This window comes from Antechinus flavipes, chromosome 4 (assembly GCF_016432865.1).
Source record: "Antechinus flavipes isolate AdamAnt ecotype Samford, QLD, Australia chromosome 4, AdamAnt_v2, whole genome shotgun sequence".
NCBI lineage: Eukaryota > Metazoa > Chordata > Mammalia > Dasyuromorphia > Dasyuridae > Antechinus > Antechinus flavipes.
The window spans coordinates 75,221,986-75,294,074 of record NC_067401.1 but is presented as its reverse complement, the minus strand read 5'-3'; positions in this window follow the sequence as shown (position 1 = coordinate 75,294,074).

Sequence of the window (72,089 nt, the reverse complement as noted above, 5' to 3'; positions counted from 1 at the left end):
AAGAAATGTTGTAGAAAGACCATCAACAAAGCTTGGCAACTGATTAAATATGAGGGAAAAGAAGTGCTAATGAAAAGGGGACTCTAAGGATGGCTGAAATTATGTTAGTTCTCTCAACAGAGGTTTCCCTCTAACTCCCATTTATGTAATGTTTTCTCCCATTAGAATTGAAGACAAAGACTGTTTTTCCTTGTTGTCTTCCCCCTTTGAATTGTCTTTAAGAATCTATCTTTCTTTTTCCTTTGTGCTTAACACAGTCCTTTGCAATAATAAATACTTGTTTACTGACTGACTTCCTGTAGAGAAATTATTGATTGCACAGGCATTATAGATAGGTCAAGGCTAGAATGATATTAATGATAACTACCCTCAAAAAGATGAGATCTTAGATCTTAGACCGTCTGTTATTATGCCTGTATTTGGGGATGTATGGATTAGTGTGTTATGTACATGTGCTAAATCCAAGAAAAGGAAAGAAGCTGAGAAACAGGAAAATACACAACTCCTTGTTTTACATTCCTAGACTCACATCTTAAGTTTGAAGTAATCTGAGAATCTTCCCCCTACCCGCACAAGAATGCTCTTACAACATTGATGACAACTGATCATCCAGGAGACATAATTGGAGTTGGGAAAGATTTGTGATTTGCCCCAGAGTGAGCAGCTATCTACATTAAATAATTTTGCTCAAGAAGACAAGTATAAAGAGAAACTTTTGATTTAGGACAGTCCTGACCAATGTGATGTTTCTCAGTCAACCTAAGGACATTGCATTGAATGGATATTATCTGAAGGACAAGTCCCATGGAGGTATGGATATGTCCTGGAACATTGCTGAGGAGAAGCAGGAAACTAAACTGATTGGTTCTTAGTGTTGTCTTCATTGGATTTAAATGAGAGAGGGCTGTGCAAGGTCACCACCCTCATTTTCCCCTCCAGAGCCATCTATCTGGGTCCAGTTGCAAAATATAGATCAAGATAACTGGAGGTGGCTCTAGATGCAATGGGAGAACTTAGCCTTTTAAAGCTAAGGTCTCTTGAATGTTTGAACATCCATTTAGTGGTTATAATAATGATTATATTAAGGAAGATTGGACTCTTGTTGCATTAGCTGCCTCTCCTCCATAACATATAAAATCAAGCTGGTTGAATTTCTCCCTTCCCACAGTGGAACTCAGTAGAGTTCCTAAGGCGTTGAGAACATGAGCATCAAGAGTCAAATGCCTTAGTATTTCATTTTCTAAATACAGATCAAAGAAAACTGCTTCCAAGAATGAATTTTCCCTATATGAGCAGCTGGGAAATTGTTACAACTCCTAAAAACATGAATTAAAAGAGAGGAGAGATTCTGAAGAGGATTTTCTCAGCCTTAAATTTTGAAGTACTTGAGTTTAAGTAATGAATACCAGACAGAACTGGTAGTGGAGAAAATTTTCTCATCAGGATGCTTATTCCAAAAGGAAAACACTCTCCAGCAATACGTTCCCTCCATACCTGAAGAGTTAAAACCATACCTCCAAAGCCAGGAAGTCTGGACCTTGACAGTCTTTGCTGGTGATCACAGTTGTTTTGACAGTGAAGATTCTGTTGCTCAACAAAATATGTTTAACTTCCAGGAAAAAAAGTATAATGGATTGTATGACCATCTTATGTGTTATACATCTGTTTATGGGCTTTGGTGATTCAAGTCACATGACTTTTCTGTGGAGGTAAAATGCACCCTGTCCCTTCCCTTATACACCATGTTGCACACATTGAGTAACTTGTCTAAAGCTAGATGGCAGTTCTAAATATATTTTAAGATTTTTCTGAAGCATTCTGATTGTGGAGAGGAAGCAGTATGGGATGAGTGAAATGGACAATTTGAATCTCTAGAGACAGACCCCAATAGACTCAATTATGTGAACCCAGGTTCTTTAGGATGGGGAGTCATCATTAACCACAAATTATATAGTCATCACCTAATTCGAGGAGCTATTACTCTGAACCTCCAAATTCCCACATATTTTTCCTTGTCTGGGAATAGCTTGTTCATCCTTTATATCCACTTCACAGGTTCAGGTATTCCCTCAGAGGATCATCAATGTAGCTATATTCATTCTAAAGAATATAGGAATAGACACTATATGGAGGGAAATATATGCTTACTATTAACAACAGTAGTTCCTGACCCCCCCCCATTAGTTTGGTTCTCATTTAAACAAATCAGCCAACATGACACTATTAATTCTTAAATATGAAACCTTTACTAAATGAGAAAGCCAAAAAAAAATCATAATATAACAGTATTGTGGTCTTCCATAAATGCACAGTGTCTGAGGGAGAATGGGCACAAACTGAAAGAAGTCTAGCTCTAAGGCACAGAGAGATCCAGGTATCTGGAGCAGCTTATGATTCTAGATTGTGGGTTAGGATGTCCTTGCCTTGTTTTCTGGGAATAGTCTGCACAACAAATCACCTGTATTTATCTCTGTTCAATTCTCCTGTTGAATAGAACTACTTTCCTGTTACTATTGACCCATTAAAAGTGTTAAGCTTTTTAAACTTAGTCTTAATCCTGATATTTGCAAACCATCTCAGACTGGCTCTCTTGCCTGGATAATTAATGAAGCAGCTTTCACTCTTTTAATGAAAAACACTTGGTTCCCTTCAGCCTAGAGACTACAAACCTATTCAGGTCTGCATTCTGGTTTTAAGTGATATCCCCATCTTAAGCTATAGAGGGCAGTAAAGGGTAATGTAGGCGAGGCTTTGAGGTATTTCCTCCCTCTTCAATTGAAGGTGGCACTAGAGAGCAACACAGACTTTTCCCATCCCATTGCAGAGGATTCTGTTTTTACCAATCAGCTTCCAGCCCCAGAGATTCCTCTAATTAGATCAGATCCCTGCAGATTTTTTTCCTCCTTAGATCCTTTAATATCTGTGTTCTGTGATTTGGCTTCTGGCTTCTAATGTTTCAATTCTCTGAGCAGCTTCTCTGATTACCTTTCAGTTTTCTGCTTTTTCTTTTGATTTCTCAATTGAATTTTTTGGTGAATTCTCATCGATTTCTCATTCATTACCTGAAATCAGGATTTCCTCATGTGCTAAGAAAGCCTTCTACATTTCTGCCAGATAGGACGAAAATAGCCCATATTTAATCATCCTGAAGACTTCAAACCACTCTTTGATTCAGCTTCCCAATGTCTAATTTCAATAAGCTTTAATATATATGAATACAAACATACATACATATTTATATATCGATACATAAAGATATAGAAATATAAATATAGATAGAGATGGAGATGAAGACAGAGACAAAAAGAGATAGAGATAGAGAGATAGAGAGATGGAGATGGAGACAGAGATATATATGCCACTAGGAAACAATGCATGGCCACATTTTACATCATTCAATGCTACTACATCTGAGAAGCTGTTTTCTTTCTCTCAGTTCCTATCAATACTTCTCCCTTTAGGGGCTGCTGTTTCTCAATTCCTCAGAACTGTCTGTGTTTCTCCTCCAACTGTCTTTCGCCATACTTCTTACACAAATGTCTTTTTTGTGTTCTATTTAGTAAATAAAATGTTCACATAACAAAGGAACATTGTTATTATCATTCCCTTTAATCCAGTAATTCCATTATTTGTATAACATATTGAAAGTATGTATGTGTATGTTTATATATACATATATAATATTTCTATATATTTATAGATACACATGCACTTTTTTTCTTTTAAAAGGAGCTTACCTTCAAAGATATTTATAGCAGCAATACTTGCAATTGCAAATAATAATAATCGGAAACAGTGTAAATACCCATCAATAAAAGAATGGTTAAATAAATTGTAGTACATTTCTATAATGGAAATACTTTAATGCAATTAAAATAATTAGTAACATTCAAGAAAAATTTAAAAGATCTTTATGAAATAATAAAATATTTGAAAAAAGAAATTGGGAAGACTGAAAAATTCTAAGTATTAGGGACCTGGGTTCAAACACTGACTACTACTTACTATCTCTGTGAGTCTCAGTTTTTTTAACTATAAAATGAGAAGATTAGACTAAATATATCTCAGGTTTTCTTTCAGCTCTAATCTGCCATCCTCTGATTCTCTGTACCTGTAGGACATATGCAATTTGTCTGGACCCAACAGCTCAATGAATTACAAAATGATGTTAATGAAACCAAAATCAGGAAGTTAACAATTTGTTTCTATTTTAAAAGAAAAGAGAATAACTATGCTAGATCAGGCTTAGTCTTTATCAATTAACCCTTTTTAGTCTTGTCCTGCCCTCTTCCCTATCAATCTTCCCTCATTTAGTCCCTCATGAATGGAATTTAAAATAAGCTCTAACCTCTTCCTTATGGACAGTGACAACTTCTAGAACCAATAACCAGAACAAATGGCTTCCTGTGCTGAGGAACGAATTCTGATAAAAAGATCCTTTTCTCCTGAGACCAAGAGATACTCCTCAGATATTAAAAGGATCTTCTGCTCTCTCTGAGTCTTGATTTCTTTTTCCTAAGCCACATTTATCCCAGGTGTCATTTAATGCTCTTTAGCATTTATTAGAATGAATTCGATTTCAGGAGTAGGATGGAATAACTTTCTTTAAACAAAGAAAAGCAGGGGGTTAGTTTAGTGAAACAGATCAAGAGGAAAAGCTCCCAACTTGGAGAAAGTGATTTATTTATTCTCTTTTTTACTTTCTTCTCCTATCTCTTCTATCCTCAGAAAAATAAGAAAAGAAAAATGTAAGTTAAGCAACAGGTTTGAACAAATGTTCAGTGGGAGTTTGACCTTTCCAAGAGACAGCCTCTCAAAGATCTGTCATCCCTACTAGGGGACAATCAATTAACAAACTATTCATTGGACACATAATGAATAGACAAGCTTGTGTAAAGTGCTGAGTATAAATGGAAAAATGAAGTAATAGTAATTACATTAGCTATCTCACACAAAACTATTGTGGGGAAACCATTTTGGAAACGTTAAAGCAATTAAATAAATAACAGAGAGAGAACATACCTCACTTGTTCTGTGGTTGCAGACTCTAGAGCCCCATGTGACAAAAGTATAAATACATACATATATACACATCTATCTATCCATATGTACCTCCTGACTTTTGGCATCATATAAATTTTTATGTAACTTTCAAAGTATGAATAAGTAACATTCTTTTACTTGGTTGTGATATTAGTACAAAATTCACTTTAATGAGGAGACTCTAGTCATGAGCCAAACCAAACTTTGTTTTTAAACATTTCTCCAGACTTCTATTATCGGGTAGAGATCTAATAAGTCAAAAAGTGCAAGAAAAGCTTAATAATGCCCTCTTTTACGGGTCTTCTTGAAAACAGTTTTGATTTTGTCATTGTATCCTAACTTAGCACAAGTGATTTATTATTTCTACCTCTTCTACAAAGAGGACAGGGATTATGATGTTAGAATCCTAATGCCATCAACCTAAGTGTCAATAGATTTTATAATTAAAGCTCTGAAGATCTTTTCCATGTTTTACTTTTTTGTTGCCCTCCTTCACCTTCATCCTTAAATATAAATATCCTTGTGTTAATTTTACTTATTTGAGTTTCTGTTTCAAATTCTTTTAAACTGTATTTTTCCCTTCTGTGCTTTTCTCTGCTTTATTTCTGCTCCTTATCTTTCTCCATTTTTTCTCTGTAAGATTGCACAAATTTATATTTTAAGTGATACTGCAGTTTAGATTCTTTCATTTCATTGACTTCCAATTAATTCATTGAACTTTTATATGAAATTGCTATAATATGCTGATGTCTATTATCCATCCATCCGTATGTGATTTTTTAGACCAATAACTTATTTAAGTAGATCAGATTGGATTTGTTTTCTTTTTATGTATTTATTTTTCTCTATTTTATTCTTTCTTATGAATTTGAATGAATTTTTATTTTAATTCAAAAGTAATTAGTTGTATGGTTACATGCAAACAGCTGATTCAGGGATGACTCCAATAACTACTTAAAAACCACTTTTTATCTTTTAAAATATAAACAATTCAATTTTCTGATGTTATTTTGTGTCTGATATCCAACCCTTCCCAATTCCTTTCCTGAAGAAAGAATTTGTGATCTCTAGGCATGAAACTTTTGTGCTATCTACAAATCTTTGGCACTTTTCATTTCCTAAGGTTGATCCATTTATTATTATCATCATCAATGCTTTACTTTGAAATCATCTAGTATCAAAATTTATGTCTAATTTGGAAGATCTCATCATGATCTTTGTATGATTATTCTACTTCTTTTTCCTCAGCAACAGATTATGCAACTTGAAGAAGTTGCAAGTATTTTTATGATTTTTTTTCGTGAAATGCTTGCTATGAGTATTATGAGATACTCAAATGTCCCATAAAATAGTTTATCTGATTGCCTTTGTACTAATGATAATCAAACCTACCATTCCTTTATTCATTTCTCTAACCTGTGAATCATTCTTCTATTTAGCTGAAATTTTTTTTAGCTTTTCAATTTCATTGTGCTTTTCATTACTTCTATCATTATAGTTTGCTAATATATTAAATTTATTGTTAATCCCAATAATGTTCTCCTTCATGATATCCCTTTCAGAATGTCCTTTTGCTTTCTCCTAGTTTTTAATGGTTCATTGATGCTATTCTTTCCCTGCTCTTACTTTTTGCATCATTATTATTAATCCTTCAATCCTGCTCCCTTACTCCTCATTCCTAAAGCTTACCTTTATAAACAAAAATATAATAGTTAAGCAAAGGAAATTCATATATATCTGAAAAAGCATGCTTCATTTTATGCCCCTAATTCATCACTTCTCATCAAGAGATGGAAAGTTTGACTCATCATCAGTTTTCTAGAGACATATTTAGTGCTTTCATTGATGCAAATTTTTAAATGATTCAGTTATTATTGTTTTCACATTGTGGAAGTTATTGCATAAATTATTTTACTCCACTCTTTGCTCTGTATCAATTCATACAAGTCTTCCAAGATCTCTCTAAAGCTGTTCCTTTTGTCATTTCTTATGGCTCAGTAATGTTTTATTATATTTGCATACCTAATTTGTTCAACCATTATCCAGTTATTGAGTCATTCATTGTGACATGACTTAGGGAAACAGTCAAAAAAATAATTCTTTCTTCAAAGACCTTAATGTAACAAGTGTAACACCTATTATATTAAGATACACACACACACACACACACACACACACACACACACACACATGTATGTATGCATATTTTAAAGTCATTTTAGGGCAGAATGCACTAGCAGCTAGAGTTATTGGGAAAAAAGCTTTATATAGGATCCAGTGCATCAAAATAGAAGTGCCATGTGTGAGAAACAGTAAAAAAGCCAGTTTGACTAGATAAGGGAAGGGAATCAGCATTTATTAATTTATTATGTGGCAAGTATTATGCTATGAACTTTAAAAATATTATTACATGTGCTCTTCACAACAATTCTGGGAGATACCATCATTTTTCTTATTTCATAGTTGAGCATCAAGAAGTGTTTAAATGATTTGTCCAAGGTTGCATAGCTACTAATCATCTGAGGCTAGATTTGAACTCAGGCCTTCCTGACTTGAGATATCAATCCATGTACCACCCTAAGGAGTCAACTAAACCACAGCATGAAACTCAAATAAAAATGGATCCTTGAAGGCTACATATTGATGAGTTTGCAGCCAGCGGATCATGAATTTTGACACCTCTGCCTTCATTTTACAGCCATCATATTATAGCTCAAAAATGTAAGGTGATTTAACCAGAGTCACATAGTTGCTAAATACAAAAATCTATGTTTTAACTTACATAATCTGATATCAAGCCTAAAACTTACCATTCTCTTGCCCTGTATCAAGCACAGGAGAATTAGAAACCAAAGCCAAACTAGAAATGTTATTACTACCATTTAAGGGAAAATAAAATATTTTTCTGACTTTCTATTTTGAAGTCAGAAGAATGAGTTTGAATGCAAACTCTTCTAGGGACTAACTATATGGCTTTGGGTTAGTAATCTCATCTACCAAAACTTCAATCAGAAACATAACTAGGAATTCTGTTGTCTGGGGAAAATTCACTTGAGTTTAGGGGAGAGAGAACTCATCTGGGGTTTAGGGTTCTAGCCAATGAAAAACCATATCACTGGCATTTGTAGAAAAAAAATTTTGGGTGGGTCCTCAGGCCCAATGGTGCCATAAAATGATCTTATATTTCATACAGCTGCTCTAGGAAAGGAGTGCAGTGGAAGATCTGCCTACAGCCCTTTGGCACATTGTGAACATTCATCAAATTTTAGGATAATTATGGGAGAAAGTAGGCTCTAGCATAGAAACATGATAGAAGGGCCGCTCTAGTGCTGGCAATATGGATAAATGAGTTCGATGAGTTTATATAGAACTTCAAGGTATGTGAAAGAATTCCCACTCCACCCCTCCATCCACCTTTACTGCCCTACTGTCAATATTGAAACAAGGTTCTAATTGCCTTACTTGCTCTAAATATGGAAGTAATACTTCTTCATTTGTGAAATATGAACTTGAATTAAATAATCTCTCAGGTTCCTCTCAGTTCTGAATTCAATAATTCTATGATTATGAATCAATTCAAAGCATTTGTGGAGATTAAAGCAAAATGCAATAAATTCTAATTAAGTAGATACATAATCACCTACATAAGTCAAGCTGAGAAAACCAAATACCAGCTTTCTCTTGTCTAACAAGTGTCAGACACTCAGATACAAAAAGCCAGAGTCTAATTCAGCCTTTAAAGTTGTTTGGGGAGAATCTGCAAAATCCATCAAGACCTCAAAGATTTTCCAAGTTTTTTCCTCCTTGCTAATTTTTTTTTTTTGGCCAATGTTTCTGCAAGAGGTATGGGATTTTTTAAAGGGTGTCACTTTTCCTCACAGTCTATCTTTTCCCCTTGCTTCACTCGACACTGATTCTGCTGAATTCATAATCATTTTTCTACAGGCATGCTGGGATAGCAAAGGTACCAAATCCTGGCTCCATCATGATACAACCAATTCTGTGAGAATTCTGAGGCTAAATAGTAATCTGATTTAAACATGGAACTCATAAAATTAGGCTTTTGTTTTGTCATTAAACAAAATTAGATTAATGCTTAGTGAAAAATAATTTTAAACAAAAAAAGATGAACTAAGTTTTTGAGCTTTTCTTTTGTAATTTCAAAATGACCAATGATGCCAAAATTTCTCTATCTTTATTATGGTTGGTTTATACTAACTACAGTAAAACTCCAGGAGTTATGTACTCTACATAATAAAATATTGATAGCTTATTAAGTTAAATAGTAAAACTTTAGGCAAAAAAGAATCTAGCATATTAAGTCAGTAAACCATGCTGACCTAAACTACAAGTTTATGGGTTGGGGTTTTTTCTCTCTTTTTTTAGCATCTGCATTTAGTTATGCTAAATTTTACTATCACTAGTTCAATATAGTCTTCTGATTAAAAATCTATTCACTACTTATCTGGTTATTCTTTTTATTAGCTTTTTAGTCAGCATGTGCCTCAAAATGCAATTTAGTCAAACACCTTGCCCAAGACCAGAGGGGAAGAATGCTTTGAAAGGATGTACATTTATTTTTAAAGTATAATTAAAATTATAAATAAAAACTTGAGAAGCCAAAGGAGCCAAGATACTCAAACTTTCATTCTGGATCATGGAAATGTTCTCATGTGAGAGAATTGCCCCATTTAGTGTCATCTGATTCAGTTTTCATTCCTTCTCTTTGCTGTCACAGTTTTTACTCAGCCAACTCTCCATTACTTATACAAATATAGAGGGAAAGAGATATGGATAATACAAAATGTCAAGTAATCTAAACACAATCACAAATACTGTGATTGATCCTAGATTTGACTTTAGTATATTGCTTCAAGGAGCCCCACTGGGTGATAAAGAGAAGAGAGCAAGAAGTGCAGAACAAAATTTATAAAGCCAATACTTCATTTGTGGATAATTGATGCATAATAGTATTGTCCAAAAAAAAAATATTGGTAAAGAGATCTTAAAGAAGGGAAAGGGACCTGTACATGCAAAAATGTTTGTGGCAGCCCTCTTTGTAATGGCCAGAAACTGGAAACTGAATAGATGCCCATCAATTGGAGAATGGCTGAATAAACTGTGGCATATGAATGTCATGGAATATTATTGTTCAGTAAGAAATGACCAGCAGGATGATTTCAGAAAGGCCTGGAGAGACTTATATGAACTGATACTGAGTGAAATGAGCAGGACCAGAAGATCATTATAGACTTCAACAACAATATATATGATGATCAATTCTGATGGACTTGGCCATCTTCAGCAATGAGATGAACCAAATCAGTTCTAATGGAGCAGTAATCACTGAACCAGCTATATCCAGTGAAAGAACTCTGGGAGATGACTAAGAACCATTACATCAAATTCCCAATCCCTATATTTTTGCCTGCCTGCATTTTTAATTTTCTTCACAGGCTAACTGTACAATATTTTAGAATCTGATTCTTTTTGTACAGCAAAATAATGGTTTGAACATGTATACTTATTTTGTATCCTCTAATATATTTAACATGTATTGGTCATTCTTCCATCTAGGGGAGAGGGTGGGGGGAAAGAGAGGAAAAACTGGAACAAAAGGTTTGGCAATTGTCAATGCTGTAAAATTACCCATGCATATAACTTATAAATAAAAAATTATTAAAATTTTTAAAAATTTTTAAAAAATTTTAAAATATTGGTGAAAGGATACAAGATTAGGAACAGGAATCAGCAATATTAATATTTCTCCAATAAAGGCTTTTGTTGTGGTGATGGTTTTCTTTTGTTTTTAAGGTAGATCAGAATACCAAGCATTGAAAGATCAAAACAGCTAAAATAAAAGGGCTCAATTAGTCCAGTCAAATTTAAGGACTCCATTTCAAAGGACCACAGAATTGGAAAGACTCTAAAGGGCATGATGGTAACATATCATCTAAACAACTCATGTTTTGCATGTAATAATACACAAGAATTCAGTTGTATAGAGCACAATCAAGAGATATTTCCATTAAACAAATAATAATATGGCGGGGTATTTGAATTATGTTATGGTTATTATGAAAATGGAATCAGTGAATGCTTTCAAAGAGTGAATTAAAATCTGCATTATTTGCCAGCTCCTCCAAAATCATTTTTGGGTTTCATAGTTCAAGGCCTGTTTAAGGCAAACTAAGAGAACTTTCAACAAGATGACTAATTCAGGGGGTATGCCTAAATTTGGCTCACTCTTACCACCTGCTAATAGCAAGAAAAGTGACAAATAGAATTTTAAAAAGCAAGACAAAGAGAAGAAAACAACTTATCTCCAGGTTATTCCTACTAATCATCATCATTACCATAATCATCAACAATCATTTATATCTCTCCTAACTTCTACTCTTTACCCTCCATGCTGGATCCCATGTTCCAAAATCCAGGCAGCTGCAATAACACATGTAGAATTTACACTTCGCATTAATCAAACCAGACCCATGTAAAGCTCTACTGGGGTCAAGTTTGTGATTTTAACTAGTCTTAGAAATCTAGGAGAGCAGGGAGGGAGGGAGAGGGGGAGAGAGAAAAAAAGGAAGGAGGGGGAGATAGAGGAAGAAAGGTAGATGGAGGAAGGGAGAAGGAAAGAAAAAGGAAGAGGGAGAGGGAGACAGGGAAAGGGAAAGGGAGAAAGAGAGATGAGAAAAAGGAGAAGGAGAAGGAAAGAGAAAGAGAAGCAGAGACAGAGAGAGAGAGAAGAGATAGACAGAGACAGAAAGGCAGAGACAGAGAGAGAGAAAGAGACAGAGAGAGACAGAGACAGAGAGAGGAGAGAGAAAGAGAGACAGAGGGAGGGAGATATAGAGAGAGACAGAGAGACAAAGACAGAGAATCAGAGAGAGACAGAGAAACAGAGAGGGAGGGAGATTAGGTGACTATAGATGGGAGAATAGTCTAATAATGTTAAATAACAGATTAACTCTAATTCTGACTTTCCCCAACACTTTAGGAAAACTGGAAAAATACTAAATAAATTAAAAGTGAAGTACTTTGGGAAGATAACTGAGTAAAACATTGTATCTAATAATTATGATAATAAGTCCTGATGTATTGTACCTTAAGGTTTCAAAGTACAAATCTTAAGATACATAGATATACATATATGTGATACATAAATATCCTTATAAATTAGATCTAGTAAATGAGATACATAAATATTTCATTTCTTATTAACAATGGCTTTGAGATCTAGGCACTATCAATATCCCCATTTTACAGATGAGAAAACTTGCCTAGGGTCGCAATTTATTAAATGTTTTAGTGGGGTTGAAACTGAAATATTTTAAGCTAATTGCCTCACAACTGCCCATCCATCATTTCCAAGTATTACAAAATGTGATATAGTAAATCAACATCAACAGCAGCAATAAACAATAAAAATAATTAAATAAAAAGCACAGATATAAATGATAATTAAGTTATGAAATCTAGATTTTCAATGCTTTTTTTTAAAAAAAGAGAGAAAATGGTAGCTAGATTAGTGATGTCATTACTAAGGGCAATTCCCTAATGGGTGTAAATCAGCTACTTGTCTGTAACTTATAGTCTTATGAAGTTGTCTGGGAATCCTAATAGATGAAGTGACTTGTCCATGAAAATGAAGCCAGTAAATTTCAGAGGCAACTTGGATTTTCCTGACTCCATATCCAGATCCCTATCCATCTGCTATACTGATTGTCTAGAGAAGACTGTTAAAAAATTCATTTTTTGAGCATCTTTGAATCAACAAAGAGAACATTTGTGGAAAACTTCAATGGAAGTGAGGTGTTAAAAGAATTGGGAGGAAGAGAAATGGAAAAATTAAATGACTATTTCTTGGATGAAAACTCAAGATTCCCTCATGAGTGAATTAATCTTTTTAGGAAAAGCAAAAAGTAAGAACCTTAAGCAGTGGAGATGTTAGGCAGGGAAAATCCAAAGATAAACTCATTGTCTTGGGCTGAAGGTGAGAGAGGACTCTGGATTTTATTTTTTTGGTTCTTTTGCACCATGTGATTGTACTTTGGAGAGTTGGGAAATTTATATAGATAAATGAAGCAGAGAAATGGGGGTCAAATCCTACATATTAAAGTAAAGAATTCTGGGAGCATTTGGGATGGTCCAATGGGGCCTTTGAAAGGATTTTATCTAGGAGGAGCTCAAACTTCAAGCGTCCTTTTTTACTCCAAAGTTTTGTCACTGAGGATCATCTTTTCTTCCCAGAAGAACCTTAGGTCTTCAAGAGTAATCAATGTAATGGAGCACAAAAAAACACACTTTTGAAGGATGATCTTACTAACGTCAGTGTAGGCAAATGGTAATTGAAAGAGTTTATAAGATTGGTCCCACAAACTCTGGCATAAAAGCTGTTTCTATTGCTCCATGCTGCCTCATTCATTAAGGAACATTTCTAGAAATAAGGATTCTCAGATCTAAAAAAAAAAAAAAAACCTAGAAAAAAAGCAGAGAATACTAAGGCTATAACACCAGATATTGAAGAAAGGGAGAAGGATTCAAACATGCTTACATACACATATACTTATATCAATTCATTTTTGTATTGACAAAGAAAAGAAAACTAAGGGGAATACTGGTGACTTGGAAAATGGGTTAACAAATTATGGTATATTAAAATAACAGAATATTATTGAGCTGTAAGTAAAGACGAAAGAGACAGCAACGTGGGAAAACTTCTATCTACTGAAGCATAGTGGAATTAGTAGAAATAAGAGAACAATTTACATAACAATAAATCATAAAATCAAACAAGTTTGAAAGATTTAAGAACTCTGATCAATTAAATGACCAAAAATGATTCCAGAGGACTGATAAAGAAAGCTACCTGTCTCCTGAATGAGAAAGTATGGATTCAAGATATAGAATACTGCATACATTTTTTAATAATAGCATCATGGGAAACTTCTGGGTGTTAAGATAGCAGAGTAAGCAGTAAACCTTCATAACTCTCTCATATTAATCTCCAAATAATCATAAATAGTACCCCAAAACAAATTAAAGCAGCAAAACCAGAAAAAAAAAAGACTGCCTGAAACAATCATTTAGATCTGTCTCACTCAGGTAAAAAGGGAATACAATACAGGACAGGAAGCATCCCAGAAATCCAGCTGCAAGTTTTACCTCAGCAAATCATTAGAACGCAAATGCTTTTGCGTCCCAGTGCAGCAGAGCAGGTAAACACCAACATCAGGATCCCACACATGCTTCAACATAGCCCTGGACAAACAGATAGCTTTCAGTGATTAAACCTCCACAACTTCAGCATAGCCCTGAGGAAAGACAGAAACAGGGCAGATCAGGGGAAGTGATGGACAGAAAAAACAACACTGTTGAGGAGAGAAAAGGTGAATTGAGAGAAGACAAACACGAGGAAAGATAGTAAATACAACTGTGATTCAGATCGTCTCTCTTTTTAAAAGGAAATGGCTAGCAGAATGGATCAAAATCCAACAGTAGAATCCTACGATATGTGGTTCATAAGAAACACACTTGAAGCAGAGACACACCCAGAGTAAAGGTAAAATGGCTGCAGTAGAATTCATTATGCTTCAGCTAATGTGAAAAAAACAGGAATAGTAATCCAGATTTCAGACTAAGTAAAAGCAAAAATAGACCTTAAAAAGAAATAAGAAAAGAAGTTGGATCTTGCCAGAAAGTAATATAAACAATAAAGTTATATCATACTCAACATATATGCACCAAATGTGATAGCATCCAGATTCTTAAAAGAGAAACTAAATGAGTTACAGAAAGAAATAAGCAATATAAGACACAGCAATAAATGATCATATTAACCTACTGTATGAAAAATTCATACCTTTGGAATAAGAACTCATTATCTGACAAAAATTCTGCTGGGAAAACTAGAAAACAATATGGTATATTGTATAGACCAACATCTCACACCATAGATCAAGTTAAGATCAAGATGGACTCATAAGTTAGACATAAAGGGTGACAACATAAGCAAATTTGTAGAGTAAGGAATACTCTACTTGTCATAGCCATGGAGAAATGAAGAATGCATGACCAAATAAGAGCTAGAGAAAATTACAAAATGTAAAATAGATAATTCTGATGAAATTTTATTTTATTTTTGATGAATGTTATTTTCTTTCTCATTTTGTTTTTTACTTTTTGATCTGATTTTTTCTTGTGCAACAAGATAATTGTATAAATATGTATGCCTATATTGGATTTAACATATATTTTACCCTGTTTTACATATATTGGATTACATGTCATCTAGGGGGAAGGTGTGGGGGAGAAAAGTTGGAAAAATTGGAACACAAAGTTTTTTAAGGGTCAGTGTTGAAAACATTACTTTAGAAAGTAAAAACAATACAAATAAATAAACAAAAGAATACAAGTCATTCCCCAATTGATAAATCATCAAAAGATATGAATAGTCAATTTTCAGATGAAAAAATCAAAACTATCTATAGGCATATGAAGAAGTGCTCTAAATCATTCTTAATTACAGAAATGCAAATTAAAACAGCCCTAAAATACCATTTTGCTGCTACCAGATTGGTGAATATAACAAAAAAAAAAGGAATATGATAAATTGTGGGGAAATTGGGACACTGATGTACTGTTGGTAGAGTTGTGATCTGATTCCAATCATTCTGGAGAGCAATTTGGAACTATGCCACAAGGGAAACCAAACTGTGTGCACCCATTGATCCAGCAATATCACTATTAGGTCTGTATCTCAAAGAGATAGTCTAAAGGGGGAAAAAAAAACCTATATGTGCAAAAATATTTATAACAACTCTTTTTGTAGCAGCAGAATGTTAGAAATTGAGAGGATACCTATCAATTGGATAATGGCTGAACAGGTTGTGGTATATGAATGTAATGGAACACTAATGTGCAATAAGAAATGATGAATAGGCAGATTTCAGAAAGCTTGGAAAGATTTTTTATGAACCAATGCAAAGTAAAATGAGCAGAACCAGGAAAACAGGAAAAACTATGTTGATACATCATATCAACAACATTGTATGATGATCAACTATGAATGACTAGCTCTTCTCAGCAATATAATGATCCAAGACAAGTAGAAAAGATTCATGAAGGAAAATGCTTTACACATTAAGAAAAAGAACTGATGGACTCTAAATGTAGATCAAAGCACCCTTTCTTCACTTACATCATCCTTTTTTATATTTGGATTTTTTTCCTTTTGATATATTTTTCTTTCACATCTTTGACTAATATGGAAATATGATTTATATGATAGCATATGTGTAATACATATCAAATTGCCTACCATTATAGAAAGAGGGGAAAGCAAAAAATTTGGAACTCCAATTTTGAAAAACACGAATGTAAAAATTGTCTTGATATATAATTAGCAAAAATAAAATACTATTAAAATATTGACAGCATGTAAATATGACTGATTATATAAATTTTAGCAAGATTTTTCTTTTGTTCTTTCCAATTAGTAAATAGAAGGAGAAAAAATAAATGTTTGTTAATAAGGAAAATAACAACGTTTTAAAATAAGACTGAGACATAGGAGAGATCTGTAAGTCTTTTAATTCTTGAGAATACAGAAAAGGGTGTAAGCCTTTTGTCTTCCAGAAGTTCTACCTTATCTGAGAACCTAAAAAAGAATAAAGAAAGCTCATAAATGGGAGCTCTAATTATATACTATACAGGGGAAGGAATAATGAAGGAATGAAAGAAATTTAACATTTCTTAGAAAGGGGTAATATTAATGAATTAATGAATATTATTCATACTAAGGCAGAGGTGTCAAATATTCTCTCTACAATATTGCTAAGTGCTGAGCTAACAAGGAAAAATGTAATTGGAAAACATTTAGCAATATAAATAAAAATATAATGACATTGCCAATATTACTTTTTTAAATTAAGCCAATATGCTGCCTGCATGGATCCTTATGTATACATTAATGGCCTAATTTCTATTTGAATTTTACAGTACTTATAAGTAAAAAACTAGATGATAGTTTTACTTAAAAAAAAAAACAGAATAAGAAAAAAGAAAAACAGAAAAGGAATACAAAACAAAAAAGAACATTGGCATGTGCCCAGCAGAATATCAGGGAGGATTCAAAATATGTAACAACAAAATACCAGATCAAGAAAGTGTGTGTGTGTGTGTATAATATTTATATAATATTAAATATATTTATACATATGTAAATAAATAAAATATATATTTATATATGTATTAGTAAGAAAAATTATATTTAAGAGTGTCCATCTTTTCTTTACTTCCTTGAAAATTATTCTTTTGTTCTCTGCTGCTCACTTTTTTAAACTTTATTCTTTCCTTCCCTTTCATTTCCCCCACTCCCAAGAAGGTTATAATTAAGAAAAGATATGTTTATGTATGCATATGTAGATATATGAATACACATACACACACATCCCCACATATAAACACATATCTTTCCTATACTTGCTGACTCTGCTTTAATTCTGATCCTAACTTTCCTTGCTATTATTTAATTTCCCCTAACCCATGGATCTCTCCCTTGTTTTTTGATATGCCTTGCTTCCTGGTCCTCCCATTTTGGAGAGTACTATACCCTTCATAGTATATATGTGGTGTTACCTAAAATGAACAAGTTTTGACTGAGGCAGAGTAGTAAGTAAGAGCAAAGGAGAGTCCATGGAAGCAGAATGGGATTAGATGAGAGCAAGCAAAAAAAAACTTTAGAGACAAATGACTGATACAATCAAGGAGGGAAAAATTAACATGACAATTCAATGAAAAAAAGCATAGATTTAACAGTTATAATAGTAAATATGAATTCAGTAAGCCTGTCAATAAAATGAAAGACGCTGGATAAGAAAATAAAAAGCAATAAATTACTGATTTTAAGAAATATACTTGAAGCTTAAAGTGACATGTATAGTAAAAAAAGATGAGCTTAACAACATACAATGTCAGTCAATTAAAAAAAAGTAACTTGGTAAACAACTTTAGATAAAAAAATTCTAAAAAACATACAATGTTAAGGAGGATGAATAGGGAGATCATTAAGCTTAAATATTTTAAAATTATAACTCACATCTATGTAGCACTTTAATGTTTTCAAAGCTCTTTAGATATATCTCCTAATAAAATAAAACCAATATAAACATCGGATTGACTAGCATACAAGTTCTTCAAAGACATGCCAACTAAAATTTTTTAAAAAGACACTGTTTGCAATAATTTTAGGACATTCTATTGTTCCTTACTCACACTTAAATAAAACTACCAGAAAAATTAATGATAATGAAATATTGGAGTTAAAAATGCTGGAAAAAAAATGGATTAAAAATAGCAAAGTACACATATTTTAAAAACAATAAAACAAATGTCTAAATTTAAAGGAGCTAAAATAACACTGGAGATAAAATGTATCTCTCTAAAAATATATCAACAATATAAGAAAGATAGGATTAATAAAATGAGCACAGATTTTTTAAAAAAAACTAAAACCCAACAATTTTATAATTCTAAAATAATCACAGAATAAAAATGTTATAGTAGAAGTAGGTAGAATAATAATAAAAAAGATTTATTAAAGATTTAACAAAATCATTAAACTATTAAGTAACTTGATTTTTAAAAAGACAATTTCCAAAATAAAAATAAAATTTCAGTGAATAGAGGAAATGAAGTATGATAAATTAATATATAAAATTAAATGTCAGAAAATTGGAAATTTAGAGCAAATCAATTTTAATTTATAAAAATGTAAAACATGTGATTTAACAAAATAAGAAATAGCACTCCTAAAGACAAGTTCCAGTAAAAATAATAATAATAATAAACTGGGATGTGGGAGAAGAGAGAGAAATTAATTCAGGTTTAAATGGATACATAAATAAATTTTATCAAACATATAAATGGTAATTATTACTTAGGTTATGAGAAAGTTTCTGATATTGGAAATAATGAATTCCATAAAACTTTTTTTTTTTAATGAGAGAAATATGGTCCTGATTTCCATACCAGGGAGGGATAAAACAGAGAATGTGAATTGTCAAGTCATTTTGCCAGTGAATATCAGTTCACACATTTAGTATAAAATTATAATAAATGTGTGCAATAATACATTTAAAAAATCATTATGGAAAACATTTAATTAATACCAAGAATTCATGCATTATTCATAAGAAAAATAGCAAAGTCACATCGATATAAAATGGTAGTAAAAAATGATGGGCATTATATAACATGCATTTTTCTTAAAAATCTTAGGATAAATAGTTATGGAAAACGTTTCTTTTATATAATCATAAATATATTTCTAAAATGAAAAGCTCCCATTATTCTCAATAATGAGAATTAAAAGTTTTCTGAGTAAGTTCATGGATGATTCAAAGATGCCTCCTCTTCCCAATATTATTTGACAGAATACCATAAATGCCTCCTATGGTAATCTTAAATGAAGCAAATAAAAGAAGGGGAGGAAGGAATATAAGGAAGAAAAAAAATATCCCTTTTATATAATACATGTTTGCTTAACTTGCATAAACTCCAGGAAAGCATTGAAAAAATCAACTGAGACAGCTCAGGAAAGTAGCAAGTTTCAATAACAAGAAAAGAAGTCACTCAAAGTATTGACATTTCTTTATAACGAGGACACAAACCAAGAGAAAGTAATAGAGAAATTCTATTCCAAAGAACTACAAAATACATAAAATAGCTAAGGGTTAACACAATGTATGTGAAAATGACTCTAACCATTTGCATAAAAATAAATGAAAAACAATTGGAGAGATATTTATTGTTCAGTTTTGGGCTGTGATGATACACCAATTGAGGCATTAATTCAATTAATCTAGAGATTTAATGCTGTACCAATCAAACTATGAAGAGTTTACTTTGTAGAATCAGAAAAAAAAATATTAAATATACATGCAGAAATGAAAGGTCAAGAATGACAAAGGAAATAATGAAAAATACAAATAAAAAAGATTTAGCTGTGAATTTTAGATGAATATTGAAAATATTCATCGAAAATATTTTCTATACTTCTAAAAAATGTTGAAAATTAGATTAGAAAAAAAGGACAATAAGCAAAAACCAGAAGTACATAAAAAATACCCCAACATGTAGTAAATCCAAGAACATGAACTATTTGAGGGAATACCCCCTGATCTAAAAGAAGAGTTAGAAGTAAAAGTAGTTTAAAATTCAACATGGTTAGGGAAGCATGTTGTATTATGTAAATTCAGAGTGGTGAAGTTATCAAATATAAAAGTTTATATCATTTTTTAAAAATCAAGAAACTCAGGTAAACAGAAAAAGAAAAAAGAAATATGTTAATACAGCATAAAACCTCAAATTATTCACAACTATGGGTCCTCCACTTCCCACAAATGACAATTTCTGAAATGAAACAATGTGAAAAATAATTGGCACTGATGGTAGGGGCAACCTTTTTTCAGCTTAATTGTGTACCAGTTATTAAAAGAAAGGTAATGCTTTAACTCAAATAAATGAGTATCAATCACAATTGGTATTTGTTCTGATTTTTGTTGTCATTTAAAGTTCTCTTCCACAGCATGACTTTCCCCATCACAATTTCAATATATTGCAAGTCAGCATACAAAATTAAAGGAGAATTTTTTGAGAGTATAGTGGAACCCCGCAGACAACATGCAAAAGCCAGCAGACAAATGCCCCAAATTTTACAATAAGGTACTGTAAACACCCCATAAAAGAAAAAGAAAAAATTCAGACTTCTCTTGTATGAAAAGAGTGCCAAAAATTTTACACAGATTTTCCAGATTGCAGGGCATAGTGTCCTTAATCCCACAACGTGAAAGGGATAACTGTATATCATTGTAGTCATTGTGTATGTTCTTTAAGCTCTGTTTTATTTTATGTTTCTGAATGGGGATAGAAAAGGAAATAAGCATTTACATTGGACTTATTGTGTACTAGGAACTGTTAAGCGCTTTTATAATTATTATTTCATTTGCTCCTCATAACCACTTTAGGTGTTATTATACCTATTTTACAGTTGAGGGGATTGAAGCAAATAAAGGTTAAGTGATTTGCACATTGTCACAGAGTAGAGAGTATCTGAGGCCAAATTTAAACTCTGGTCTTCCAGACTAGCAAATCCATTGTTCTGTCATCTATGTCATGGAAGTCCTAATATTCCTTTAAATTCTCTGTATTTGTTGTTTGTTCCCCTCCTTTTTGATTGAAGTTTTTTTTTTCAAAACATATGTAAGGATAACTTTTCAATATTGACCCTTGAAAAACCTTGTTTTACAATTCCCCGCTCTCTTCTCCCCCCCCCCCAGATGGCAAGTAATCCAATATATGTTAAACATGATAGAAATATATATTAAATACAATATATGCATACATATTTATACAATTATCTTGCAGCACAAGAAAAGTTAAATCAAACAGGAAAAAATGAGAAAAAATAAAATGCAAGCAAACAGTATTTGTTGTTCTTTTTGGCACAATAATATTTTGTTTTATTCCCATGTCACAATTTGTTCAATCATTCTCTAATTGTTGGGTACATAGCTTAGCTTACTTCATACTTTTTTGCAATGACAAATTTGCTACTATAAATATTTTAGTGCACATTGTTTTGTTTTTCTTTCTTGCTATTAATAACCTTCTTGTGGGGGTATAAACCCAGTAGGGTATCTCTGATTCAAAGAGTAGAAACAATTTTGTCACTTTCCTAGCAAAATTCAAGATTGTTTTCCAGAATGATTGACCAGTTCTATATCCATCAGAAGTGAATTATTTATTGTGTTTGTGTTCTCACACCAAAACCCTAAACATTAAATTTTCCTCTATTTTTTTCCATTTTATTCAGTTTTAGTATTGCAATGAAACCTCAAGGTTTTTTCTCTTCTTATTAGTTATTTTCAGTACTTTAAAAATGTTTATTGTTAGTTTAAATTTTATCTTTTTTAAAATTATTTGTTCATAACCTTTTGCCATGTGTCCATCTTTTGTTTCAGTTCTTACTTAGTCCTTAGGCATTACCTCAGATAAATTGAGATCAGGGAAAGGCTTTACTTTAGAATGGCTTAAGGTCACTCACTGTGTGCCAGGCCATCCACAGTCACCTTGAGATTTGTCTTACCATTGGACTTTGATAACTCTATAGGATAGTGTGAGGGTGACAATTTTGTGTTGCTCTGCTTTACTTAAATTCAATTCATGTGAAAGTCAAGACATCAGTGTCATGATGTTATTGGCTCTGAGAATGAAGGACAAATAATAAGACGGGTCCAATCATCACCTGGCTGGATTTGACTGTTAATTTCATAAATATATACTTTAATGGGTAAGAGAAGGAGGCAAAATATATTTGAAAGCAAAGATGATATTAAAATAAAAACTAGCTGCAAAATAAAGAAAAAATAAATTTTCTTTGTTCATTGGTTTTCAAAATTTCATTTTTCTTTTAGGATTATTATGTTTCTTTTTTTGGCTGACATGTTCAATTTCTTAGTCTTTTTTCTATTTAATAATACGCATGGTTAAGGTTCAAATGTTCATTTTTGGATTATTTTAGCTTCATCTAACATTTTAAAATTTTAATAATATAATTTATCTTTATATCTCCTAAATTTCTTCTGTTTCCTATCCTTTGTCCTTTGTTAGAGAGCTATTTTATATAAAAAAAGAATTTTTAAAGAATAAAAATGGAAATAACATGAAGAGAACAAAAAACTACAAAACCAATTAATACATTGAAAAAAATCTGAAAATATGTGCAATGTTCCAAACTCATGGATTTTCCACCTCTATGAAGGAGTAAGAAAAAAAATCTTTTCATATTTCTTTTGGGGCTAATGTTTACTTTTTGTAATTTTGAAATATCCACTTCATATTGTTTCATAACAGTTGTGTTCATTTTGCATATTTTCTTGGCTCTGGTTACTTCATTATACAATTATTTTAGTCTTTCCATGTTTCTCAGTATTCACTGTTTCTTGCAGAAAAGTGGTATTACATTATATTTAGGTGACACTATTTCCTTAACCATTCCTTTTTTGGTAAGCTTCTACTTTTCCCATTTTTTGCTATATTTTATCTCTTTTGTAGCCATTATCATTCCATTTCAAATAGTTTTTAAATTATTTATAATTTCTTCTTCAGTCCACCCATTAAAACATTTTTAATCTCCACATAAGTCCCTACATTTTATTTTTGTTTCCTGTGTTGGTTGTATCATTTATTTTTATTATTTACAATAATTTGTTTACAAAATTTTCACCTTTCATAAATTTATTTTCTAGTTCATGATAATTTTCATAAAATACTGTTAGTACAACATATATATATATATGCTAGCAAAAACTACTATCTGGTCATCTCCATAACGCCAATATTCTTTTCATCTATACTTCTTAAAAACCTATTTTATATTTGTTAATTCTATAAAATTCTGATAAAGAACTATTGCTGTCACCTACAATTAGTACTTTACTATATCTCTAATTCTTACCTAATTCTTACTATCCACATCTTTTTGCATTTCAGTTTGTCTTCCTTTAATAACTAGATCATTATGGCATTCAGAGATTATATACTTAGTATTACAATTTTTATTTTCTTGATAAGATAAAGCCCAAGGAATCAAAAAATCTGACACATCTTCACAAGATGGAATATTAAGTAACAAGGATTGTATAAATTTATCACCATGACAAGAAAAAGCCAGAAAGACTGTAGATTCTATAAAATCAGAACCAGAGTATTTCAGGAAGCATGATCTTGACTAAGAAAATCTAGAGTGGGAAGGGGCCAGTAGACTATGGCAGGTTTTTTGACTAGTGAAGACCTCAGTAATACAGAACAGGAAGCATGCTGATTAGGGAATGCTAAATATAGAATTCTGAACAGAATTATGAAATCTAATAGCACTTTAGACACAGAAACCAATGGAAATGGGAACCAGAAGCAGAAAGTGAGATAAATAAAATCAGGACAAAACAAAACTTGACTATGCCATACACAAAGGATTAGAACCTGCCTTTAGCATGCAATCCCAAATTAAGAACTGAATCTACATATATAAATTAAAAGAAGACACTGAATATTCTGATGAAATATTATCAAGAATTTTGAAGAAATATATCAAAAGTAATTTAAATATGAGTTTGATGTAGAAATATATTAAAATCAACCAGGGGATAGCAAAGAACTTGGAGGCAGTTTGAGAAGAAAGTTAGAATGATTAGCAGATTAAGACCTAAACAAAATAATCTCTGTCACCTATGGGAGGGTCATGAAGGAGAAATGAAAAAGACAAAAAGGAAGCATGAGAACCACGATCTGGGGCTAGAAGTAAAGAAAGTTTTTTTTTTTTTTAAGTTCTAATTGTAGACCTCTAGCCTTAAGCATATTTCTCTTTTACCCCTTGCTTGGTAAAAGTGGATAGGACACAGAGGAAAATGCTTAGGATTGATGATAGAATGTGGGAAAATATACCATTAACAATCATAACTATGGGCATGGATTCTGTCAATATAAAGTTATTATTAAATAAAATTAAGAAAAAAACAATCATAACTATGAATGGGAATGGGAAAAAACTATAGCATAAAAAGAAGATAAAGGAATAGATTAGAATGGAGAATCCAACAATGCATTTCCCTCCCTTTTGCAAGAAACACACTTATACCATATATTCAAACAGTTAAAATAAGAGGCTAGAGAAAAATCTATTGTGCTTCAGCTGACCTCAAAAAAGCAAAAGTAACAGTCAGGGACTCAATCAAGAAAGCAGAAAAATAGAGAAAGCTAAAAGAGATAAACAAAGAAATGACATTTTGCTTAGTGGTTCAATATGTACCAAATAGTGTATCATCTAAATACTTAAAAGAAAATAATAATAAAATTACAGGAAGAAATAGACAGTAAAACCATAATAATGGAAGAGCTCAATGTAACTCAGACTCAGATAAATATAATTTTCAAAAAGAAGTTGAATGGAATTTAAGAAGTTAGATGTTATATGATAAATCTTTGATGGTTTGTGGAAAGAAATAAGAAGTGATAAAGAGAAATACATACATCAATATCTACATACATGCATGCAGACACCTATTTCTCCATAAATATCTATATATAAATTTCTAGGGTAAGGACTCACTCTGACAAAATTTTTTAGGAAAACTGGAAAACAATCTGGCAAAAATTAAGCATAGACTGATATCTAACACATTTCAAAGTAATATCCTGTTGGACACATGACATAGATATAAAGGACAAAATGAAAAAAATGATATAGGAAATGCCTTTCACAGTTATTGATGGGGAAGAGTTCATGACCAGAAAAGGTAAAGAAAGGGCCAAAGGAGATTAAATTAATATTTTATTTCATAAAATTTAAAATTTTTGCACAGTCCAAGACCAATATAATATAAAATTATTTAAATCAGGGAGAATCCATTTATTTAATAAAGTTCTGATATGAATACATATGTGTGTGTGTGTGTGTATGGAACTGCTTCACATATATAGGATCTAATTGATAAATGATCAAAAGATAGGAATAAACAATTCTCAAATGAAGAAATCTAATCTATCCTCAGATGCATGAGCAAATACTGTAAATTACTAATAATTAAGTAAATTACTAATAATTAAATAAATGCAAATGAAATAAATTCTAATGTTCTACACCCATTAGACAGGAAAAGAATTTTTAAAATGAAAATAACAATTGCTGAAGGAAATACTAGACAAGTAACATACTAATGCATTGTTCATGGAGCTGTGAAATGATCCATCTGTTCTGCAAGGCAATTTAAGACTATAACTCAAAAGTCAGTAAACTATACATGCACTTTTATTCAGTAATATCTATATTAGGTATATACTCCAAAGAGAGTTAACAAAGAGGAAAAGGGACACATACAAAAATACTTATATCAGGTCTTTCTGAATAGCAAAGAATTAGAAAATAAGAGGAGTCAATGAATTGGAGAGTAGCTGCAATTTTAGATATGAATTTAATGGAATACTATTATGTGTAAGAAGTAATGAAAGTGGTGGGTTCATAGAACCCTAAGAATACATAGGAACTGATGGAGAGGGAGAAGAGCAAAATATGAACAATTAATAAATGACCACAACTATGTAGAAACAACTTTGAAAGATTCAAGAACTCTTATCAATGTAGCAATAAATTATAATTCCAGAGCATGATAGCCCTCTCTTGAGAGAGAGGTAAAGGATTTATAAGACAGAAAGATGCACAGAATTTTGGACATGGTCTATTTGGGAATTTCTTTTTTCCTTTCAAATTGAGAAGAGATGTTAAAGGGGAAAGAGAGGCTAGCAATAGGGTAATTAAAATGATAAAGATAAAAAAGCTATCATAATAGTTTTGAAATGATCAGAAGAGACAAAAAATATCACAAGGAAACACAGACAAGCAGGACAGATTTAAAAGTTTCATGTTGAATTTGTTATTTTTCTTATAAGGAAAAGGAAGTAGATTCTCAGTTTCATGTATAATCCATTTTTTATTCTACTTTAAATGGAGAAATATTCATTTGAATTTATGTTTAAGTTCATCTTTTTTTTTTAAAGAAAGGAGATTAATGGGTCCTATCCTATTGTCTCCTTATTGATTTTTTCACATCAGCACTTTTTTTTGTCACTTTTGTTTTGTAATTTCCAGTATGAAGAACATTCTCCTTGGCAGAGAAAACAGAAGTAAACAAATACTAATGTGACTTAGCTAGGTATTTGTCATTAAATCTTAGGTTAATGAGACAGAGATGCTGGTACTGCTCAAGCCTATAACTAGATTACTACCTAAACTGCTGTTGTAAATATTTTTACTTGGGAAGAATAGCTTATGGACACTAACTAGAGATCCCAAATAAGCAAAAGGTCTCTTTCTATTATTTTTATCTAGTTTCCAGATTCTTGCTTTGTTCTCCTTTTTAAGGTTTGGCTCATTAACAGACTCATTTGATTCTTTCTCTAGGAATTCCAAATACCTTCTCTTTCTTCTCTTCTTCATTTAAGAGTAAATCATCTTTAAATAGTGGCCTTGCCTGCCGGATGGTGTTGGTTAGCTATTTAGATCCCTAAGGGATGTTGATATACTCTTAATTAGTATGTTAGGGGAAAGACTTCAAGTGTTTCAGGATGGCATCAGGAAGTTAAGTGAACCTTTAAGCTGCTGCTCACCTTTCAAGCCAAACACAGGGAAGAGAAATTGATCCCTACAGGCAATTCACAGGAGAAACTTCACAAGTATGGTTAGGAGCATGGGGCTTTTATTGGTCATTTTTTATTATTATTTTATTATAAAAAATGCAAATGTCCTTTGGAATTACAACATAGTGCTGCATGAATGGATCAAGTACATTCATTGCCTTTTTATGGTCCTTCCCTGATAGACTTATTGTCTGATATAATTTTATAGAGAGAAAGCTTAGCCATTGAGAATATAAAGAAACATTCATGGGAAGCTTTCCCTCTCAACTTAGGAGAATCATTAGTAGTCTCCAAAGATTCTCCAGATTACACATGACTAATCTTTTGTAATATTAATATTCATAAAAATGACTACCTTATGTTTCAAGTGATGACATAATACAAGCAATTTATTTCAGACCTGTCAAATGAGAATAATGATACCAGCTCTCCCTACCTCATAGGATGGTTAGGAAGAAAGGATTTTGTAAATTGCTAAGTGCCATTTAATAATATCTGCCATCTATATATACTTAATGTAGATAATTTCATTTTTGCCTCATAATAACTGTGATGTAAGTATTACAGATGTAAGCGATAGGAATAAGGACTGGACCTGTGAGTGAATAAATCTACCACTATAGTTTTTATTTTTATTTATTTTTTTTGTTAAATAACTTTTTATTGACAGAACCCATGCCAGGGTAATTTTTTACAATATTATCCCTTGCACTCACTTCTGTTCCGATTTTTCCCCTCCCTTCCTTCACCCCCTCCCTCAGATGGCAAGCAGTCCTTTACATGTTAAATAGGTTACAGTATATCCTAGATACAATATATGTGTGCAGAACCAAACAGTTCTCTTGTTGCACAAGGAGAATTGGACTCAGAAGGTATAAATAACCCAGGAAGAAAAACAAAAATGCAAGCAGTTTAAATTCATTTCCCAGTGTTCTTTCTTTGGTTGTAACTGCTTCTGTCCATCCTTGATCAATTGAAACTGAATTAGCTCTCTTTATCGAAGAGATCCACTTCCATCAGAATACATTCTCAAACAGTATCGTTGTTGAGTTCTGCTCACTTCACTCAGCATCAGTTCATGTAAGTCTCGCCAGTCCTCTCTGTATTCATCCTGCTGGTCATTCCTTACAGAACAATAATATTCCATAACATTCATATACCACAATTTACTCAACCATTCTCCAATTGATGGGCATCCATTCATTTTCCAGCTTCTAGCCACTACAAAGAGGACTGCCACAAACATTTTGGCACATACAGGTCCTTTTCCCTTCTTTAGTATCTCTTTGGGGTATAAGCCCAATAGAAAACTGCTGGATCAAAGGGTATGCACAGTTTGATAACTTTTTGAGCATAGTTCCAAATTGTTCTCCAGAATGGCTGGATGTGTTCACAATTCCACCAACAATGTATCAGTGTCCCTGTTTTCCCACACTGCATCATCTTTCCCTGTCATTCTAGCCAATCTGACAGATGTTAACCACTATAGTTTTTAAAGTACAATCTGAAAAAAAAAAGTGTAGTCTGACAACCTTTGTAGGTTCCTGAAACATTTTTAGGGAAAAGGGTCCATGAGGTCAAAATAATTTTCATAATACCTAAATTATTATTTTCTATTATTTCATTCTTTTTTGCATTTACATATCTGTATGAGGTCAATTTTTTTATCTATCTCGACCAAAACAATATATCTCTATTTATTAAATTAAGAAGCAGAATCCAATTGTCTTCTAAATAATCCACATAATAAAAGAAATTTATAAAAATATGAAAAATAGTGACACAATGTACTTAGTTTTTAAACAAAACTATATTATTCATGTTAACATAAAATTACAATGTTATTTTCAGTGAATTAATAAATATTTTTAAATGTTATTTTAATTTCTAAAATATTAAATATCAATAGATATAATCTATATTAATGGTGTCAAAATCAAATAAAATAGGGCCTGTAAGCTATGCATAAGAATTGCTATGGGCTGCACATTAAATTAGAAAATCACAGATTAATATTACCTATATTTTATTATAGTTTTATTTGTTTTGTTAAATATTTCCCAGTTAGTATTTAATATAGGTCTGGGTACATTCAAGAATGTTGCAACCACAGTAAGTCAATGGTCCTCTTGTTTAACACTTTTCATCTACAGAACCAAAATATAATTGGAAAATGTTTTTTAAAAGTTTTGTCCTGACACATAATTTTTAGAGTGGAAAGGTATCCTCAGTTTTTTAAAGAATATAATGGAGTCTCAATTCTAAAAAGTAGGTTGACACCTAAATTGGAAATTTGGTTTTTTATAAGCTTAGAGAATGGCTTAGATTACTGAGAAGTTAATTGACTTGTCTAACATCACAAAGGCTGCATGAGTCAGAAAACGGGACTTGAACCTGACTATTCCTGACTTCAAGACTGGCTTTCTAGCCATGATGGCACACTGCCTCTCTTCTTAAATATATCATATTCCCATTTTACAGTCCAGAAAATTGAGACTTGGAGAGCTTAAGAGTGTTGACTATATTCTGATACCCAAAAAGTATCTGAGGTAAAATTTGATTCTTGATTTTATATCAGTATGCTATCACAAAAGCCACATTGTGTGTACATGTATATGAATGTATGTATACACAGATAATACATATGTATACATTAATAAGATTTTGTTATACATTTACCTACATAGACATATATACATATATAATTATATATTTTATACACACACACACACATATGCTTATATAGTTTTCCGTAAGAATACTGTTAAGGAAATGATCTTGAAAACCAATGAATTAATCACATATAGGAGAGAATAAGGGCTTTTTCAATTATGTATAAAAATAGGGATATTTAGGTTATCCCTAAATTTTCTAAAAGAAACCCAGCCACTTGGGAGCATTTATGTATACATACATACATACATATGTGTTATATATACATGTGTTTATATTATCTTCATATATTTATATGGTATGTGCATATGTTTATATTATATACATATATTTATTTTGTGGTATGATTAGATGATCACTTAAAATAAGAAATTGAAAGATCTTATGAGACCATTTAAGCATATAATTGTAGAATTTTAGAATTGTAAAGGACCTCAGAGGCTATGTAGTCCAATACACACACAAAAAGGAATCCTAGCTGCAAATTATCCAGTATATAAGTGGTTATCTAGAATCTGCTCAGTTCTGAAGACCTCCAGTGAGAGTAAATCCAAAACTTACTGAGGTATTCAATCCACTTTTCAACAGTTCTAATTATGTGGAATTTTCCCAACATCAACTAAACTTTACAAAAGGCTGAACAAAGCTTATCTAATCCTCCTTCCACAGTTTAGCTATATTGCCTTCCCCTGAATCTCCTCTTTTCCAAGCTAAACATCCTTACTTCCTTCATATCATGCTCATATTATATGAGTTAGAGGCCATTCACCAACCTGGTTATCATCTTCTAAATATTTTCCAGATTATTAACTACCTTCTTAAATTGTGGTGTTTAGGACTTTGCAAAATACTTTAGATAGAGTAGTCTCTCTGACCAATGCAGAGTTCAGTGCAACCACCAGCTCTTTGTTCATGGAAGCTATGCTTCTTGTAACACAAGCTAAGATTATATTTCTTTCTTTGGCTGTCCACATCATACTTCCATATATTTTTCAAACATTTCCCATAAGAAAACTATAAAGGAGAGTTTCTTGAAAACCAAAGAACTAATCCCATGTAAGGAGGCAAAGAGGAAATTATAATATAAAAATGGGAAAATTTAGGTGATCCTTAAATTTTCTCTGATGGAATTAAAAGGAAAACTAGCCATCAGGGGGGTAGAAAATTGTGCTACTGAAGGTCTTTAAAATGTATAGTTGCTAGTATTACAGACAATTCAGGCAGAAGCCAGATTCAAGAAGAAATTTGGTTCCCACAAAGCTATATGGAAGATTCATAGAGGTACAGGTGGAGAAATTCAGAAAAAAGCCATTATATAGTGTGATAAGGAAGTATGGACAGATAGCCATCATGAAGGTTAAGGTCTGGACTCCTAGAAATGAGACTATGTAGACCAATGGAGCATAATGAGCAATGGGTAAATACTATATTACTGAAACCACTCGATAATATAAGCCTTAATTCCATAACTCTTCCTCTCCATGGGCTCTTTTGTTGAAGTCTAAAAATTTTCTTTCTGGGTATCCATTTAAAAAAAATTCTACTTTGTCATTATAAATAGCATTAACCATAAGCTGATGGAAATCTGGTTATACTTATTGAAAATAAGAAGGCAATAGTTTTCTTGAGAAATGAAGAGACAAATCTCACACTGATGTATTTTGGCAAGACTTTTTCTCTAACTATAGGTTTGGGAGGGGCTAAAAATGAGAAAAATTACTTACTGTTTGATAACCAGAATGTAGGAAGTCCATTTATCCAGAAAACCCAGGTAGTCAATGGAATGCATTAAAAGCACCAAATAGAAGTCATTGAACAATCACACTCACTGCATCATTTCTCCACTGCCACAAAAGTATGTAATATATTATTATCAGATGCTTTCCTAAACTTTACTAAAATATATCAATAGCCAGTGGTATGCTAACGCCAGCTTGAATGACTCCTAAGGACCTAGTGTTAAATTTTCACTGTAAACATTTACACCTTGGAAATTAGAAAATGCTACCAATCGGAGCTTGATTTATTGTTTTATTGATCATATAAATCTTAGAAAGTGATGGAGAAAATGTCAATAATTCAGGTTAAAGTAAAAAACATGTTAAGAATACATTTTTTCCAGAGAGCTGCTTGATAAGCATTTTAAGTAGTACTTTATTTTTTCCAATTACATGTAAAACCAATTTTAGCTTTCATTTTTACAAAATATTGAGTTTGAAATTTTTCTCTTCTGATAAACATTTACCAACAGGCTTCATGTCATGATGAATCATCAAAGTAAAATGTTATAAGGTAATATAAGTATCATTTTCTTTTATGAATGAGACTCAGAGAGGCAAAAGTGAGTTGCCCATGATTATATAGCTAATAATAAATAAAAGCATCTGGTCCTTTTTAAGAAATAAGGGACCAAGTTATAAAATACAGGTGCTAGGTTAACACTTAAGAGAAAGAGAAAACCTTGCTACAAATTCATAGCAAGGAGAGTCCATCTGTTCATTTTGCAAGGGAGTGGGGGTTGCCTCAAGACTGAGTTAATTGTTGACTATAAAAAAGCATTTGATTCTGTAAAACACTACCTTAAAGGCTCTCCTCAAAGAGTTCTTCCAGTGCACAGGTGAAAATACTGCCAAAATGTGAACATCAATTAAATCCTTATTAAGTGCCTACTATGTGCTAGTTACTGTGGTAGGCCCTAGGGATACAAATAAAGGATGAAATAATCTCTGCTCTCAAAGAAGTTTTATTCTATCTGAGAAATTAAGTATACATGCTTATGTATACTTAGACATATATGTATGTGTGTGTGTATGTGTGTGTGTGTGTGTAGTGCAAATATGCATACAAGAAACTATCAAAGCAAGTTAAAACCTTGAGTCTTAGAGAATAAATGCAAACTATTTAGGAGGAGATATAACATTGACAATTTAGGCCATAGAAAGACTTCATAGTGAAAGTGATTCCTGAAGGATGAGAGAGATTGTATGAGGTATAGTTGAGGAGGAAGTATCTTCCAGGAAAAAGAGTACATTCAGTACAAAGACTTGGAAATGGGAGACAGAAGGCTGTATATCAGGAAAGAAAGAAGAACAATTTATCTAGATAAAAGAGAAGTGAGGAATAATATACGAAGATAGGGAGGAGGCACTTTGTGAGGGCTCTAAAAGCTTAATGGGAGAGTATGTCTGATCTAGTGGCAATAAAATTTGTTATTTTAGTAAGATCTGCATCTAAGGGAAGTCACTTTTGTGAGTCAAGGATGGACTGGAAAAGTGAGATATTTAAGGCAAAGAGATCAATCAGGAGAGCATTGCAATAATTTAGACAAGAAGTAATTAATCTCTGAATTAAGGTGGTAGCTATATGAGTAGAAAAAAAGGAATTAAATGTAAGATTTGGCACAGTTTGGAAATTCAGGATAAGAGAAAATGAGGCATCTCAAATGGGATAGCCTTCCCTAATGGCTTTTCCCCCCATCTTACCAATAACTTAATGATTTCCAATATTTTTTACATTTTATTCTAGATATTCCAAATGCCCTTTAAGGATACAAAACACTCCAGGAGTAGTATGTATTTAACATATTTAGTCTTCACGCAGTGGGGAACAGTAGTGTTTTTAACTATGGAGAGAACAATATTGAGAGATCAAAAGCAGATTATAAAGAATTGAGGAGAAAACAAAAGGTGAGGAAATTGAGGTGAAATATAAATAGAATTTTTCTGGGAGCTTGGCTGGGAAAAAAAAATTAGACGAAAGCATCTACGGATAGTAGAGATCAAGAGAAGGCAATGTTTGTTGTTATTGGTGGTGGATATTGTTTGGATTTTTTTCATGGAAAAGACTTGAGAACATTCTAAGATGTTATAGAAGGAACTAATATGAGGATGTTTTAAGTTGGTAAGGAAAGTTGAATATTAGTGAGAGAGTGGGGATAATTGAGGGAGCTCTCTGCTGGAGAAGATAACAACAGGGATAGTTATCAAAGTTACCAAAGAGAGACAAAGAAAGGGTAGAAGATTATGTCAATGAGCTTTGAGATGAAAAAAAAGTAGTTAAGAGGGAATCTATGTCAAATATATGCAATTTCTCAATAATGTAAGAGGTGAAGTCATTAGCTGAGAGAATAGCAGTGGAGAGGTGAACTTGTGGGAGTCTCCAGAAGAAAATAATAAACTTTGAATAGTTTTGCCAGGATATATGGTAGAGAGTTAATTAATGAGAAATAAAAGGATTATCTTGCTGCAATGAATTGGATAAGATGAATTTATAGTCAATAATTTTGATAGAGTTAACTTTGCTCAACAAGTCTTTGATTATTGATATCCATAAGACATAAAGCAGGGAGATGTGGTCATATCAAAATGTTTGGCACTAGAATGAAGAATGTTCAGTGCAATGTCTAAATGGGAAAGAGGATTCCTTATAGAATGCAAATTATGCTCCTATTTGGAGATTACATGAAATAATTTCACCAAAGCTAAAAAGGCAATAGAATTTCCTAAATGGGATCCATACTACTTGAAACTTTGCCCTAATTATCCACATTAAAGAAAAGGGGAGTAAAAACAAGCAGATGGACACTATTTAATGTCTGGTCTATGAAATACAGTTGGATGGACATCCCAAAGAACTGTTTCATCAGTATGCTTTATTTATCATAAATAGATAATTGGGACAATGGGATAGGCCCAGAACTGAATGGAAAAGCAGACTAGATTAATTTTAATAAATTGTAGTGGATTTTAAATGATTCCAAGCTTCTAATTGAGAAAGAAGATCCATCTTCTTAATAATCATATTGTTCTAGTGATATTGTATAATTGGGAATCAAAGAATACCAAGTCTCTGAAGAATTCAATTTGAGGGTAATTTGAAAAGCAGAGAAAAAGCATAATGGATGCAAATAGGTTGGAACACATTACCAATTAATAGATAAGCAAGAAAAATAACATAAATCATATCATTACAGAGATACATAACTAGAGAAGACAGACTGAGAAGTTAGCCAGCAGAGAACTCACGTGCTTCATTTGTATTCATATACTGCAAAAAAAACTACTAGAGGAAGGAATATGATGTGGAAAATTTATGGAAGAACATGTACAATAGTCCCATAGAATTAGATGACATGGATAGACTGTAATTTGTACTACTGAAGAAAAGAATCATTAATGAGCTCATGGAATTGCTGGAATATAAATAATATGATAGCTTTACAATTCTCATCTTGACTTAATGACAAAAATATCACAAATGGAATTAATTTTCTCCCCACTTGACCCACATTTGCTTCTTTATCCCTGAACTGAGGTTACTGTGCTCCCAGAAATTATTTAGTTTTGCCTGTTGTACTACCTAAAACTTTCCCAACAATCATCCATAGCATGGCTCTGATGCAAGCCCCTAACCATCAACAATTGTTTCCATGTACTTTTTGTGCTCCCTTATACGGATACATACAATAAGCCTTTCAATTAATTGCTTTTAATAAGAATGGGTATGGCACTGGATATAGGCCTCTGAATTGTACAGTTGTTCCACTTTCAACTAGTTATATACATGGTAAAAAAGATTGGGTCTAAATAGGGCTCACTGGCAATGTCCCCAGTCCTGTCCCTGTCCCAGTCCTGGCATCTCTGCCAACTGGGAAGTGGTAATAGCACAGGAAAGCAATTAGGGAAGAAACACAGAAAAACAGAAGAGATCTTTTCACTCAGTGTTCATACATTTTGCCAGCTTGGGATTACAGATCTGGGCATTCTATCTCCTCTCTACTCTTACACTGGGGACAACAGTCTTTCAAGGGCGGGGAATTTATTGCCAATGGGTTTCTAAACCTGCCTGCTGTTAGAGTAATGGAAGAAAAACAATGTCACCTTTAACCAACATAAGCTAGGATATTCCATGCCATGAAGAACCATACTGCACAGCTGGCTGGCTATGGACCAGCCATATTCTGAATTTCATTCCACCATATGGTGAGCACCTTTTTGGGCTAATGAGCTGTGCAGGCTAAATCTCAGCTTCCGACTGTATAATCCATTAAAGATTACCTGAACTTGCCCAGCAATGCAACATTTTTCATCCTTGCATAGCAGGACCACTTTCAGGCAAAGTGGGATTTGATGCAGTCTGAGCTTCCAAGAGAAAGCAAGTGCCTTTATTTGTCTGTAACCAGTATGAAAAAGGATTTGCTGAATACATTTTCACTGAGTGAATGTTGTTTCCATTGAATACTATTAGGCAGAATGTGTAGCATCCCTTTGTTTCAGTGATGTGGTCCAAAGGAAAGGGTGCTGAAAATGACTCCACCATTCATTACCTATGGGAACTCAGACAAGTTATTTCATCTCTGAGCTTCAGTTTCTTTGGATATAAAAAGACAGTTAGACAAGATGACCCATGAAGTTTCTTCCCACCTTTAAAGATATGATCCTATATTTTATTTCTTGGAAAAAGTGAAGCAAAACAAGGCACCGAAATCCCTCTTCTTCACACATCCAGTTTTTGAAAGAACTAAAAAGTCTTTTATCTTATTTGCAATAATCTTCAAGATGATATACCCTAGTACATATTGACTATATGAATACTAAGCAATTTGTATCTCTTCTCATACATAATTGACATAGTTATAATACAGCTGAAATAGCATTAGACTAAGGATTAACTGGTCTGAGTTTTATATATGTTGCTGTTGAGTAGGGATTGCTTCATGCATTGAATGCAATGCCTGACATTCAGTAGCTGCGGAAAAAAACTTGTTGATTGGTTGATTGATAATCCTTGTTCTGCCACTCACAACATATCTTTTGGCAAGTCCATTTGCCTCTTTGGCCTCAGTTTTCTTAAGTGTAAAATGGAGAGTTGGACTGCATATAATCTGGGGTCTTTTCTTTTTATATAAAGCTTTTTTATTTTCAGAACACATGCATAGATAGTTTTCAACATTCACCCTTGCAAAACCTTATGTTCCAAATTTTGTTTTTCCTCTCTTTCCTCTATCACCTCCCCTAAATGACAAGTAATCCAATATATGTTAAACATGTGCAATTCTTGTATACATATTTTCATAATTATCATGCTGCACAAGAAAAATAAATCAAAAAGAAAACAAAATGAGAAAGAAAATAAAAAGCAAGCAAACAACAATTAAAAAGTGAAAATACTCAGTCCCCACAGTTGTCTCTCTTGGTATAGATGGCTCCCTTCATCACAAGATCATTGGATCTGTCCTGAATCACCTCTAAGGTCTTTTCTAGCTCTTATAGTCTATGATTATATTATGGTATTTCACATGTTCCTTGGACATATTTTATAACTGCTTTTAGACTAAGAAATTATTCTTACTTCATGGCACAATTAGATACATCAGCTTGATTCTATATAATCTGCTTCACTATCTTCAGTGTGTTCTGCACATCCAACTTAAAATTGTAGGTATCGAAATAATCTACATCTATCTATCAGAAAAAATTCTCAAACTTCCACAAATTCCATTCCCTTGAGAAAAAAAGAATGAAAATCTATTTGCCCCTTTTATCTGTCCTACTATCATAGGCATCTCCATCCTAGAGTATCACTTTGATTATACATTTCAATACTATTAATGCAGCTTCAAAATTATAAGTTTTGATATAAATACAAACTTCCTTTGTGAGAGCTCTCTGAGTCTTTGTGAGGACTCAGGAAACTTTCACCTATAGAAAGTCTTGATACCAAGGAAGGATGGCAATACATATGTACCATGATTATAGAATCACAGGATCTTAGAGTTGAAAGTGATCTCAGCATCACTCTAGATCTTCCCAAATCTGAATTTTACAGAGTTCTCTAATGACACAATGATTTAACTGATGTGTGTATGGTCTCTCAGCCCTTTGAATTAAAGACAGGACTTAGACATCAATCTTCCTAACCTGTATCCCCTATGTTGACTCTCTTATGAATATACATATGTACATATGAAATAAAAGTATAGATACTATTAGAGCTATTACATAATATCTATGAGATACTTGGTTCTTGTGTTGATAATGACAATGTTCATTAAGCTTTTTAAATAAAGAAAATTTTAATTTTTTTCATTGTTGGTTCAGCAATTTTAAAATATGCATAATTTAAGGCAGCGGAGTTGGTACAGGTGACATGGCAATGTCTTGTTCCTCCTGGAAGATTTTGTCACGTCTGTAAGAGTGTTGAAATTGAAAGAAAAATACTGATTCAGACACTTAATAACTATATGACTTCGGACAAATTATTTCAATTTTCTGTATCTTGGGTCTCTCACCTGTTAAAAAAAGGGGGGGAGGTTGAACTAAGGTCCTTCCAGCATTACATTTTTGATTAAATAATCTCTCTGGGTTTCTGTTTCTTCCACAGAATAAGAGGATTGGATCAGAAGATCTCTAAGGTCCCTAAATCATTTGATCCACAAAGTCAGAACCATAGAATCACACTGAATGTTAGTGCAAACAAAGCTTTAAGTTTAATATGAGCATGGACTATTATTGTGATTGCTGCTGTCTGTTTTGTGCAGAATGTCATGCTTCATGGAGACTAGTTTTTAAAAAACTAGGATACTGGAGAAAGAAGTCATGTTAATTCAAGGTTAAAATCTACATGGTTGAAACCACATCTCCACACCTTTCCCTCCCTCTGGTTTTCTCCTCATTTGGGTCTGCTGCCTCCTCCTTTCTTGTCTGAGTGAGAATCCAGCCCTCTAACTCTGAGCTGGACTCAACATGAAACTGCCCACACCTGGCACACATTCCAGGGAAGAGTCTGTGGATTGCGCCCCCTGAGCTAGGCCAGCATCTGAGCTGCATCTCATTTTAGGGATCCCCAAGGCCCCCTCAATCAATAATCCCCAGGTTTTTTACGAGGCCTGGATTATGAGGATTTGGAAAGGGGGCGATTAAGCAGTGCTTCAAAGGGGACTTACAGCCAGCACCTGCAGCATTTATGAAGATCTATTAATAGAAAGCACACAATTTAGCTGTAATCCTTAATTCTTAGAAAAATCGATGATTTATGCCTCCAGGTCCAAGAGGCACTGAGCACTTTAGTTCAAGGACCACCTGGAGGGAGGGTGTGAAGGCGTCCACATCTGGCCAAGTGATGACATCTCATCATCCGGATGTTGGAGGGGGCGGGGCCCCTCATAAGGCTGACTAGTAAATGGAGAGCAATAATATGGACGTGTAGTATGTTCCACCTGCTCCTAAATATTTCCATAGTGAGAAGGAAGGGAGGTGAATAACAGACTAAAATCAAGGCCCTAGTAAGCATGAGTTAGAAACAAAGTTCTTCCATTCACTTATTGTACATCTCTAGATAAATAACTTTCCCTTCTTTCATATTTTTATTGAATATTATTATGGATATTATATATAGAATGGATTCATCATGTCAACTTAGTTCATGATATTAAAGCAAAGAGTAATCATGGCTTTGAATTCCTCTCCCACTTTGAAGCATGAAAAGTGCTAAATTGTTATGTTTATGTGGCTACCATAGATGGACATGTCAGAAACTCTTCCTTTTGGGTCATAGCTAATGAAGAGTTTTAGCAAAATAACCTTCTTTTCCTTATTCAGATATTATCCTATTTTAAAGCTTCATCACCCTTCCTTTGGACTTCACAAAAACCTCTTAATTGGTGTCCTTATATTCATTCTATTCTCTTTCTAATCCATCTTCTACTCAAAAGTCAAAATAGTCTATGTCACAAAGCTGACCACTTCTGTTTCCTCTTTAAAAAGCTTCATTTGTATTCTATTACTTCTAATATGAAATAAAAATCTTTGGCCAGATATTTAAAATCTTCCACAGACTCACTCCTTTTTACGCTTCTCAATTTATTTAGTATTACCTTCCCCTTTCCCAAATGAAGAGTTTAGCCATTCTGACCTTCTCATTGCTCCCCAACTCAATAGTCTTTTGTCTGTTTCTTAATCTTTACATTCTCCTTGTCTTTTGCCTGGAAAGATTCTCATATTTACCTCTCAGAAAGTTTGTCTTTCTTCAAGCCTCAACCTGGATACTGCTTATAAAAAGTCTTCATTAACATAACTGGAAGTTGTGATTTCTGAAGCATCATCAATTATGTCTCAGAAAGAAAAATGAGGAAGGAGAGAAATATACAATTTTATAAAAAGAATTATTATTGGAACTCCATAAGTGAATGAGCCAAAAATGTCTTTACCTCAGGATGTACAAAGCTGAACTCATCATTTTCCCCTGCATCCCACCCTATCCTCCTTTCCAAATTTCCCTGTGACCATCGAAGTAGACATATCCTTCCAGTTATCCAAGCTCAAAATGTTAAATTCTAATTCTTTTTTTAAATTAATTTATTTTTTTATTAAAGCTTTTTATTTTCAAAACATATAATTGGATAATTTTTCAACATTGACCCTGGCAAATTCTTGTGTTCCAAATTTCCTTCCCTTTCCTCCCTATACAAAAATTTTTAACTTAATATAATCAAAATTATCTATTTTGTGTTCAATAATAATCTCCAGTTCTTCTTTGACCACAAATTCCTTCCTTCTCCACAGATCTGAGAGATAAACTATCCTTTGTTCTTCTAATTTTGCATATAATATTACTCTTTATCTCTAAATTATGAATCCATTTTGACCTTATGTTGGTATGTGGTGTTAGGGTATAGGTCAATGTGTAGATTCTGCCATACTAGTTTCTAACTTTTTCAGCAGTTTTTGTCAAATAGTGAGTTCTTATCTCAAAAGGTGGAGTCTTTCGTTTTGTCAAACATTCGATTACTATAGTCATTTAGTATTTTATCCTGTAAACTTAATCTATTCCACTAATTGTCTACTCTATTTTTTTAGCCAGCAACTACTTGTTTTGATGACTGTTGTTTTATAATATAATTTTTGATCTAGCAGAGATAATCCACTTTCATCTGCATTTTTTTCATTAATTCCCTTGAAACTCTTGACTTTTTGTTCTTCCAGAAAAACTTTGTTATTATTTTTTTTCTAGATCTGAAAATATCTTCTTGGGAGTTTGATTTGCATGGCACTAAATAAGTAGATTAATTTAGGTAGTATTGTCATTTTTATTATATTCACTCAGCCTATTTTTTTTTTACTTAATATTTTTCCAGTTGATTAGATGTGACTTTATTTGTGTGGAAAGTGTGTTGCAGTTGTGTTCTTATAGTTCCTGACTTTGCCTTAACAGATAGACTCCCAAATATTTTATATTATCTACAGCTCTTTTAAATGAAATTTCTTTTTGTATCTCTTGCTGCTGGACTTTATTGGTAGTATATAAAAAGGCTGATAAATTATGTAGATTTATTTTGTATCCTGCAACTTTCCTAAAGTTATGAATTGTTTCTAGTAGTTTTTTAGTTAATTCTCTAGGGTTCTCTAAGTATACCATCATATCATTTGCAAAGAGGGATAATTTGGTTTCCTCATGACCTACTCTAATTCCTTTAATCTCTTTTCTTCTCTTATTGCTAAAGCTAGCATTTCTAATGTGATACTGATTAGTAACTGATAGTGGGCAACCTTGTTTCATCCCCTATCTTATTAGGAATGGTTCTAATTTGTCCCCATTATATATGATGCTTGCTGATGATTGTAAATAGATGCTACTGATCATTTTAAGGAAAACTCAACTCGTTCCTATACTCTCTGGTGTTTTTAATGGGAATGAGTGTTGGATTTTATCAAATGCTTTTTCTGTATCTATTGAAATAATCATATGATATTTTTGTTAGTTTGGTTGTTAATATAGTCAATATTGAACCAGCTCTGCATTCCTAGTGTAAATCCTACTTGGTCAGGGTATATTATCTGAGGATGACTTTCTGTAATCTCTTTGCTAATATCTTATTTAAGATTTTTGCATCACTATCCATTAGGGAAATTGTTCTGTAATTCTCTTTCTCTGTTTTCACCCTCCGTGGTTTAGATATCAGCACCATTTATGTGTCATAAAATGAATTTGATAGGAGTCCTTCATTCCCTATTTTTTTCAAATACTTTGCATAGTATTGGAATTAACTGTTCTTTAAATGTTTGGTAGAATTCACATGTAAATCCATCTGGCTGTGGAGATTTTTTCTTAGAGAGTTGATTAATAGCTTGTTTTATTTCTTTTTTTTCTAAAATTAGACTATTTAAGTAATTTATTTCCTCTTCTGTTAATCTGAGAAATCTATATTTTTATAAGTATTCCTCCATTTCACTTAGATTATCAAATTTATTGACATATTCTTGGACAAAATAACTCCTAATTATTGCTCTCATTTCTTCTTCATTGGCAGAAAGTTTTCCATTTTCATTTTGATACTAACAATTTGATTTTCTTCTTTCCTTTTTCTAATCAAATTAACTAAAGGTTTATCTATTTTGTTTTTTTTTCATAAAACCAACTCAGTTTTATTTATTAATTCAATAGTTTTCTTACTTTCTATTTTATTAATTTCCCCTTTTATTTTCAGAATTTCAAATTTGGTATTTAATTGTGGGGTTTTAATTTGTTCTTTTTCTAGCTTTTATAGTTGTGAGCACAATTCATTGATCTTTTCATTCTCTAATTTTGCAAGAAAGCATTTAGATATATCTCAACTCTTTATTCTCTTTCACCTCCCATAGCCAATCAGTATTATCATTCCCATTTTCATGTTTTCTCTTATACACATCTCTTTCCTCCTCTAATAATTTTATCATTCTAATACAGACTCTTATCACCTCATTCCTGAACTATTGAAAAAACCTGCTGGTTGGTCTGCTTTGCCTCGAGTCTCTCCCCACTCCAATCCAGATTCCACTTAGCTGCCAAGCTGATTTTCTGAAAGCCTAGGTCTGCCCGTGTTGTTATGGATTCGATGATTCCCTATTTATATCAGGATCAAATATAAAGTTTGCTCTTTGAAATCCTTAATATCCTGTCTTCTTCCTGTCTTCTTAATTTCCAGTTCTCTTGCCCTAGTCTTTCAGTGATACCAACCTCATTGTTCTTTCAGTAAGACAATCTTTTTCCTAGCTCAGAGAATTTTTACTGGATGTTCCCCATAAGTGGATTTCTCTCTCTTGGTATCCCCACATAGCTTCAAGTATCCAATAACATCTCATCTTCTGCAAGAAGCCTTTCCTTAGTCTTCCTAAGTGTCTTTCCTTTGAGATTATCTTCCATTTCCTCTGCATATATGCTGTTTATATATAAATCATCTGGATGCTGTGAGTTCAAGTTCTAAGTATACCATCAGACTGTGAGTTCCTTGAGAACGGGGGCTCTTTTGTGGGGTTGAAGAGGATCTTTATTCTATCTCCAACCCTTAGCACAGTACCCGGCACATAACATAATAATAAGTAAATATTTTGTTGATCTGAACAACCCAACATTTGGGAACTGTGATAGTATGGTTATATCATGCTGAGAGTTAATGTTGCAAAGCATAATGCAGAAGCAAGATGCAGAATTGGCATTGAATTTCAGAAAAGCCTGGAAAGACTTACATGAATTGATGCAGAGTGAAGTGAACAGAACTAGGACACGTTGTCCATAGTAACAACAAGATTATGTGATGATCAGCTGTGATGGACTTGATTCCTCTCAACATTGTGTTGATTCAAGGCAATTTCAATATTCTTGGGATGGAAAATGCCATCTGCATCCAGAGAGAGAAAACTATAGAGACTGAATTTGGATCGAACATAGTATTTTCACCTTTTATTTGTTGTTTCCTTTCTTTCTCATTTTTCCCCCTTTGGTCTGATTTTCTTGCACAACATGACAAATGTGGAAATATGTTTTAAGATAGTGCACATATTTAACCTACATCAGACTGTTTGCTATTTTGGGAAGGGGGAGAAAAATTTGGAATTCAAAGTCTTGCAAAAATAAATGTTGAAAAACTCTATATATATTTGGAAAAATAAAATAATAATAAAAAGATTTGACATAGAGATGTCAAAGTGAGAAGAGTATGCTTATTCTAGAGTAGATAAGCAAACAATTAGCCACAGACTAAGCCCTTTGCTGAAGTATTCAACTCTATTCACCATGCTGGTATCTTATTAAATTGTGCTATGAGTTGTTTGGATTGTGGAGGGATACTAATCACTTCTGAGAGGACTCAATGTATAAGCAATGTTAATTAATTGCCTTGTAATAAATGCACTCAGTTCAAATGTTTAAGACCTTCTTGCTAAAGAAGGGGCCTAAGGGTTAGTTAAATTCAGTGTTTCTCAAATTAACTAATAAAAAACTCATTAATAAAAACATTAATAAGACTTCAGAATTGAACATAGGACTCTGAGTCCAAAGCTCCTCTCTCTGTCTGACAAGTTATACTAGAAACAATTTCAGTTTTGACCCATTTTCCTAAAAACTGTTTTCTCTTAAAACTTTCATCTGATTTTGGGAAAGTTGGATTGGCTTGATTATGAGGAATTTGGGAGAAAAGACACAATCCCTTTTATGAGGAAGAAGATGTCATTTTTATCAACAAGAAGATAAACACTAAACTGCTTGGGCTCTCTGACTAATTTTAGCACATTATTTTAAATGGCAAGCAATAGAGAAAAATGGTTGAGTGGTGTATTGCACTATTAAAAATCCATGCTTGACTGAGGGCCAGTTTAGCATTTAACCTATAATCTATAAAAAGGGGCAATGGGAGAGAAGCAAAAAGAAGATCAAAGGGGGAAGACTGAGAGGGAGGGAGAGATTTGAGAAAGAAAACAGAAAGTATTAGTTTAAGGGCTCCCTTAGCAAGCTTTATTCCACAAACCTAGAAAGTCTAACTTCAGGCTTGGGATTTTTAACAGGAAAATCTCCCTTTTGGTTTACTGTCTGATTTAATCCTTTTCTATATCACTTAATTTGCTGAACACCTAAAGCTAACTGAAGATAGGCTTCTTGAACTAAAACAGAAAAATATTTCTGGGCTTTCCCATATGGATTGTTTACTAGATTACTAGAGGTTTAATCTTATCAGTTTCACAGAACAGGACCCTCTGGCAATCAGCCTGAAGTCCATCTTTCTTCAAGGCAGTTCCCCACTCCTGCTACCTCATTAATGGCAGTAATCCCAAGGTGAGGTCTTTGCCAAACCCATGTAACTCAAAGATGGGGGGGAATGTTTCTAATTTCCTGTAGATAAGAATTAATAGGACAGTTTTCCCTTCTTCCATTCAGTAGTTTCAATCTAAGGATGAATTTTTGTCTTTCAACAAAGTGGGTGCAAAAACCCCTTTCATTCAACTTATTTAGGCAAGCACTAGTTCCTCCAACATTTAAGGCACTGTGTTAAGGAGGAGAGGACTCTGCGTATGCGTGTGTGTGTATATGTGTGTGTGTGTGTGTGTGTGTATGTCTGTGTGTGTTTGTGTGTCTGTGTGTGTCTGAGCTTTGGATGGGAATATGTGTGGCTTTTTTAAAGCAAAATTAATAAATATTCTAATATTTTACAGATCTGAAATTCTGATACTTTAGATTGCTTCCATTGTAGAAATTGTAATTCCTCTATAATTTACTAGATGAGCTTTGAGAAATTCTAGGCCCAAAAAGGGACACTAGGGGGCACAGAGAATAGAGTGTCTGGCCTTGGAGTTATGAAGATTGATCTTCTGAGTTAGAATTTGGCTTTAGACCCTTATTATCAGTGTGACCTTGAGCAAGTCATTTAATTCTCTTTGCCTCAGTTTCCTCATCTGTAAAATGAGCTAGACAAGGAAATGGAAAACCACTGCAATATTTCTGCAAATGGGATCATAAAGAATCAGAAGTGAGTAAAAAATAACAAAGGAATATATATATATATATATATATATATGTTACATGTACAAATACATATTATATGTGCACATGCAGTCACACATATACAAATATATGAAAAAGAAGCCCTGTATACATATATACATACAAGCACATATTCATATATATTTATGGATGTATAAGTATATATACATATATACGTTGCTAAGTGTACCATATATTCAGATATGCTGTATATGTATGGATATGTGTGTGTGTGTGTATACATATCCATACATTCATATGTAGCCATATTTGAGTGTATCTAAACATATACACACACATAGTAGGAAGGGACTAAATTTTTTACCGACATAAGGAACTGGTGAAAAAACTGACTTTTCCAATATAAATCAATATCTTGATATCTACTCTGCAATTTATAGTAATTTCAGATAGTTTTCCAAATTTGTTAAATGAACCTTAGTTCAGGCCAAGTTTGCAGCTCACATTTCATATTGGAAAGGAATGAGACAATAGTATTATGTCCTATAATTTGTTTATTCATTCCCCAATTAATGGCCATATACTTTGTTTCTGGTTCTTTGCTACCACACAAAAAAGAATGTTTTATAATTATTTTTATGTATCTTATAATAATCTATCTATAACTCCTGCGGGGTATATGCCTAGTGATGATATTTCTGGGTCAGAAGATATGGCTATTATAATCACTTTTTTTTTACATTGTGTTAAATTTCTTTCCAAAATTCCAACAGTGTATTTGTATTCCTATATTTCTGCAGCCATCCTAGTATCATTTATCCCTAAGGTTTATCATATTTATCAATATTCTTATTTTCAGGCAAAACCTCTAAGTTGTTTCAATTCATATTTATCTTTTTATTAATTTGGAGCAATTTTTAGTAGTCTGAAATTCTTTGGTGAACAGTGTGTTCATATCCACTGACCATTAGGAAGTATCTTGTCCCTTCTTCTACCACCTAATAGTTTTCTTCCTGGAGGTATTGATTTTATTCAGAAAAAAAATATTTTCAGTTTCTTGTGATTTAAATTCTGAGCATTTTGTTCCTTGTTTGGTTAAAAAATCTCACCCTTGTCTTAGATATGAAAAATCTCTTGGTGATTGTTGGTTTTTAATGATGTAACACTTTACATTTACAGTCAGGTCATATATTCATTTCAAGAATATTTTGCATGTGATGTAAGTGGTTGGTCTAAATTTAATTTATATATATATATATATATATATATATATATATATATATATATATATATATATAGTATATAATAGTACATACTTCAGTACTTTTCCTAAATATATGTATATATGTATGAATTCAATAGATTTCCCATTTAACTCCATGCCATAGTCTACACTAAGTATTTTTCATCTATTTGTTTTTGGTACATTAATTTGATGCAAAAACCATTTATTATGCACCAACCATTTGTGAATAATTACACTAAGGATAGTTAGGATTATCTCTTTTGATTGATCATCTAGAAGTGATTATTAAATCAGACATATGCTAGAATTATCTCAAATCATTTCATATGAGTGAATTGTTAAATTCATAAATTGAATGGGTGGTTTATAAAGTGTGCTTCTGAATTTACATAAACTGAGGCTAAGTGAAGTGAATAGAACCAAGAGAACATTAAACATAGTAATAAGATTATGTGATGATCAACTGTGATGGATTTTGCTCTTCTCAACAATGTTGTGATTCAAGGGAATTCCATTAAACTTGGGATGGAATATGTCTTTTGCATCCACTCAGGAACTATGGAGACTGAATGTGGATTGAAGCATACTAATTTCTTTTTTTGTTTATTTGCTTTTTTTTCCTTTTCCTGATTTTTGCCCTTTTGGTCTAGTTTTTCTTGTACAACATGACAAAAATGGAAATATGTTTAAAGAATTGCACTTATTTACCCTATATAGAATGAGTCCCAAAACTCCTCCAAACAGATGTAGAAAAAAAAAAAAGTCAGCCGCTTTTCCAACCTAATCCTTATAAGGAAACAAAGAAGTATATGGACACTAGGGACAAGGTCTTTCTAAAAGTACCACGTGTACAATACTCTAGCACCCAAGGAAAAGTTATAACCCTAGGCAAGAGAAAAGTCCCATATTGCTGTCCCTCCTGGGAACTGGAGCCAGAATGGCAGCTTTGTTAACCATACATGATTCTGGGTCACCCATCCAAGGAGGACTGAGAAAGAGATCTACCCCTGGGGGTGGGGTTCTGTGTTAAAGAACTGCTACAGGCTGAGAGGAGCAACTTTAGAGGCAAAAATTAGTGATGTAACTGTTTCAAGCAACAGAGCATAATCTCAGTTCCAGCTTCTAGCTCAGTTTGAATATTACTGAGAAATAACCAGGGCAAGAATCCTAGACAAAAGGAGATTCTGCAGTTCTTTCATCCTAAACCAGCTGAGCTTCTCATCACAAGATGTACAAAAGCAACAAACTTTGAAAATTAGAATGGCTCAAATAAAATCCAGTGATTACATGAAACAACAAGAAATATTAAAGGCAATTCACTACAAAGAATTAGAAGAAAATGTAAAGTATGATGCTGCAAAAATCATAGATGTGGAAAATGATTTGAGGATTTAAAAAATTAATAATCATTGGACTACCTGCACAGCGTAACAAAAAAAGGTGCCTAGATATTTTATTTCAAGATGTTTTCAAAGAAGATAGCACAAAATTCTTAAAATAAGAGGCAAAGCGGAGAATGAGGGGGGAGGAATCCTCCAATTCCCTCCTGAGAAAACTAAGAAATGAAAACTCCTAATTCTAAGTCCTAAGCTTCTAAGTCAAACAGAAAACACTAAAAATAACCAGAAAGGATTTAAGTGCCAAAGAGCCACAGCCAAATTACACATGATTAGTAGCAGCAACTCTAAAGTAGCAGAGAGCTTGGGATAAAATATTTCAGAAATTTTTTTAGGCTTATAGCTAAGAATAATTTACTCAAAAAATTGAATATGTTAGAATAGATGGAAATAAAGGGACTTTTAGTAAATAGAAGTATCCAAGCATTCAAGATAAAAATGCCAGAAATGCATAAATACTTTGAAGTTCAAATACAGAAACTGAAACAAATGAAAACAGTAAAAAGAAATTAATAATAAAAAAGATGAATTGTTTATATTCTATTATGGGTAGAAATGCATGTGTCTCCTCTGAACTCTGTCATTATAAGAAGTTATGTTGTTGTTCAGGTATTCAATCTTTTGACTGAGACAATATTTTGGTTCTTCATGTCCTCATGGAACATAGAATGCCAAATTCTTCTATCCTCCACTAGCTCCCAAAGTCTATCCAAGCTCATGTTCATTGCTTCCATGGACTATCTGTCCAATTAATATTCTTCTGTCCCCCTTTCCCTTTTTCCTTCATGCTTTTCCAACATCAGGGTCTTTTCTATTGAAGCATTTCTTCCCATTATGTGTCCAAAGTATTTAAGCTTCATCTTCAGTATTTGAATTTCAGTATTTCCAATGAATAATCTGAATTAATTTCTTTATGTCTATCCAAGGTACTCTCAAAGCACCAAAATTAGAAAATACTGTATCACTCAGCTTTTCTCCTTTCACAGCCATACATTGCTATTGAAAAAACCTTAGCTTTGAATATATAGAGCTTTGTCAGCAAAGCAATTTCTCTGTTTTTAACATGGTAACCAGATTTAACATAGCTTTGCTTTTTAGGAGCAAGTATCTTTTAATTCCATGACTCTTATCACCATCTGCAATGATCTTTGAGTCTAAGAATATTGCAAAGTACATTGATTCCATTTTTCTCCTTCTATATGACAGGAAGTGATGAAACCAATTGCAATGATCCTAGTGCTTTCTGAGGGAAGGATAAGTTATTTACTGGGGTGGTCAGTTTTATACAGTCTCCTCTTTCACCCTCATTATGAGGCTTTATAATCTTTCTTAACTCTCTGCCAGAGGGGTATCATCTACAAGTCTGAGATTGTTATTTCTCCTGGCAACCATAATTCCAGATTTTGATTCATCAAGCTTGGCATTGTACTCTGCATATATGTTATAAATAAATAAGGTAACAATATGCCGTTTTGCTGTAATCCTTTCCCCATATTAAATCAATAGTTCAAAGTGTTGCTTCATGATCTACCTTACAGTTTCCTTAAGAAATAATTAAGATGGTTTAGTACTCCCATATTTTTGAGGGCTTGCCACATTTTGTTGTGACCCACACAATCAGACTATAATGTAATCAATAAGCAGAAGATGTTTGCGTGTTGTTGTTGTTGTTGTTGTTGTTGTTGTTGTTGTTGTTGGAACACATAATCTCCATAATCTAACAAATGTTGGCAATTTGGTCTATGATTCTTTTGCCCTTATGAAAACTAGCCTGCTCTTCTGGTAATTTACAATTCACATATTGCTGAAGCCTGGCTTTCAGAATTTTACTTTGCTGTTAAAGCAATAGTTAGGTAATGTTTGAGTCAGGGGAAATTAATTAAACTGTGAGTGTTTCTGTTTCATATTAATTATTTTAAAAGAATAATGAAAGATATAGAAAGAGAACTATAATGGGGGAAGGAAAAGGAAATCAATGGAAAATCATCTCTCATAATCAAAATACATAAGTAGATAGCTATACAAATGTGGAGGAAGGGATAGATGAAGCAGTTGATACTTGAACCCTGCTGTCATCTGAATTGAGCAAAAATGGAAGAATGTACAATAGTACATGTTCCCTGAGTACAAATATATTTCATTTCATATAAAAATTGGAAGAAAAGGTTAAAAGGGAGAAAGAAGAATTAGGAAGATAGTAAATTTAGCAAGGGATTAGCCCTAAGCAAAATAAACTCTACTTATGGATGCTCAAAAATATTTATAGTTCTTTTGTTTTGGCAAGAATAAAAATATGAGGAAGATCCCCATAAATTGGGTAATTTCTAGGCAAGTTACAGTATATAAATGTGATAGAAAGCTATGTGCTATAATAAATGATGAAGAGGATGGTTTTGGAAAAACCTAAGATTTATGAACTGATGTAGAGTGATGTAAATGAAACTAGGGAATAATTTATACTCTGATAACACTATGGTGAAGACAAACAACTTTGAAATAATTAGGAATTCTAATAATTATAATGATCAGTGATAATGCCAGAGGACTAATAATAAACATACAACCTACTTCCTGATAGAGAGGTAAGAGCTTCAGAGTGATAAATTTTATGTATTACATATTACATATATATATGTATATCATATATACACAGATAGACAGATAGATATAGATGTAGCTATAGATGTTTTGGATCTGGCCAACAGGTCTGAGAGGGGCTATAGCTCAAAGGAATTTTTCATGATGGACTTATGAAGGACCAAAGGAGTGGTATGTTATCAAGTATGTCTTTTTCATTGAGGTATGGAATTCTTACAGAGGAAAATGCAACATTCTCCTAATGGCTTACCCAGTCCACTCTTCTAAGTTTGGAAGCTCTCTGATAACTCAGTTTCAGGCTGTTGGTGCCATAATTTATGGTCAGAATGCAGTCTCCTGAAAAGCAATTGTGCGCCATTTTTGTGTGCAAACTCTAATGTATGGGATGTTGCCCTTTGTCAGTTGAACTCAAATTTAATAGCAAAAACAAGGCACACTTGAAAAGGCAGACCCATCTTCAAGCCATTAGCTGGTTGGAAACTCAGACCCTCAAGTCTGCAAAACTAGAGTTTTCTATTTTCAGCATTTGGCAAGAATAAGGACATGCTGGGTGAGGCTCATTAAGGCTGTCTGCCAGGCTCAGCTGGCCATCTGAATAGCTACAGAGATAATCCCACTGGCTAATAAACCAGCATCTGTCTGTCAACGAAGTGGGAGAGGGCAAGAGATCAGGGAGATGCCTGGTTGGTCCTGAGCAGCAAACAGATTGCAATGATCAAATTTATGGCTCATGGAGAACTCTTGGGTGTGACTTGCCATTATCTGATCTGGCTGTCCAATTGGCCTTCCTCTCTTCCTTTTTTTGAACCTGTTTTCAGATTGATCTGCATATTAACTACTACTTTTTTCTAAGTCCTTGAACTAGCAGGGTCATTTTGGTTAGAAGTTTCTTAATGATTAAGTGTAGTATTAATAAGATAAGGAGGAAGAGGAGAAAGAGGAGGAGGAGGAGATAGTGTAGTGTATATTATCAATAGGCTTGGGGGCAAGTCAAGAGATTCATGGTAAAGCAATGATGCTGATTCACCTAAGTCTGATCAAAACCCTTTCAGTCTTCCTAAATAAAGTACTATATTTATACATAATGTTTACTCCACTATAGAAAGGTGAGTCAACAACAAGCACTGATTAATTAACCTGACACCTACTGTGCTAAGAGTTAGGTATACAGTCAGGCAAAAGTATGGTTCCTCAAGGAGCTCACAATCTAACAAGAAGAAAACATGCAAACAACTATGCACATATAAGATAAATACGGTGTAAGTGGAAAGTGATTTCAGGGAAAGGCACCATCTGGGACCTGAGATGGGGAGGGGAAACCAGGAGAGGCCTCTTGCAGAAGGAAATATTTGAGCTTAATCTTGATGGAAGCCAGGGAAGCCAGAAGGCAGGAATGAAGGTATACATTCTGGACATTGGAGACAACCAATAAAAAGGTACACAGTTGGAAGACCAAGTACCAAGTACAAGTAATAGCAGGGAGACTAATATCACATAAAACCTTAGTGAAAAGTGGATTATTTGGCTAATGGATGTAGGTCTAGTCTCCTGGAGACTTATAATGTAGATGATGTAAATATTATCCCCATTTTTACATTGAATAAATTATAAGGGACTTGTCAGAGATAAGCATCAGAAACAAGATTGGAATCCAAGTCTTCTTAACTAAGTACAGTGCTTTCCCATTACTACCTTCACCCTTACTTACCATCTGATAAATTCACCTTAGTCTTTTGATTAATATAACCTTTCATTGTGTCTGTTCACTCTTTTTCAATTATAACTACATTTCCTAAATGATGTTGAAAGAATAAATACTAATTGTCCTTCTAAATCATTAGTGGCTTGCTAAATTCAAACAAGTCATCAAATACTAGCTCCCAAGTTGAAAGAAATTTAGGGACCATATAGCCCAAGCCATATCTGAATTGGAATCTCCTCTTCAATATTCCCTATAAATGGCCATTCCAGCTTCAACATGAATACTTCCAGTCATGGTGAAATCACTACTTCCTGAGTTGTACTATGCCATTATTTTTTACTGTATATTATTAGGAAATTCTCCCCTAGGCTGAATTTAAAAAATGTTTTTGAAAATGTTCTGAGTAGAAGAGAAGATCTAATGAAAAGATAAAATGTGACTCATTACACAAATGTTCCTTAAAAAGTCAATTTATCCAATGTTTATTATAAAGTAGATTAATTGTGATTCTAGTCTGTTTCCCTATTCCTTTTTCTCATGGAAGAACATACTCACACCTACCCCTCAGAGTATTAGAAACAACTGTCAGAGATATACATCTTATTTCACTTTAAAGTTATTCAGTACCTGTACTGGATACTGTTACTCTTTATTTGGATCTAATCTTTTGCTAGTGGTAACTTAGCTCATTAAGCCCTCTAATCTTGACAGTTAACTCCTTGAGATTACTCCAATACTTTTGGTTCTGACTTGTGCATTTTTCATGCTTTCTCTGACTGAGGATGCTTTAGCTGAACCTTGAAAGATCCTTAGATCCAGACTGTACCATGTTTTACTCTAAGTCTTATTTTGGAATGGTGCCAGGAAAAATAGCACATGAATCACCTCAACCTCTCCTCTGTTTCACATGGCAGACACATTGTTTATGTCTTGATTATGACACATCATTTTAAAAATAAACTTTTATTGGTTTTTATATCACCATAATTCCTCCTACTGTCCCTCCCCTTTCCAGTCATTATATGTAATAAATAGTATTTTAAAGACAAAAATGGGGAAGAAAACCAACATAACTGATCAATACATAAAAAACTGAAATGTGTTTGATGAACAACATTTAGACTTCCCAAAGAGATAACTCTTCTTTCTGTCCATGCTTCTTCTGTACAATTTCACAACATTCACTTTTTTGTGTGTTCCTTCTATCTGCATTGTTGTAGTTTTATATACTGTTTTTGTGTCTCTATTTTTTAAATTCCTTATCAGTTCATATAGATCTTTCCATGCTTCTCTGAATTGATCATATTTGCCACTTATTATAGTATAGTAACATCACATTACATCAATGCACTGTATTTTGTTTAGCCATTCCCTAATTGATCATCATCTACTTTTTTCCTAATTCTTTGCTATTAAAAAAAGTTCTTTTATAAATATTTTAGTGTATGTGGATACTTTCTTCTTTCCAATGAATCTTTGGGGTAATAAGCCAAAGTAATGAAATTTCTGTGCTAAGTTTCATTTCAATTGTGCATTTCAATGCATGGGCATTGGAGTAATTTTATTTGAAAATTCCAAATGGCTTTCCAAAATGGCTACACTATTCCACCAGTGAAATGCTGTGTCTTTCATGACATAACCCCACCAACATTGACTATTTTCATCTTTTGTTATCTGCCAGTTTTCAGGATGTGAGGTGAAACATTAGGGTTTTTTATTTTTCTTATTATTAAATAATTTGAAATAATCTTTCATACAATGGTGAGTACTTTGTAATTCTTCATTAGAGACCTTTTTATTTATATCAGGCTTTTTGTCTCAACTTACATGTTGAGAAACAGCTTTTGGTTCATATATCCAATATTTATATATCTGTGTGTGTACACATATACACATATATGTATACATGTTCATATATGTATAATTTATGCATCTTAGATACAAAACTCTTATTTGAGAATATGTGATACAAAAATTTCCCCACATTCAACCATTTCCCTTCTTATCTTAAATGCATTAATTTTACTTGTGCAGAAATGAAAAGTTTCACAAAATCTTTCACAAAATCCAAATTATCAACTACCTTCTGCAATTTCCTCAAATCTTTGTTTTTTTAAGAACATATCTCCTGCCCATAGTTGTAAGATATATGTAATTAGTTTTTCTTCTAATTTTTATAGTATAGTTTAATTGGTTATTGTTCTTCCTGCTTAAAGAGGACCAAAATGATACCACTATCTTCAGGTCAAGGTATAGTGTATCCAACTGTGGCTTATCAGGATGATATGAGCTTGGAAAGCTCCATCACAGATCAGGTATAAATAGTCCATATGGATATTTGTAATGGAAGTATCTAATTTTGCACATTTTATGTTTCTTTTAAGCTACTAGTATTCTTGCTTTGCTCATACAGCACAGGACTGTGCTAAACACTCCTAGGTCACTGTCTCACATGTCTCAATTAATTCCAAATTTCCTTCAAGCATAATCTTTAATATTAAAATTGCATATACATTTGGAGCAGAAAGTATAGTCTATACCTAGTATATAAGATATTAGCATGAGCTCAATTTCCTCCAGCTGCTTTTTAGTTTTCCCATTCATGTTTATCACAATGGAATTTATTTCCTAAGCATTTTATGTGTTCCAACTTATTTAACATTATGTTAATAGAGTTTCGTTGTTTCATATTCTCTTGTGTCTAATGTTTCATTGATCTACTTCTCTAAATTTTAACCAATACCAGATGGATTTTGTTGACTACTGCTTAATAATATAGTTTTAGTTCTGAAAGTGCTCTTCCCTTTAATCCTTACCTCTTTTCATTATTTGTCTTGGTCTTTTAAATCTTAGATTTTTCCAAATTAATTTTGTTATTATTTTATTAAACTCTATGAAGTATTCTTTGTTAATTAGATTGAGATGCCATTAAAATTTAAGTAAACCACCAAAATCTAAGAGATGCAGCCAAAGCCGGTCTTAGGAGAAATGTTACATCTTTAAATAGCTACAAGAATGAAACAGAGAAAGAGAAGATCAATGAATTGGAAATGCAACTAAAAAAGCTAGAAAAATAACAAATGTTAAGCCCCCAGTTAAATACCAAATTAAAAGTTCTGAAACTCAAAGGAGAAATTAATAAAAACTGAAACAAGAAAATTATTGAACTAATAAATAAAACCAAGAGTTTGATTTATGGGAAAAAAACAACAAAATATATAAACCTTTAGTTAATTTGATTTTAAAAAGGAAAGGAAAAAAACAAATTACCAGCATCAAAAATGAAAAGGGTAAATTTACCATCAATGAAAAATAAGTTAAAGCAATAATTAGGGGACTATTTTGCCCAACTGTGTGGCAGCAAATTCAACAATCTAACCAAAATGGATGAATATTTAGAAAATTATAAATTGCCCAGAGAGGACATAAATTACTTAGTCCCATTTTAGAAAAATAAATTGAACAAGCCATTAATGAACTCCCTAAGAAAAAATCTCCAGGGCCAAATAGATCACAAAAGAATTCTACCAAACATTTAAAGAACAATTATTTTTAATACTATGTAAACTATTGGAAAAATAGGTAAAGAAGGAGTCCTGACAAATTCCTTCTATGACACAAAAATGGTACTGATACCTAAACCAGGAAGAGCCAAAACAGAGAAAGAAAATTACAGACTATTCTCCCTAATGAATATTGATGCAAAAATTTTCAAATAAAATGTTAAGAAAGAGATTACAGCAACTTATCAACAGGATAATACACAATGACCAAGCATGCAGGGCTGGTTCAATATGAAGAAAACTATTAACATAATTGACCATGTCAATAACAAAATCAACAGAAATCATATGATAATCTTAATAAATGCAGAAAAAGCTTTTGACAAAATACAGCACCCATTCCTATTGAAAACATTAGAGAATAGAGGTATAAAGAGAGCTTTCTTTAAAACAATAAGCAGTATCTATCTAAAAACCAACAACAAATATTATTTATAATGTAAAGGAGTTGGACTCATTCCCAATAAGATCAGAGTGAAACAAGGTTGCCCATTATCAACACTATTATTCAACATTGTACTAGAAATGTTGGCTTTAGCAATTAAAAAAAAGAGTTATTAAAGGAATTAGAATAGGCAATGAGGAAATAAAACTATGATTATTTGCAGATGATATGATTATATGTATATACTTAGAGAATCCTAAAAAATCTATTTTAAACAATTCACAGCTTTAGCAAAGTTGCAGGGCATAAAACAAACCTACACAAATCATCAGCATTTCTATACATGACTCACAAAGCCCTTCAACAAGACATAGAAAGAGAAATTTCATTACAAAACACCTATCATAGAAACAAAGTCAGATGTAAACAATTGGAAAAATATCAATTGCTTATGGGTAGGCCAAACTAATATAATAAAAATGACAATTCTGCCTAAATTAATCTATTTGTTCAGTGCCATACCAATCAAACTGCCAAAATATTATTTTATGGAACAAGAAAAAAACAACAAAATTCATCTGGAAGAACAAAAAAATCAAGAATATCAAGGGAATTAATGAAAAAAATACAAAGAATGGTGGCTTAGAAGTACTAACCTAAAACCATATTATAAAGTAGCAGTCATTAAAACCATTTAGTATTAGCTAAGAAATACAGTAATGAATAAGTGGAATTGAATAGATATACACAACAAAATAATCAGGACCTGTAATAACCTTGTATTTGATTAAGCCCTCCAAACTCTAGTTTCTGGAATAAGAACTCACTATTTGACAAAAATTGCTGGGAAAACTGGGAAACAATATGTCAAAAACTTGATATAAACCTACATTTCACACTCCATATGAAAATAATGTCAAAATGGGAACATAATTTGGGGATAATGGATGATACCATAAACAAATTAAGAGAGCAAGGGATAATTTACCAATCAGAGCTTTGGAGAAGGAATTTATGACCAAAGAACTAGAGAACATTATGAAAGGCAAAATGGACAATTTTAAATACATTAAATTAAAAAGGTTTTGCCCAAACAAAACCAATAAGAGTAAAAAGGAAATACATAGCAGGAAAAATTCTTTACAGCCAGTGTTTCTGAAAACATATAAAGAACTGTGCCAAATTTATAAGAATACAAGTCACTCCCCAATTGATAAATGGTCAAATAATATGAACCATTTTTCAGATGACAAAATTAAAGCCATCTATAGTCATATGAACAAAAATGCTCTAAAGCACTATTGATTAGAGAAATGCAAATTAAAACAACTGAGGTACCACCTCATACCTTTCAGATTGGCTAAAATGACAGGAAAAGATAATGATAAATGTTGGAAGGAATGTGGGAAAACTGGGACACTACTGCATTGTTGGTGGAGTTGTGAAATGATCCAATTATACTAGAGAGCAATCTGGAACTGATAGCCCAAACGGCTGTCAAACTGTGCATATCCTTTGACCCAACAATGCGACTCTGGGGCATGTATCTCAGGAAATCATAAAGAAAGGGAAAGGACCCACATATGCAAAAATTTTGGTAGTAGCTCTTTTTGTTGTGGCATAGAATTGAAAAAAAATAGATAACCATCAATTGGGCAATGGTTGAATAAGTTGTGAAGGCAATAGAATATTATTGTTCTATAAAAAATGATGAACAAGCTGATTTTAGGCTGAGCAAAACAAGCAGAATCAGGAATACATTGTACACAATAACAAAAGAATGTGTAATGATCAACTATGAAAGACTTGTTTTTTCTCAATGGTTCAGTGTTCCAAAGCAGTCCCAATAGACTTTGAACGGAAAATGCCATTTGTATCCAGACAAAGAACTATGAAGATTGAATGTAAATCAACATGTTACGTTCATTCTTTTTTCTGTTTTTTTCTCTCTCCTGGTTTTTCCCTTTTGTTCTGATTTTTCTCTCCCAAATGAATCATAAAGCATTGTATATTAAAAGTAAATAAATTGAAAAAAATTAAATTATCCATGATATTTTCATTTTTATTATATTGACACAAACCCAGCCATGAGCACTAATTATTATAGGGTTTTGTCTTTGATTTGGGGTTTGGGTTTTTTTTTAGCATAAATGTATTTTATACTTTGTCAAAGTTTTTTCTTCAATAATTTAAATAATTATGTGGCTTGCACATATTTTTTGGTTTTAATATGATTAAGTATGAATTTTTTTTTAATGTTGAATCATCTTTGCATCCCTGGTATAAACGACTGATCAAGATGAATGATTTCTGAATGGATACCCATCAATTGGAGAATGGCTGGCTAAATTATGGTATATGAATGTTTGGAATATTATTGTACTGTAAGAAATGACCAGCAGGATGAATACAGAGAGGCTTGGATAGACTTACATGCACTAAGTGAAATGAGCAGAACTAGGAGATCATTATATACTTCAACGACAATTATATGATGATCAATCTGATGGAAGTGGCTCTCTTCCATAATGAGAGGATCCAAATCAGTTCCAATTGATCAGTAATGAACAGAACCAGCTAAACCCAGTGAAAGAACACTGGGAAACGAGTGTAGACCCCAACATAGGATTTACATTCTGTTATTGTTTGCTTGCATTTTTGCTTTTCTTCCCAGGTTATTTTTACCTTCTTTCTAAATCCGATTTTTCTTGTGCAACAAGAGAACTGTATAAATATGCATACATATATTGTATTTAACACATACTTTAACATATTTAACATGTATGGGACTACCTGCCATCTAGGGGAGAGGGTAGGGGAAGAAAAGAAAAAGTTGGAACAGAAATTTTTGCAAGGATTAATGCTGAAAAATTACCCATGCTTATGTTTTGTCAATAAAAAGCTATAATAAAAAAATTAAAAAGATAAATGATTTCTTGGATGAACCTATATTTGACAGGATTTGCTTTCAAAACTTAAATTCATAGTTCACAGCTAGAAGAGAATTTATGGATTATCTGATCCACTCTCCCTTTTTTACAGATGAAGAAACAATGCATTATAGTTGCAGCTTGTCTGAGATGACCCAGGTCTAGGGTGCCTAGGTTATGGGATTCTAAAGTGCCTCATGCCATAACACTGCTGCCTATTTTCAACAAATATGTGGCAAGTACAAAATATCTAGGACCACAAGTCATAAGATTCATTAATATTATTGGTCTATAAAAGTATCATAGATAGATAGATATAGACACATATACGTGTCTTTATGTGTGTGTGTGTGTGTCTATACATATGTCTATACATATGTGTGTAGCATAGTCTATAGTTAGTATATAAGTAATATACTATGGTAATAAGTTTGTAGAAAACTATAATTTTTATATGCTTTATCCTTTCCTGGTTTATATAGTAATACTATATTAATTTGATAAAAGGAATTTGACAGAATGCTTCCTTTCAACATTTTTAAAGAATAATTTGTGTATTTTTGGTGGCTTTTTTTGGCTTTTCTTTTCTATGTTGCCATTTCATTTTTCTATCTTCTGAATTATGCTTGTTATGGAGGACTAAAGAGAATTTCTTACAGTACAGATTTGTATTTACATTACATTTACAACTTATGGTCATAAAAAGTTGCCTGTGTAAATGATTTAATCTAGGAATCAACAGCCAATATGTGGCAGAAGCAATAATTGAAGCTAGATAGTCCATACTCCAAGGTCACCTCTCTATTCATGACACTGGGTCACTTATTCTATCATTGTTATGTATGTATTTCCTCTGCTAGATTTTAAACTCTTCTGAAGGCAAGTATCATATTTTGATAAGCTTTTCTCACCCCCTTAGAAAGCTTAACATGATGGTCATTTTCAACAGCTTGCTTCATCTTTGTATAGGAAATTGTGGTTAGAAAAGACTGAATTTTTCCTCTTTCCCAATTTAAAGTCATAGTTCACAGCTAGAAAAGAATTTAGGGATTATCTGATCCACCCTCCCTATTTTACAGATGAGGAAACAATGCACAGTAGTTGTGACTTGTCTGAGATGACCCAAGAATCAAACCTAGAACATCTGATTCTAAAATGTATCACAACATTACTGCCTATGTTCAACAAATATGAGTACCAAATATCTAAGATCGCAAATCATAAGATGATAGATTTAATGTTGTATGGGTCTTTAAAAGCCATCCAATAATAAATCTAGCCCCTCCTTTTATAGACGAGGAGACGGATCAAGGAAGATAATTACTTTGTCCAAAATCATGTAGGGAAAAAGGAACAAAGGTAGGATTTAAATTAAAATTTTCTATTACAAAACCAGTGTGCTTCCCACCTATTTCACATTATACTAAACTCTGTTAGAAGAGAAACAGAGGATCGCTCACAGAGAGCAAGCACCAAAATGAAAAGCACCTCCCCCCCTCAAAGATAGGGAGAAAAAGGTGATGGATAGGGGAAGGTGGCTGGAAAATATCATTTAAGCTAATCGGCAAATACAGGATATTATGAGGAAGAAGAAAGTATTAGCCATCAGAAACCTCAAGAGAACCTTCTCAGGATATATTTGAGCTGATCCTATTCATGCAGGATGCAATTTCTAAAGTTTACTCTCAAGTAGTACCTAAGGTCTTTCTGATAGGTGTGGGGGCAGAGAGTCAATTGATAATTCTTCCTGGGTGGCTCCATGGCCTGTTTGTGATCCCTGGGAATTAGGAAGAAGGGACCAGCTGACCCAAATGGTGTTAAGTTGTTTGGTACAGCAAACTGTAGAAAGCTGTCAGCAGCCTGGAGGTCAAGCCCTGGAGGCTGGGCAATGGGAGTGGGTTGGGGGCTGTCTGCAGCTGTTGGAGGATCATGTTTCCAAATCACCTGCTCTGGCTGAGCTTCCAGGAACTTGCTTGTCAGACAAAGCCGGGTAATTACCCTGGACTCATCTACACCTTCCCTGTCTATGGCCTAATTGAGGTTTAACAGTCTTGGGGGAGGGGGAGAGGGAGCAGGTTTCCTGCTTTTCTGGACACTGATGCTTTCATCTGAGCATCAAGCCAATTAGTTTAGCATCTGGGATAACTGACAGAAGGAAAGGTCTGACCAAGTGGAATTCCCAGACCAGGAAGATCTGGAAGGGTCCCTATTTGTGGGAAGGAGTAGGGAGAGTAGGTTACAAGGAGTATATGGTATGTGTTGGAGGCCAGACTTTTATTTTTTTTTATTCAAGTTGCACATAAGGTACAGCTATTCCTTCTTCATGCAGCCAGAATGCTTCCAAAGTCTGGTGGGATGGAGAACCACTAAAGAAAATTGGATGAGAGGTTGATTGAGTCCCCTTAGATCTTATGCTTCAAGCCCTATTTATGATACATTTGGAGAAGTACTTTTGGGGGGACTGGTTGTCTCAGAGAGTGGTGCTCCAAACTTGTTGATTCTCATCCCTCTAAGTTGAAAAGCAGTGAACTCCCGAGGAACAAGTTATAAGCCAATAGTTACCACTAAAATAAATTAACTGAATACTGTCCTAAGGGAATATAATCTCTTAACTCAAAGACATTGAGAGAAATGACTGGAGTCTAAATTTCAAAGAGAAGAGGACTTTTAAAGAAAAATAAAATTTGTCTCAAAAAAAAGCCTCAGTTTCCATATCTGTAAAAAGGGATAAGGGTCAAGCTGATGAGGTCTGCTAAAAATGCTCCACAGACTCTACACTTCAAAACCCAGTGATGAATGGGGATGTTGACTCAGCAGACAGTAATCACACATCAGGGGTTTGTCCTGGTATCCTTGGCCAACAGTTGCTTGGATTTTTTGTTTGAGTTGGCATATGGCATGCCACTCTAAAGGGGGCTTTATAGGCAGTAATTCCATAGGATGAAAGATCAGTGCTCGGTAAACAGATATTCGGTAGTCATATCCCTGGTATAGTTTTAGCTGTGCAATAGATTTTGTAAATAGATAAGCCATCATCAACAAAAATAAATATTTCTTTAAAAAGAGGTGGTAGAGCAATAGGTAACTTCATTATTTGCTTTGAAGTATCAAACCAAAGGTGGGGGGGGGCAGAAATCAACCTATAGCTCTAGCAATATTGATTTGGTGCAGTGATGGGAGGTTGGGAATAATAATTGAATTACTGGGTTGGTCTCTATAACTGAGTGTGAAAAGGAAATCAAGACTAGGGAAGGGAAATATGACATAGTCTTTGAACAATTGTGTATTTTTCTGGTTGATAAATTTAAATGCTGAAGCCAGGGCTGCCTGCCATGTGACTGCCTCATAGATCATCCTACAAAAGAACAAACTGTGCACATTTGCAGAATTCTCTGAAAACTCTTAGACCAGTTTAGAGTATGGGATTTGGAACAAGGACTCAAATTCAGATTCTGCCCTTGCCATTTATCACAGTTCATAATAGCTATCATTTACTGGTGGGCTAGTAAAAGTTTTATATCTAACTTTTGAGGTGGAGGAGGGCACAAAAAGATACCCAATACTCTCTAAAATTTAATCTGCAGTATTAACATTTTCTTAAGGCTAGACAATTAACAAAACAATAAATCACGCCCTATTTCAATCACTTTGCTGATTTCCAAAGTATAAATGCTCACCATGAAAAATTAACAATTGGCACTAGCAAACCTGTTCAAACTGCAGTGAGCTCCTGCAGTGATGTTCATTTAGTTCTTTAAGTTTGCAAAGTGATTTATATAAATTATCTTCTTGGTCCTCATAACAACTTTATGATATGGGAACCACAGACATTACCATGTCCATTTCATAGATTAATAATATAAGGCTCAGAGAAAATTTTAAAAAATCATAAGGAAATGTCAGAGGAAGGATATTAGAACTAAGGTTTTCCTAAGTTCAGCATCCTTTCTACAATGCCATGTATGCTACTGAACAAATTACTTCAAGAAGCCAACAAAAAGAAATATTTAAAAATGAAGTGGGTGAGAGGTGCAGAGCAAAAGGTAATCTCAGTTTTCTTTAAATCATCAAAACAAAAGCGATGGGAAATTAACCTCTAGCAATATTGTTTTGATTCAATGGTGGGAGGTCAGTGAATAATCATTGAATTACTGGGTTTCCAAGACTGAATGTGAAAAGGAAATTCAGACTAGGAAAGGGAAATGTGACAGTCTTTGAACAATTGTGTGTTTTTGTTGCTTTATAAATTTAAACTTTGAATCCAGGGCTGGTTGCCACGTGATTGTCTCATAGATCATTCCACAAAGGAACAAATTGTACACATTTAAGCCTCAGTTTCTTCACTGTTAAAAAAGAGAGAGAAGAGAGATGATTATTATGGACAGACAACAGGATTGTGAATGAGAATTCTACCATCAACTCTCTATGCCACTTAGGACCAATCCTTCCACCTATCTGGTTTCCCATTTTTGGTAGAACTAGATGATTTTTAGTTTCTTTTCCAACTTTAAACAATATGTAATATACCTGCCTCTGTGATAATGTGAGAGGGAAGAAAATATTTGTAAAGCATAAATATACAATGCATTTATACCGAATAAGTACCCAATAAAAGCTTGTTATTATTATTTTAATGCACTCTACTGATAGCCACTAAAATGTATAAAGGCTTAGAAGAACATCAGTATATCTAATAGATTTTCTACGAAGGATCCATGAGAGCAGTTGAAATAAGAATCCCACGGGATGAGAAATAGGTGATAATCAACACTGATGGAAGGAATACCCATATCAATGTAATGGCAGAACCATCCAAGAAGGATCAGACAGCACACAAGGAAATGCTAAAACTTTATGGTATAAGAGAGAGGGAGAACAAAGAGGACTGAAATAATCAGACAAGTTTTCATGGAGAATCATAGGATTTTAAAGTTATAAATAAGTGATCTTAGATCATCTAGTTCAACCTTCTCACTTTACAGATGAGGAAACTAAATCCCAGAGAGAAGGTTACTTGCCTAAAGTTACACAGGTAGAAAGGAGCAGACATGATTTAAGCCTACATCCTCTGACCCCAAATTCAGGAATCTTTCTGCTACCCCATGTTTCCTCTAGCTGCAGGAGAAATTTGATCAGGGCCTTGGGGACTCTGTAGGATTTGGCTGAGTGGAGGGCTCCCTAATTCAATACCATCAAAGTTACATTACATTATGGTGAGAGTCACAAAAAGGCTTTCTGAACCATTAGGGATAGTCTTCAGGTTTTAGCTGTGGAGAGAATGAGACACGACTAAGAAATGCTAGATCCAAGGTGCAGAAAGAAATGTCATCAAAAGACAAATCAAATCCAAACAGGATAAAAAAAACTAAGAGAAATAGATGACATCAGAATACCGGACGTAAGAGACAATCAAGATGACACCGAATCCAATAATTCATGACAATTTGTGACTCCATGAGGAGTCAAGTGCTTCCTTAGTTGGGATGCTACCTAAACTTCCACTCCCTCTTGCATCTTAAAGGAAATCATACATGCATATTAATAAATGCATTGGCTACCACCAGGTCTTTTCTGTTTCTGGAGCCTCTCCCCACCATCAATACAACTTTTCTGGGTTCTATTCAGTTTATTTCTATTCTGTTCTATTCAATAAATTCAATATATTTCTATTCAATAAATTCTTCCCCACCATTGTTTCAGGACCAGAGCTCTTAATCTCTATATTCACTCTCCCTTCCTTCAGACCCAAGCAGTGTAAATTTCCTGGATCCTAATCCAATTTGAGTTTCCATTGGGCTTCTCCTTCCTTCTGTCCACACTCAGAAAACTTTGAAGTTCAGAAGAATTCAAGGCTAGTTCAAGACTCAGGCTTGAGACTCAAACACTCAGGATCCTAAAGGGCTTACATTCATAAAATCTGCAGAATGGTAAAACTGAGAAAAATCTTAGAAGTGAGCTAATCCAGCAGCCTCACTTTACCAGGATAGAGAATGCAGTCCTAAGAAATCAAGTAATACATACCTGGATTATAAATCTAGTTATTGAATGAGCCACATTTTTTGATCTTAGGTTAACTGACTGTCCAAAGACACTATTCTTTCCACCAAGAATTCAAGGTTCAAATTTCATAGTCTTAGAGGGGTTGGAGAGTTCTTAGCCCTAGTACTTGCTTCTGTCAATTATCTACAATTTATCTTTATTATATCTAAATTCCTAAATAGATATTTACACATATTCTCCCTGATTAGACTGTGAGCTCTTTGAGAATTTTGGTTGCTAATTTTTTTGATTAAAAATATATAAACAATAAAAATTTTAAAATTAAACAATTAAAAAAGAATTTTGGTTGTTCAGTCATTTTTAGTCACTTCCAACTCTTCATGACCCCTTTTGGTGATTTCCTTGGCAATGATACTGGAGTGGATTTGCCATATCCTTCTCAAGCTCTTTTTACAGATGAGGAAATTACAGAAAATCATCCCCAGGATAATACATCATGATCAAGTAGGATTTATACCAGGAATGCAGGGCTGGTTCAATATTAGGAAAACTATCAATATAATTGGCCATATTAATAATCAAATTAACAAAAACCATATGATCATCTCAATAGATGCAGAAAAAGCATTTGATAAAATCCAACATCCATTCCTATTAAAAACTCTTGAGAGTATAGGAATAAATGGACTTTTCCTTAAAATAATCAGTAGCATCTATTTAAAACCAGCAGTAAGCATTATATGTAACAGGGACAAACTGCAACCATTCCCAATAAGATCAGGAGTAAAACAAGGTTGCCCACTATCACCGTTACTATTTAATATTGTATTAGAAATGCTAGCTTTGGCAATAAGAGTTGAGAAAGAGATTAAAGGAATAAGAATAGGCAATGAGGAAACCAAATTATCACTCTTTGCTGATGATATGATGGTATACTTAGAAAACCCCAGAGATTCTACCAAAAAGTTTTTAGAAACAATCTACACCTTCAGCAAAGTTGCAGGATATAAAATAAACCCACATAAGTCATCAGCATTCTTATATATCACTAACAAAACCCAACAGTTAGAGATACAAAAAGAAATTCCATTTAAAGTAACTACTGATTGTATAAAATATTTAGGAATCTATCTGCCAAGGGAAAATCAGAAACTTTATGAGCAAAACTACAAAACACTTTCCACACAAATTAAGTCTGATCTAACCAACTGGAAAAATATTAAATGCTCTTGGATTGGGCGAGCAAATATAATAAAGATGACAATACTACCTAAATTAATCTACTTATTTAGCGCTATGCCAATCAGACTCCCAAAAAACTACTTTGATGAATTAGAAAAAATAACAACAAAATTCATATGGAAAAACAAAAGGTCAAGAATTTCAAGGGAATTAATGAAAAAAAAAATCAAATGAAGGTGGCCTAGCTGTACCAGATCTAAAATTCTATTATAAAGCAGCAGTTACTAAAACCATCTGGTATTGGCTAAGAAATAGACTAGTTGATCAATGGAATAAGTTAGGTTCAAAGGACAAAACAGCCAATAACTTTAATAATATAGTGTTTGACAAACCCAAAGACACCAGTTTCTGGGATAAGAATGCATTATTTGACAAAAATTGCTGGGAAAATTGGAAATCAGTATGGCAGAAACTAGGCATTGACCCACACTTAACACCGTACACCAAGATAAGGTCAAAATGGGTTCATGATCTAGGCATAAAGAATGAGATGATAAATAAATTGGAAGAGCATAGGATAGTTTACCTGTCAGACCTGTGGAAGAGGGAGGAATTTATGACCAAAGAAGAACTAGAGATCACTATTGACCACAACATAGAAAATTTTGATTATATCAAACTGAAAAGTTTTTGTACAAACAAAACAAATGCAAACAAGATTAGAAGGGAAACAATAAACTGGGAAAACATTTTTACAATCAAAGGTTCTGATAAAGGCCTCATTTCCAAAATATATAGAGAACTGACCCTAATCTATAAGAAATCAAACCATTCTCCAAATGATAAATGGTCAAAGGATATGAACAGACAATTCTCAGACGAAGAAATTGAAACTATTTATAGACATATGAAAATATGCTCCAAATCATTATTAATCAGAGAAATGCAAATTAAGACAATTCTGAGATACCACTACACACCTGTCAGATTGGCTAGAATGACAGAGAAAGATAATGGGGAAAGTTGGAGGGGATGTGGGAAACCAGGGACACTGATACATTGTTGGTGGAATTGTGAACACATCCAGCCATTCTGGAGAGCAATTTGGAACTATGCTCAAAAAGTTATCAAGCTGTGCATACCCTTTGATCCAGCAGTGTTTCTACTGGGCTTATACCCCAAAGAGATACTAAAGGAAAGGGACCTGTATGTGCCAAAATGTTTGTGGCAGCCCTGTTTGTAGTGGCTAGAAGCTGGAAAATGAAAGGATTCCATCAATTGGAGAATGGTTGAGTAAATTGTGGTATATGAACGTTATGGAATATTATTGTTCTGTAAGGAACGACCAGCAGGATGAATACAGAGAGGACTGGCGAGACTTACATGAACTGATGCTGAGTGAAATGAGTAGAACCAGGAGATCATTATATACCTCAACAATGATACTGTTTGAGGATGTATTCTAATGGAAGTGGACCTCTTTGATAAAGAGAGCCTTAATTGATCAAAGATGGACAGAAGCAGCTACACCCAGAGAAAGAACACTGGAAATGAATATAAACTGCTTGCATTTATGTTTTTCCTCCCGGGTTATTTATACCTTCTGAATTCAATTCTCCCTGTGCAACAAGAAAACTGTTTGGTTCTGCACACATATATTGTATCTAGGATATACTGCAACCCATTCAACATGTAAAGGACTCTTGCCATCTGGGGGAATGGGTGGAGGGAGGGAGGGGAAAAATTGGAACAGAAATGAATGCAAGGGATAATGCTGTAAAAAAATTACCCTGGCATGTGTTCTATCAATAAAAAATTATTTAAAATATATATATATATACATACAATAAAAATTTTAAAATTAAACAATTTAAAAAGAATTTTGGTTGTTCAGTCATTTTTAGTCACTTCCAACTCTTCATGACCCCTTTTGGTGATTTCCTTGGCAATGATACTGGAGTGGATTTGCCATATCCTTCTCAAGCTCTTTTTACAGATGAGGAAACTGAGGCAAATAAGATTAAGTGACTTTCCTAGTGTCACGTAACTATTAAATTTTTGCCTTTCTTAGTATTCCCAGAATTTAGCACATAGTAATAGTATTTAATATTAAATGTAGTAATAGTTGATAATTTTAATGACTTACATTTTTATTGTACCTAATATGTGCTAGACCTTATGCTAAGCTCTTAAAAAATATTATTTTCATTTATATGTATAGTAACTCTGAAAAGTTACCCTTATTAAACATATGAGGAAACTGAGGTAAATAGAGGTTAAATGATTTGCCCAGTGTTTGAGTCCAGATTTGAACTCAGGTGTTTCTAATTTTAGGTCTGGCACTTTACTGTGCCATCAAGCTGTCCTTCATAGTGTTAGTCACTGCCTGCTTTTTGGCTAATTTGCTAGTATTATTAGCACTATTCCTGTGATGTTATGAGTTAAGTAGACTTATGTGATAATCTGGGAACCAAGCCATCATTTGTTAATCACATTGGAAGATATGATAATTACAAAATGACTTTTAAATATGATTCCAAACCCCAGTTGAAGAGTCCCTCAAATCCCTTTCATGGAGGAACTAAGTAGAACCACCAGTCTGTGTGTGTATATGTGGGGGTGGGGTGGAGAAGTGTGGGGGTAACACCTACTAAATCAGAGAACTTTCCACAATGGGGCATGAGATATCCATCTCCAGTAATGTATTCTTGTCCCTCTGTGATGATAGACAGTTGTTCTCTTGGGCAGTGGTTACCAGCCCTGCCAAGGAACAGAGGCTGATGAGAAACATGATACAATTCCAAAATTCTCAACATTTCAATAAATCAGTGACTGCTCAGTGATAGTGCATAATATTTCCTGATGATTTGGGTGCCTACAATTCAAGTGGAATCGTCATCCTGTGCTTTGAAATGGTCTTCCTTTTAATACTTGACTTTTCAGGAAGGTAGATGGGATTACTCTCTACATATTCTATGTCACAGGCAAATGATTCCTTGCTACTCCATATATATGACTCTCCCCCCTCTCACCTCCATGCTTTTGCACACAGGCAGCCCTCCAGGTCTAGAATACATCCCCTCCTTCCTGTGCTTCTTAGGACCAGTGGTTCCCTTCAGAACTCAGCACATTCCACCTCTTCTAAAAGGTCTTTCTTGATCTCCTAGGCATTTAGTGCCTTTACCTCTGAGTTACCTTGTGTTTACTTTGTACATAATTATACATGTGAGGGACAAGTGGATAGAGAGCCTCTCGTGAATCCAGGAAGCCAAGAAAAGCCCTGTATACTGGCTGTGTGACTTATGGCTATGCTCATAACCCACCAGTGCTCCAAGGAGCTCATAAAGATTATAAATGGCAGAGAAGGTAGCCATCCACCCTAACCCCTCATTATCTCTACAATAAAATGCTAATAAATATGGTTGACATCTAAAGTCCTTTACCATGTAGCTCCAGCAAACCTTTCCCACTTTACACTCCATGGTCCAGTCAAATCATCCTTGTTGTTCTTCACATATGATATATGATTTCCCATTTCTATACCTTTATATAAGCTGTCTCTTAGACCTGGGGTGCAGGTCCCTCCTCATTACTGCATCTTAGAATCACTTGTTCTCTTCAAAGCTTCCAAAAGAGAAGGTCTTACCTGATCCCCCAAGCTGCAAGACCACCTGCTAAATAACCTTTTATGTGGTTATGTATGTTTTTGTCACCATATAAATTCTGTGAAGACAAGGACTATTCTATTTTTTTCTTTATATCTCTAGTACCTAGCACAATTCCTGCCATATAATGGGTGTTTCATAAATGCTTGATGTTTGGTTGATTTTAGGACTGATTGAGGGAAAACATGCAGGAAGAAACTAAGGAATTCTTTAAAAATCTGTTATAAATAACTAGCTAGCATGCATCAAAAAACAAAAATCCCCTTACTCATTTTACTATGTCAATGATAGAATGTCTCTGGAGTTATTTCACCTTCAACTTAATATCCAAAGGCTTGGGAAAGCCTATTTTTATGCCTCCAAACTAAGAAAAAAATTTCTTCTTCTGAAATCCAAAGCTACTTTTTTCTTGTGTTTCAGCTTTGAATTATCCTGTCCTTCCATGGAAATCAACTTGCCTTGAGACTATATAAAGCTGGTGACCTCCTTATTTTTTCCTCCTTAGCATTTGTCTATTCTGACTGGGCCTTTGAAGTAGACTCTATATCTAAAATTATCTTCCATTTTAGCCTTCTTCCATCAGCATTATGGAGACTACAGACCTCCTTGAATCTATGTGACTTTACTACATCTCTACACCATACTCCTTGCCCCTGTCCACCTTCATTACTTATCTTCACAGTGGGCAAAAGTCCTGCAAGCAGCCTTGCCAAGAAGAGAGCTTCCTTGGCAAAGCATAATCTTGTTTCCAACTTCTGCAAAGATTCAGAGTTCAAAATTGTCTTTTATTAGCAGTCTGAGGCTTGGGCTTCAATCAATGCCCCGGGCCTAGATTTCAAGTTGAAAAGAAATTGATCTTGGAGTTTCCAGCAAGATCTCTGATTGAATGAAATCACTTAACTTGGGAGTTTGCAGGCTTTTCTCAGAGGAAAGCATGAGACCCCAAATCACCATTCTTTTACACATTAAAGGGGACACAGTTTCAGGGTTCACCCACATCACAATTACATATAAATAAGATAGATAGAAATGGAAAAAATATAGATAGGTATATAAAGATATAAATTGTTATAGAAAGAAAGAATAAAATGGAAACAATTAACGAGAGAAGACACTAGTATAAAGCTGGATGGTCAGTAAATCTTTTTATATAAGGCGAGATTTTACATAAGATAAGGACAGCGATATAGGCATAATAAATAAATAAAAATTTCAGAGTACCAAGGGTTCTCAGGATGTATTCCAATGATCACCAAACCTACTTCCCAAGATAGAAAATTACATTTTGTTACTATGATTTTAAATAAAGGCTTAAAAGCAAAGCTTCTTAAACTGTGTGTCACAAGCCCATATGTTGTCAAATAAATGAATGTGGGAGTCACAAAATTATGATTTATTATAAATAAATGTTTCATTTTTATACCTGTTTTATATATTTATATGAGTTGCATAAAAATTTCTCAGATAAAAGGGTCACAAGTGGAAAAATTTAAGAAGTCCTGCTTAAGAGCACTTGTTTAAAAAGGATAATTGATGAACATCTCTCATGGTCTATTGATATACATATGACATCAAGAGATATAGAGGAAGACACCCAAAATGTAATTAAGATAGAACTCTAGAGGATTTAAGGACAAAATGCACAAAATGTACTTTTTCCACCAGTCATACTCCTTTGAAATGAACTCCATCACTCCC